The following is a 72,089-nucleotide window of genomic DNA, read 5'->3' as shown; positions in this document are numbered from 1 at the left end:
ATTAGAGTAAAAGTTTCTGGCTAACACGCCCTAATAGCATGATATCTTATACGAGTATATTTTACACAGTGAGCCTATACAGAGCTTCTTAGTATATGAAAAACCAACCTCACAAAAGCCTCCAGATATAACCTTCGATCGCCGTGTTTCATTATGTCTTGCTGAATGTACTCTGAGGGAATTTGGATCCATAACAAAACGTCGAGTTTCCTCCAGTTCGTCTGAGTAAACCAATTCTTTACAACTTATTTCTTGGTCCTGAAAAAAATTATAAACCAATGTCCGATTATTTCTTTTTACTATCTCTTTTTAACATAATATAATAAAATATCTTTGCATCTCTTTTTATCACAGTGAAACACAACGAGACAGGAACAAGAGACTGCCTTAACGTCATAATATAAAAATACATATATCTTAATTGTAGCGTCATTATTAAACTACTCAGCACCACATAAACTTTTGAAGGCAGATAATAAATATTCTTTCAATGCGTTTATATATTCGCATAAATGATTCTATCTACAATTTATCTGGAGCGTGGTTGCCGATAGTTGATCAGAGGCTTAGAAGTATCTAATAGCTAATAATAATTGTGTTTTATTCCTAATTTGAACCGAAGAAAATCACCTAACGCTTAAATGAAAGCGCCTTACAAATTATATCTGTACACGAATAGAATTTATTTATTACTTTGAAGGTAATTAATGCTTATTAAACTTGACTAACCTTGCAAAGATCATTCATGTTGTCGTCTGTGCTGTCCTTAGCACAAACCATGCTACTGTCAATTATGTGATGATATCTCTCCGGCCATCTGTTTTTGCAGCTCTTCTTTGAGATAAGGACCACGTCTGTTTCCAACAAGTCTGGGGAGTTGTCTGACATTCTACCGTAAACCTGGAATTGATGCCAGTAGACTGTTAAAAATATGCAATAAATGTTTGTGCAGATTAAATAAATATATATGTAGTTACAAGTCTGCTATTAACCAATAATTTTACATATGAATTGTTTCACTATTATGTTATCAACATTGTACCCGACGGAAGCAGTATTCTAAATGGTATTAAACTATATATTGTAATTTATATAATTTAATTAATAGTTTAAATTGCGAGTCGAATGATTTAGTAAACAGTTTTATCAGATTAAAGAAACTTCTGAGTTTATCAACTAAGATTGTCACTTTTTTATCTTCATAGGACTTCAAATAGGTAATATTAAAAGCAACTTGGTTCTATATTTAAAACTAGTGCGAATTTGGATATAGTTTATAAAACACCTACTAAAATAATAAACAGTTTTCGTTTTTGTTCATATTCATAAAAATTTACTCACATTTTTGAAGGAGCTTTGTAGAGGAGCAATTCATATATAAAATGATAATTATAACCAAACCGGTTGGTTATGGTTATATTTGGTGTGGTTATATTTAAGTTATTAAATTACGCAGCGCAATCAACAGAAGAAATAAGATATATTTATTAACGGTTTTGGAACTTTTTTATTGATGCTCCTATTGGTTGCATTACGTTATGGAGTCTTGTGTACATACATCACCAAAGTTATCCACGGATCCCCATCCAGCAATGGATGCGACGATTCCAGCGTTTTCCAGCTCCTCGCTCCGATTGTTGTACGATATCACTTTAGGTACGAAGTCGCACCCACGAATCCTCCTCTCAAAGTTAAAGTCATCCTCAACTCTAACCACCGCTATGTCATTAATCATCCATCTGATATTGTCAAAAACGTTGCCGTCGAAGACGTAGTCTGAAGATAGAGAAAAAATATAATTAACGCCCAGGTCACTTGACCAGGAAGATGGGTCATTATGATCATCATCTACTCTGACGGTCATGACGATTATGTTATTGTTTGACTTTTTTATATGTGGACCCATGCTCTAATTTAAATTAGATCAGAATACTTACTTTGTGGAACGCATTTCCAAATTGCTTTCTTTTTACCATTTCTTATACATTCATCCTCGGTGTCTTTTGGGATCCACCTGTAAGCGTAAAACCAAGATGACAACTTTCATATTATGATGTTGAAGTCAAAAACTGGAATTGTTCATCACTTTTGTGTTTGTATCATGGCATCTTTCAATAATTTCTAAGACAAAGAAATTATTCTCCCACCAGGTATGGATTCCAAGAGATCTCCGGCTTTACTTAAAATTTCAAATTAGATACTCTGAAACTCTGAAAGACTTCTTTGATCTAGTTTATTTGCATAAAATATTTCATTTAAACATTCACATTAATCTTACAAAATGTTCCTTTCTTTGTAATCCTGGAGTTACTCGAACTAAAGGTCTTCTATACGTACCTACGACTCGCCTAACTGCTACCTTGAATGGTCCAGTGAAAAGGATATCTCGCTCTTACAACTTGATTACTAACATCGATGAAACTATTAATGTGCTTTACAACAGTCTGCCAAGTTACCGTAACCTTGTTATTCATGCTCTTAATGAGGTTTAAGTTTTCATTGAGTTTAGGTTGTTATTGTTTTTTTTTGTTTTTATCTTTTTTTTATTGTGTTTGTTTGTTTTGATTTTCTCCTTTGATATATTACTTATGTTCTAATATAATTGATGTGTATCTGTGTTAAATTTGTGATGTTATTTTCTTGTATTTTTTATGCAAACACATTGTTTTATAACGTATAAATTAATTAATTAAGAGCAGTGTCCATCCAGAATATGATGCATGTAAGTCTTAAAATATTAATCTAACTTCCAAAGTTAATCAAAGAACGTTGCATAATTAAATTGAAAACGAACCGACTTATTCTTTGGCATAGTCTTAATTATTGAAAATATACCTAAATATACACTACGCTTAGCTAAACACTCTGTACCTGTGTGTTCCCGATATAACATAAAAATGCCTGACATCTTCAATACATGCAGCGGAGGTTATTATATACTGGGCGTCGACTATCACTCCACCGCACAACCAGTTTGCGTCGACTTTTGATTCTGTGGATGCAGGTCGTAGGTATACCTAAGGCAAAGTAAACACAAATTAAGCAGAAATAATGAAAATAAATATTTTTTTATGAAAAGGTGACCATGGAAATACCTTTACTGACAGCAGGTTCCACAGAGGTAGTGTGAAGCAGAAACTCTATTCAAAAGAGCTGTCTTGTGGACCACCAGCCGTCGAGGTGGAAAGGATAGAATTTTGCATTCTACCTCGACGTCCGATGATGAACTTAAACGCAGATGTTGTTCAGACTTAACGCATATATTACGCTAAAACACTATCGCGGGAACATTGCCGTCACCTGCATCAGGCGCTTGAAGATTCTTCATACAAATCTGTCTACTCATGTCACTTGACCTACGATCATTGTACAATTCACATCCTTTTTTGAATAATATTAATTTATTGAGTATATAAGCATTTAATTTACACCAAAGATAAAGATACAACATGGTGGCCCATGAGGGAACAAAGAAGAATCCGCGAAATAATAACAATTAATACGTAAATACGACGAGACACGGTTAGCGCGGCGACCTAACGATATTCAACATCACATCAAATCATTCCTGTGGATGGAGCCTTGCAGTGGATATTTCTAAAATTACGGGCTGTATTGGAAAGCAGAAAAACAAAGAAGATTCGAGCAGTGAATCAGCGAAAGTTTCACATCCAGCAGTTACGAGTTCGTTAGCTAAGATAAGCGTCCTTCCTTAACGAATTCCTAAAAAACCTAATAACTAACAAAATAATATTCAAAATCGTTCGTCATTTGTGTAAATTAAGTGTTTTAGACAAGTTTTACGGCGTTTTATGCACGTAAATTTGTTATTTAGTGCAAAATTGTATCATCTTTTTTTACCTACCCGTATGTATAAAAAGTGAACAAAGGAATTAACTTTTAGCTATTTATCGCAATATTATCTAAATCAATACATAAATCATTCAATTGTATGTTCACTATTCCGTAAAATAGGTCAATGGAAGTATATTAAGGGTTTCGTATTTTAGGTTTTCTCGTTTCGTATTGTTTGTACATACAATATTTAGCGTATTTGCCGAATATTCCAGGGTAATATTTATCATCGCCGTGCGCCGTTTGCAAGTACATACTTATCCCGTTGGATTACATTGGCCAGCCGCGGCTCCTGCACCGGCCGGGAGCAATCTATTGAGCGTGCGCAGCCGGGTTCCCTGAACGGCAAGTACGAGGTACGAGAACGAGGAAAGTGAGCCATTTCAATTGAATTACGCAGGAATTGCATTGCTATTTAAATAAAGAGAATCAATATTTAGTTAACTGACTACCAAAAAAGAAAACTTTAAATTATATTGTTTTGTTGTTGTTTGTTCGTAAGTATTATATTTAATGACAGAAGAAATGAATAAACAAAGTTTACGTGATTTATTCACTAGAAGAACGTCCGCCAAGGGACAAATAATCTTTTTTTTTTAAATAGCATTGCCTGTTTAATGGAACTAAACAACGTTCAATTAAAGGATTTCGATTTAAAACTTACTAAATTTGAACCTTTGTCTATAAAGGTTGATGAAATAGAGGTTTTAAACTATGAAAATATTTCGGCTGAAATTGAGTAACACGATAAAATTGAGCAAGATTTAATTATGAATATAGGAAAGGCGAAAACTTTAGTCGAAAAATTCTCCAAACAATTAGAATGCGAAAAAAGGCGCAATTTGGGTCACAACGCGTCATGTTGCATAGATGTTCCTAATCACCCCCACGAATTAGGGTTGAAACTCCCTCAAATTCAAATAGCCAAATTTGATGGCGCATATTTCCGTTGGTTGGAGTTTCGGGATACTTTTGAAAATCTTATACATAAGAATGATCTCATATCAGACATCCATAAATTCCATTACCTCGTATCTTATTTGCAAGGCGACGCGGCCAGGATTATTTCAAATTTGGAGGTGTCAACTAACAATCATGCTGAAGCGTGGAAGATGTTTTGCAATAGATACGACAACAAAAGAATATTGATTAATCATCATTTAACATCATTATTTAATATTAAACAGCTTCCACGGGAATCAGAGCGATCTCTACGATTTTTGGGTGACCACGTGACCAAAAATTTGCGCGCCTTAACAAGGCTAGGACAACCCACTGACAAATGGGATGTACTAATAATATGTATGTTATCATCTAAGTTAGATATCAATACGTTGTTAAAATGGGAGGAATATTGCAACAATTTGGAAGGCGACGTACCTACCCTCGAACAATTTTATGTATTTATGATAGACCGTGCTGATGTGCTAGAGTCATTGAATCGTAATAATCGGTCTGACGTTACTAGCGTGTCTAAGGTGACCATGTGCGTTCTATAGCTAATAATAATTACATTCAAAGGCAAGGCCAAAATCAAAACAATGTCGTAAAATCGTTTGCGAGCACCAGCAATAATTATAGCAAGAAACCAAATACTACATTTATGTGTATTATTTGCAATCCGTCATAGGATATATGATTGTCCAACGTTTAAAGCTAGGGGGGGGGGGGGGGGTGACGAGCGAAGGATGGACGTGACGTAACTATAAATTGTGTGTTAATTGTTTGAGAAAAGGTCACCCCGAAAGCGATTGTCGTATGGGTCCATGCCGTGGACGCGGCTGCACCGAGCGTCACAATAGTCCAACATCCTCCTCAAGCCACCTCGCTCTCATTGATGAACAAGATGAAAATGAAATTATCGTTAACTATTCTAATCACAATACAAATGAGGTGTTATTAACTACTTCTACCATTGAAGTATCGAATCCAGGTGATCATCAAAAGGTCAAAGTTCGTGCTCTTTTTGATTGCGGAAGCCAATCGTCATTTATATCTGAATTCCTAAAGACCAGACTGTCATTAAAGTCTCGCCACATTGATACACTAAAGGTCATTGGTATAGGCAACACTTCTTCAATGAATTTAATTGAAAGTTGTGATGTTCAATCCTTCACAACTGAATACGACCTGTTAACTGAAAATAAACCTTTAAGTAATAAAAGCAAAATTTTAAGTTTGTCTCCGTTCTTAAATAATAAAATAATGCGAGCTGGAGGTCAGTTGGATGCGGCTAATTATTATTCATATGAGAAAAGGCACCCAATTTTACTTCATGTCTCGCACAGGTTAACAAGACTGCACTTTGAAAGAGAACACGTCAACAATATGCACCCTTTACTGTTATTATCTATTGTAAGGGAATCAGAGTGGCCAGTAAACGGACGACATCTCGCATGGCGGACAGTTAATAACTGTGTTCGGTGTAGACGTGTACGCGGTGAACCGTTGCAACCTAAAATGGATAATCTACCACTCCAACGTATAACCCCAGGTCATCCGTTTTTGTCAGTGGGTCTGGACTTCGCGGGACCGTTCACGATCGTAAATCGTATGGGCCGTGGAAGTCGTTTAATAAAATTCTACATGTGTTTGTTCGTTTGTCTGCGTTATAAATGCATCCATCTCGAAGCTGTGAGTGATTTAACTAAGAATGCATTCATAATGATACTTCGGCGTTTTGTAGTGCGCAGAGGCAGGAACTAACGGAACTAACTTGGCGAGGGAGTTAGGATTATTTATCAAGTTATTAAATTCTATCCAGTTTAAGTTTATTCCGGCTAACTCTCCTCATTTTGGTGGTATATGGGAAGCCGGCGTTAAATCGGCAAAATTCCACTTTAAACGCGTCGTTGGCAATAGCCACCTCACTTTTGAGGGACTTAATACTTTGTTTACACAAGGCGATTTTAAACAGCCGTCTCTTTTGCCCTATCATCGTCTCCTAATGACCTTCTTTCTCTTTCCCTAGGACACTTCCTGATCGTGAGACCGCTAACTGCTCCACTGTCGCAACATCTGGGTGACTTTAAGGAAAGTAAACTTCAACGCTATGAACGCTTAGAAAAAAATGCAGCAACACTTCTGGCAAAGGTGAATATCTGTCTGAGATGCAGCAGAGAACAAAATGGAAAAGCAGTACATCAAAGCTGGGCATAGAATATATGGTACTCTTGGCAGATGACAATGCTCCTCCCCTCTCATGGAAGCTCGGGAGAGTACTACGACTCATCACGGGATCCGATGAAACAGCGAGAGTGGCAGACATCACCACTAATAAAGGCTGTGTGCGCCGATCTCTGGTAAGGCTGTGCAAGCTGCCGACAGCCGAGAAACTTCAAGATTGAAAGTGATCTTTCAGGGGCCGGGACGATGTTCAGACTTAACGCCTGCCTACTCATGTCACTTGACCTACGATCATTGTACAATTCACATCCTTTTTTGAATTATATTAATTTATTAAGTATCTGGGCATTTAATTTACAGCATCTATCCGCTAAAGATAGAACAGATGTTATTAAGAAGAAAACAACTACTGCTAGCTCTAGAACCTTTTGCATTTAGCACAGTTAACACGTATTTAGTAGTAGTATATAGTTACCATATAGGGTCTAGTGTCTCCCACTTCACTACCTCGGAGGATTCTTCTAGTTTGCGGCAAGTGCCTTATCGTGTCCAAATATGATGCATTTTGTGAAAACCCTAGAACCGAAATGGTACAATCACATAATTAAGAACTACCTTATCGGTGTCTAATTATTAACTTAGCAAAATTTCAAAAATAACGTATTTGTAATATAATATAACAATTTGTTATGTTGCACTTAATTGTATTTAAAATTAATGGACCGTATCAAATAAAAGTGTTATATGCATGTCATGTATAAGTTTTATATACATACCAAATTTTACAGTAAATAGAAATACAAAACCCAGCAAAGATTTCATTGCAATCTTTGGCTTCGCGCTTGAACAATATATGATTAACTTTGTAATGGGTTTTTTACTTTGTACGCACCTAATTATTATAAGACGAAATAATTTACATATTTGACTACCTAAGACTTATAACTGAAACCTAAATTTTATACACATATACATTTATTTTGATTTTCTATTATAACGATATTTAAAGTAAAATTGTAACGAACGCAACTGCAAATCTTACAAGAATGGCAGAACTATGACTGCAGTACAATGCTCTTATTCAAAGTACTTTGGAATACTGTAGTGTCTACTGTAGTGAAAGTTTCTTCTTAAGACAACCTTGCCAAAACCTCCATCGTATAGTGAACGCCCGTAGCACTACTTTAAGACACTTAATTGTCAGTTAGTTTTATTGTTTGTTTCTGTATAAACTGTGCACCAATATGCTGGACTCACCTCATATCTATCACGTTTAAATTGAACATTTCTTTTCTAAGAGGTTTGAGACGTTGCACAAAGCGGATACATTGTTTATCTCCACTAAGCGCTCTAATTTAGGATTTATGTTCCCCTAAACAGAATGAATAGAAAGTACATTCTCCTGCAGGACCCAAACAATCTTGATATTAGTCGGTCCTCCCATCTAAGTATAGGAAGGGATTATGTTATCACTCTCTCTGGTTCCTGTTCATTCCTTTCTACTTTATATTTATTGTTTATTTTGTCATTTTTATTTATGTATTATATTATCAGCATTATGTTTGTGCATGCCCTCCATACTTATCATCTAGGCTACGTGTTAATAGTTTGTGTAACTTGTTTCTTATTATATTCTTATGTGTGGCCGTTTTGGTGCGACTATAAAATAATCAAACTAATTTTACATAATTAATATTAGATAGGGCTTAAATTAATACACTGGAGAATAGTAAGTATTCTACTCATTAATAGATGTCGGGTTATTAAACAAGTAGTTTAAATATTATGACGCTAGATGGCGTGTAAATAAAATACATAGAGTAAATTAGAATCTTACTAGTCATTTAAAGATGTCGTAAAATTTAAAATATAGAAAAAATAAAGTTCATATTGTAGGCATAAGAAGTCTCTACTTATTGATAGATGTCATTAAATATAAATAGCCTGGTTTTCGAGCCTATTTTTTTTAATTGGCATAATTTTTTTGTCATGTTTCTTTATTATTATTTACCGAATATTTTGAAATAATTTAAGACAAAACATCAAATATTCATTGTCATTAAAAGGTATATGGTATTATAGTCAAATAGAGGTAGCTAAACTTTAAAGGGTGAGTCTTTAAGGTTTAAATACAAAGCCAGTGGATGTTTATAAAGCTATTGTAATACGATACTCCTCCATACATAGATACTTAAATGTCTATATTACACCTGTTAGTTTGTTATAACTTCGAGTAGTAACTTTGTTTTTATATACTTTTATAGATATCTTCTAGATTTGATTTAAGCGACACATTAATTTAGTAAGAATGCAAACACAACCAGTGGAGCAATCTTCAAAATTTGAAGAAAAAGGTGAAAATGTATCTCTATTAAAGAAGACAAAGCCACGAGTTAGTACGTGCGCTCAAAAAATAAATGATCACCGAGGAAGTGCGAGGGTTTGAAATTGCCACAGAAGGCTTTATAGGCTGTAATCACTAATGAGTGTCTAAAAATATCTATATAAAGAAATGGTTGTGGGCTTTGGCACGTAACTTTAACGATTTTGCGTGGGAGAAAGTTCACGTGTATTTTTGTACGTTGAATTCTAAAAAGACTGTTCATTTAAGATATTGGCTTTCTTATTTACTATATGGGTACTAAGAATTAAGTTTTAGAGCTCATGTATCAGATAGGTACATAACTTTTGAGTATATCGTATATATATTTAGTCTTATAAGAATTTCTAGTTATATTAGTTTAATAGATTGTCTTTGTTAAATTGTATTTATATTATTTATTTTATCAACTTTATACCTTAGGTTAATAAAGTTTATATATTAATTTAATAAAGTTTATATCACAGGTTGATAAAGTTTATATCTCAAGTTGATAAACTTTATATATCATATGAATAAAGTTTCTATCTCAATTTAAGTCTACGTATCGCAATGATAATGTCAACAATTCATATACTACCGTTACAACTTCATCACAACACGCTCATTTCCAATATCCAATATCTCCACAGTCGAAATACAACCTAAAAAAAAATCAGTACTGCAGAAAACTAGATCTTTCAACATCGGGTGGTTTATTTCACCAATATTCTTCGTTAAAAATGCAGATAATTTGTCAACACCACTACCTATTTAATTTCTCTATATGCAAAGGTTTTGTGTCTAACATATGGAAAGCAGTTTTCATTACTCCTGTTCATAAAAAGGCAATAAATGTGATATTGAAAATTACCGACTAATTTCTAAACTATGTCTCATTTCCAAGATCTTTGAAATAATTGTATATCAGCAGGTGTATGCAGCTCAGCCTCAGCTCACCAGTGAACAACACGGGATTATAAGACATCGATCTACGGTCTCAACCTTATTATTGCCAATGAATACATATCGAGTGGCATGGATCGGCGAGCGCAGGTCATCGTCGTCTACACGGATTACAGCAAATGTTTTGATCGTATTGATCATGATATTTTGCTTAACAAGTTGACATTCATGGGTATACACGCCAACCTGCATCGCTGGTTCAAGTCATACGTCGACAGTCGTTCACAAGCGGTCGTTTTGCAAGGCTATACATCTAATTGGATGTATATTAATTCAGGTGTTCCCGAGGGCTCCTTATAGGACCCCTCTTATCTTATTAAAAATTCTGCTTTAGATGCTGTCGATGTTATTAGAGAGTTTTCCATGATAATAAGCTTATATTTGATATACATATATATAATATTGTACGAAAAGCAACCAAAATGCTCTTAGGCTTTAATTTAAGAACATCGTCTAGTTTTATCCAAATCAAGATATTGAACATTCTGTATTGTTCGTATGTTAATAGCAACTTAGAGCAACTTATGTATCGCAAATTTGGAACCTATATTTTTTTTAAGCACTTGCAATATAAGACCAAAATTTCGCTGCCTGACTACAGAGCCCGGTGTAAACATTTTCATATACTACCGTTGTCATTACAACGTGAAATTGAAGACACTGTTTACGTAATGAAAATGGGTACTGGTACGGTCGATTGCACCGAGCTGTTAAACAAATAAAACTTCCTAAAAATAACAAAACTCTAAGACACGTAAACCTTTTACATGTACCTAAAGTAAATACAAGTTATAGAGATTTAATTAGTTAACTATTGACATTGATATATTCTAAAAAAATACTATATGTGAAGATTTTTCATTGATCCACATTTATATATAATATATATATATATATATACCTCTATTTCTGTATTGTGCTGTAAATATATTATATCTCAAGTTAATAAAGTTTATATCTCAATTTAATAATGTGTATATCTTAATTAATAAAGTTTATATCATCTCAATTTAATAAAGTTTATATCTCAATTTAATAAAGTATATATCTTAATTTAATAAAGTTTATATTTCAATTTAATGAAGTATATATCTTAATTTAATAAAGTTTATATCTCAATTTAATAAAGTTTATATCTCAATTTAATAAAGTATATATCTTAATTTAATAAAGTTTATATCTCAATTTAAGAAAGTTTATATCTCAATTTAATAAAGTATATATCTTAATTTAATAAAGTATATATCTCAATTTAATAAAGTTTATATCTCAATTTAATAAAGTTTATATCTCAATTTAATAAAGTTTATATCTCAATTTAATAAAGTATATATCTTAATTTAATAAAGTATATATCTTAATTTAATAAAGTTTATATCATAATTTAATAAAGTTTATATCTCAATTTAATAAAGTATATATCTCAATTTAATAAAGTTTATATTTCAATTTAATGAAGTATATATCTTAATTTAATAAAGTTTATATCTCAATTTAATAAAGTGTAGATCTCAATTTAATAAAGTTTATATCTCAATTTAATAAAGTTTATATCTCAAATTAATAAAGTATATATCTCAATTTTGCAGTGATATACCTAACTGTTCTTATTCCGTGATTATATTATTAGTCAAACTCTCAGCTGTGGTTTTTTCGTCGGCTAAGAAACCAATAAAATACTCTTCAATTTCAGCTAATTCGAATTAAAAAAAAGTTGCTCAACACAAGAAACGTCGCGAGTAGGTACAATCAAGAATTATCCAGTAATATTTATTTTAAATAGTTTTTCCGATATAGTGGTCATTGATCGTCTTATCCTTTACTTGTTTTAGGTGAAGTCTCAGCACGGGTTCAAATCGGGCTATTAACTTTACTAAATCTATAAAGTTGCCGCTTGTCACACTCGAATGTGCGTCAGATGTTAACATCTCTCTATGGCCCCTGAATGCCAAATTGTGAGATGCTAAAAAATTTACAATTGCAAGCAATCGTTCTAAAATATCTCTCCAAAGTTGCCTTTCTTGTTCAATTTGTGACTGGGCCAAGAAGTCAATAAACTTTTAAAGCTTTTTAAACAATTCTCTAAATTAATCCATTTCAACATACAATCTTTGTGCTGTCGACTGGATTTTACGAATCAATTACGAACTTTTAGGGAAGCACCCAAGCATTTCCAATAACACACTCCTTCACTTGATCCAATCTTTGTATTTTACACCTCGAATATTCGATACGGAAAGCAGTAAATGGCATCTTTTGTTTGTGAATAAATCATCACGCGCCTGTCTAGCTTTTCACCGTTAACTAATATCGTATTATATTGATATTCACTGAATCGCCGTCCATTATCATTTACGGAAAATAAATCAACTTTAACCCGAAATGGACATCAGTAATTGTTATGGGCCACAAACCGGGGACATTTTGAGGATTTAGATTTTCCATTCCAGCAGCCATGGATGTACATATAGCCTCGGGCTGAGATTCCTGTTCTTGACTGTGTCGACGGTGACAGCGTTGACGGTGGCACCGGTGCCCTAAGAGACACTGGTGTAGTTAATTCATCATCATCTTCAGTTTTTTTACTTAATGATGGATGCACCCATGTTTAGGAGTAGAGTCACTTTCAGTCACTTAATATTTTGTAGAGGTGTCTTCATCATCTTTTTGTATATTTATATAAAGATCCACGTAGATTTTCTTTTATCTTATATTTTTTGATAGCGATTTCTTTTTAAAGCTGACTTAGATTTCCTACCGGCATCACGATCACGCGACGTCATTTCGTAAATCTTGTTTTGTTTAGCACGTTTATAATTTTAAGTACCACAAAGTTATTTTGCACTTTTTCAGTTACTATTGAGTATTGATTTCAAATACTATAATTCACACTTTTCCAGCTCACTCAATACTATAAGAACGTAATATTTAATAAAATTGAAAGATATGTACGGTGTCGTAACGATTTTGTAACTCATACTGCAAGCAAAATAATACCAAGGTGACAAGAGTTAAAGAATGAAATAAAACGGTGATATGCGGTAAAAAAAATGATCTTCATGTGTTTCGAGGCGCGATATTCAAGTAAGTACAACACGATAAATTTCTCAATTATGTTTTGAGTGAATTAGTTAACTAACATTATTTAAATTTACCGTATTTCATTAAGGATCAAATTCAAAAGTTTTGAATTTAAAAAAATTGTTTCAAAAATAGATATTTTTAATTTGCTTGGGATGTTGCGCGAGGCCCCTGCAAGAGAGAGGCCCCGGACGATTGCCCTGTTCGCCACCCCCTAAGACCGCCGCTAAATAGCGAGACAGGTGAGAGTGAAGTCCCACATTAGGAATTCGTGTTATTTTATAAATTTCCTCGAATATTAAAAAAAGGTCACTCTTATGTGTAAAATCGGGTGTCAGTACTATAGCTTGGATTAAATCAAAACAATGCAGTCACTATATTAACGACGCGTCAAACAATTCATCAATAATATCCAATATGGCTGTCCAATGTTCATTTTAAATTGAACAATAAGCATTAATGTACAGTGTCTATCGTTGCTATCCTTAACCACTCGAGCTGTCAAACCCAATAGAATAAAACAGTTATCTTCACAATACATTATTACTTATCTCAATAACATGAAACCTGGGCCCTATTTTATTATAAAGTGCATTGTCTATTGCCCACTCGACCGCCGAACGTAAATAATTTAACTGTCTTAAAAGATTCAAAAATAGTTTCTAACATTGCCCCCCTAATATGTACACCATTTGTCAGGCCATAAGTCCATAACTGGATTTAAACTGCGCTTTCGAGACCACGCCTACACGTGTATATAACCGTCTCTGTTTAATATACCCGTTTGGACACATTCAGCCTATACTCGTCTCGCTCTACCAAATAATCGACAATGTGTTTAGTTTTAATCTACCCGAACAGAATGGGTGTAAGTAAACTATTATACATTATCAAATTGAACTTTGTTTCGTTGTAATAACGTTCTTTTTACTTAGTCAAATGGGCTAAGGGGTGACGTGAGAACGGGACAGAAAAGGACAGAATGACTGCGTTAAAGTTACTGAGTCCAAACGAGTTTTTATGTTTGGAAATCGTATTAAGCTTTTGTCGGAAACTGTTCCACTCAGCGGGCATAGTTGAGTTGCGGACAAACTATCGTTTGAAGAGGTGGGGCTGATTGGCTCATTCTGTCATTGCGCGCGAATCGAGTGTTCGGAATTCAAACATTGTCAATTGTGTTCGAAATTTGAAATGTTTTTGTGAACAATAGTGCAAGTGTTCCGAAATGTCGTCGTTACATTCTGATGATGATCAGGAGGAGATAAATGTAGATTCTGACAGCAGACTCTCCGGCCAGTGCGACAGAAGTGGTTCCGAAGACCATGACTCCGACTACCACGACAGATACCGCGACTCACCCCACATCACGGAAACCCAGCCGCGGGTCAACTTACCATTTAGCATATCGAGACTATTAGGAAAACAATTTGACATAGAAAAACGTAATTCTGGTGAGAGTGACGAAAGAAGTGACCAGGACACAGAGTCTGAAAGTGCCAGGGATGATGGGAAGGACAATTTAGCTTTGAATTTTACCCATAACCCTATGTATACGAACTCTGGGTTATTGTTACGGCCCGGGTTAGGTATTGGTGGTGGGTATGGGTTTTCCACCAACCCAGGGGTTGTGAGGGTGCCAGCTCATAGAGCCTTGGGTGCGTTGGGGGCTTGGGGGGTGGCTCTGGATCCTATGAGGCAGGCAGCCGCGGCGGCCTTTGCACACCAAGTTGTAAAGGATAGATTGAATGGTGAGTAACATTTTCTTATAATAAAATATCATATTTTTTTATCGCCTAGAGCTGTACCTTAAATCAAGTAAGTGACAAACACCTGATGAAAATGATGTTATGTAGCTTTATATGAGCCAGCATATATGTGTCATATATGTTACGTGTGTATAATTTAAGTTATATGAATTATGATGATGAAAATTTATAAATATACTCTAGGTTTTAAATTATAATTTAGAAGCATATTAAAATTAATATAGCATATATTCTTTGTTTTTATATACATATATAGACAAATAATATATATATTTATATATATATATATATAAATATATAGAAAACAAATGCTAAAACACCGATCGAGCCAAAATTTCTTCGTGTTATGTAATGTTTTGAAAATATGCGAACATAATAAAGTAACTTTAAATAACTTGACTTTTGTTATTACATAAATCTTTTATAGATTTAAACATTGGAAAACGTATGCTGTTACGTTAAGTAATTTATCATTCAAATAAAAAAAATCGATGCAACATAAAAAAATCTCTTTTACTTAGGCTCCTGACAACTAAACTAATACAATAATAAATCGAAAATGCGAAAATTATCTTTCTCATAATGTCAAACGTAAAGCTTTTAAATTTCGAATTGTAATCTCAAACCGATAAATCACTTTAAGTATGCACCTATGTAAATCTGTGACCGAATACAGATTAAAAATAAACTTTTTTTTAATCCTTTGAAAAGTGGCAATGTCCGGAATTATCTGTTGCGTGTGTCACTATCGAAGGACTGTTTTTTGGGTATACTAGAATTTTTGGATTTTTTGTGTCCTTTCGAGACGCCTACGTTATAATTTGTCGCGCCGAGAGTCGCAGGAGTAATTTAGACGTTTTTTCTAAGGAAAAAATGTTTTTTAGCGTGTTAGTAGCTAATCGGTGTTGGTATGACAAACATAGTGACATGTTATATTTTTTTATTGAATATAGCCGCGTAGCATTTAAGTTAAATGATCTAAGATGTATTTTTTAAGGAATTAGATAATGTGCTAGTTGTCTAACCACTATTAGAATTAATACATATTATCATAAACAAAGAGAAGTAATTGGTAGGTAATAGGTATATCAACCTGTATTATAACTAACAGTAGCTATGGGTTTTGTTTAATGTCATTTCGCCAAAACATTCACTATAGGTACAAAACTTTAACTATTTGAAGTTTTAATGTGTAGAAAAGTAAGACAATAAAAGTATAAACTGATTCTAATCTACAAAAACGATTGTATTTTTAGCCATTATCACAGTTAAAATCGTTGTTATTGCGAATCTCGACGCGTGTAGACCTCCCGTGTTGTTTTTTCGACCGCAACGGAAGTGCGGACGCCTGTAATTGAGATAGTTGCGTGAATTGGCAACACTGGACACGGAACTCCTTTGTCATCTTAGCGCCACTAATTTGACATTTGAAATAAGAACATCCGCTCCGATGATTTACTTTTTTGTAGGCTGTCAATGACACATAAATTTTTTATTTTATACCTTTTTGAACTTTGGGTTTATATTTAGAAATTGAAAATAAAATGCACATTGGAAAATGTTTAATTGGTAATAGACTATTATGAAATAGCTAGAATTGAACCGAAATATAAAATACTTACAAAATATATATGTTTATACTTTGTTCAAAATATTTATTACCTTATTAACATAATTTAAATCTAAACGCTCGGATTTCAATAATGAATTCACATTTAGAGTACCTTACTCAGTCTAATTACGCAAATTTTTAAGAACGTCCGGAATTCCTATCGGATTTTTTATTTAATTATAGAATTTTTGTTTGACAGCTCAAGTCTAGCAAATAATAAATTTGGGTTAAGCATCGCTTTTCTATGTTATTTTGTAGTTATATTGTCACTTTTCTAATCTACAGGGTCGTGTACCTTTGCATCATCGTTTGTCAGTCAATAATCTGTGGTACAAGAAAATTGTGTTATCTGGAGCGTATCTAAACAGACTGCTTAGGTTCCGTTTGCGGTCACTTAGCTGCTCAACACGAAAGTGCTAACTGACTTGGTTAGACGCTTTTTATCTTTTAACTATGAAACATTGCGATTTGTAGAAAATAAACAAAAAGGGGACGCTTATACTAATAATTAAATAATTGTGTGTGACAAGCACGTTCAGCTAGCGACGACAACTTTCCTGATACAGTGGTGGGAATACTGGTTTAGGTAGGTATCTGTAGTTCACATTCTAGAATGACTCCAATCCCACATATGTAAAAGATGGATGCAATTCCTTAATTGTTATCTATCATTGCATAGAAGTAGCTATAGTTCCTTTATCTTATTAACAATAATTACCAGAAATTAAGGCAACGATCAGATTCCAATACGAAACGTATAATATTGTTTTACAGAATTTGAATACTGATTTTGTCCATTATTAAACGTAAACAGTTCAATCAACTTTAGGCGTATAATAAAAATTGCTATAGTTTTGAAATCAATGGAGAGTGTAATAAGCAGTGTAATGGTTATCGCTTCCTGTTACAGACCGCACTACTTAATAGTCTTTATCTTACAATTTAGAATAGAAATATTTTGTTCGACAAGTTTATTAAAGCACTGGATCAAAATCCGAATATTATTTATTCTCATAGTAAATTTAGTTATGTATTAATTAATAATAATGATTTCTTTATTTATTATTTATAATTCCAAGTAATTTATTAATTGTTGTATTAGTTTTACTATTGTCCTAAACGCTATATATTAGCAGCTTTATATATTTTTTATGTAGAAGGATGCAAACGGGCAGTAGGCTCACGTGTTGTTAGGTAATACCGACGCCCTTGGATACTCACATAGCCAGAAAGCTCGCAAGTGGATTGCCGGCCTTTTGAGAATAGATACGCTTCTTGAAGGATCCTAAGTCGTATTGGTATGGAAATACTTCAGTGAGCAACTGGTTCCACATACTGGTGGTGCGCGGAAAAAACTGCCTTAGGGAACGCTCAGTTGTAGAACGACCAACGTCGAGGTGATACGGATGTAATTTTGTTACGTCGATTACAATGATGAAACTCAGCTATTTGCTAACTCACCTATCATATCAACATGCGTATTTTAATGCATGAAAATAAATAAATAAGTGGCAGTACCACGTTTTTAGGTCTCAGATTTCTGTATCTGTTTCATGATCATTTGTCAATTTGATAGGCAATTAGGTGATCAGCCTCCTGTGCTTGACACACATCGTCGACATATTGGGTCTGAGGCAAACCGATCTCACGATGTTTTCCTTCACCAGTTTGAGAGAATGTTAATTGCGTATAAAGAAAGTCCATTGATGCACAGCCGGGTTCGAACATACGACCTCAGGCATGAGGGTCGCACGCTGAAGACTAGGCCATTACAGCCCATCGCTTCTAAAAATAAATTTTCAAAATTACTTAACTATAAATAAATATATACTACATATGGTTATGAATATTGTGAATTCGAATCGAGAATGATATCATCAATCTGTTTTGAATGACGTCATTTGGGTTACAAATTTGAACTAAGCAATTACAATTACCTAAATCGTGATCATTCGAATTTTATTCATGTGTTATGTATATATGTTCAGTTAGCAAAGTAATCCATTCAATACCTTTATCATAGGAAAGGTAAAAAGTTTCCAGAAAATTCTATAGATGGACTTATCTAGTCCATGGAAAATCTAAACGCCCCTGGTACTAACGCACAAACATATCTTTAATACAGCATCTCAGTAGATAGATTAGAATAAAAACAAGCCACACCAGTATATATTGAAAATCATTAATTGTTTTATTTCTATATTTTATCAGTTAATGTAATGTAACATTTTACATCCCTTAAGAATCCGTACAAAAGTTTAGTCGTTTGTGAGAATCATTCACAAAAACGAAATAAAAGATTTTTTATCTATTGGTACATCCATAGAGTCATCGAGTTCTTCACCAAATAGAATTAACTAAGGCTTAATAAATATACGAATCAACAGACAATTGCAGACCAAAACTCATCACACATAATTTTAATTTTTTTAATTGACTTATTACAATACAAACATCAGACAAAAGCCTTGAATTGCGGTTTTATAATTTCAATCTAAAATAATCTTTAACTTGGTGAGCTTAAAGTATATTTGACGTTGCTCTTAAAACTGAGCAGTATTATTTTGTAATATAATAAAATCCGTTTCAATTCGCAGCCGACACGATTTGTAATTACGAGTAGGTCGGGTTTAGTACAATATTTAAAAATTGTCACATCAAATTTCAAGATATTATGTTAGGTATAGACCAAATTACACGGCATTCAAAAACGTGTCCCAAAATTTAATTTAAAAGACAACAGGCGTCCTCATAAATAAATGTTACCGTTGAACCAGTAATTTGCAAAGTTATCTTAATATTGGGTCAATATCGTAGATACTATAAAGGATTAAAAGAAGACAGTCCGAAATTTATTTCATAACCATCTAAATTATCATAGGATGGTTTAGATAAAAGCTATTTCAGACCATATTTGCATTTTATCTAAAATTATTACAATCAAATAAACGAAATCTCATATCAACGTTTGAACTTCGCCGATGTTTTAATATTATAATTAATAGCTGTTTGTATATAATTGCTTTACAATATTGTTTATTGACGTTATTTGTGTCCATAAAGCCTTGATTATGTAATGACGAAGCTTAAAAAGGTGTATTAAGAAATAAATTGATGTCAAAACGCCGTAAATATATCATATAAACTCCTATAAACAATCCACATAGATATATGTCAACAATTAATAATAATAATTGATACGGGAATAATCCTAGTATAAAAATCATAATATGCAATTTTTTAAGTCAACTTTATCGGCGTTGTAAAAAAATGTACCGTCACATTTTTCGGTTACGCGTCACATTATTCCGTTAAGCGTCACATTTTTCCGTTACGAGCCATCTTTTTCTTTTCCCTACCACAGTTGATTCGAAGAGATTCTAAGCCATTAATAACAAAAATATATAATACCGATAACAATGATAGTAATAATTCTATTACAATTAATGAAATTCTGTAATAATCTTAGTATTAATAGGGTAAAATGAAATAATTGTATTATTTGTATTCATGTCTATGAGAATAAAAGCCTCTTGTAAAACTTTATCTTATTTAAGTTTATTTAACCAATTTCTGTAAAGTTGCATATAGTAGATCATTTTTTGAAAATAAGGTCATAAAGAAGTTTTACTCCTTACGTGTGTACACTAGTACACGCATACATTTTTTTTATTGAAGCCGTTTCATTCTTACTTAATTAAGCGATTATGACGATGCGGCGGCACGAGGTATAAATCTTTTAGGAGACATTACAGTTAATATATTTATTTACACTTCGTTGCAGAAATACAGTATCATTAAAATAATTAAATAAAAAGGATTGACACCCTCATTTTTGCGCGATCTCCAGGCAGCCATTGTAAGATTTTTTGATAAAATTAGATAAGGTGTGCGCAAGAAGTACAAAACTACATAAGTCATAAAATGACAAAACCAATTCAAATAGTGAAAGGGACAATAATAAAAAAGGACAAATGAAAAAGGGAAACACCTTTCTAAACCAATCACACCTCGGTAATCCCGATTGTAAGAATGTAAGTGAACATCACTTACTGAAAAAGGAATATTTAGTGAATACAATCTGAATAATTTCTTCTGAGACTAACCAAGTATTTTTTTTACAAAAGTAGTAGTAGTAACAAATAATAATCACCTGACAACTAGTAACTAAAAATGGTTGAGTTCCAAAATATGGACGGATGAGCTCTGCTTGAACTATAGCCTATATAAAACTAAATAAGTCTAACCGATTTAGCAAGAGTACCGTGTCTCTGTTTTACACGATTTGACGGAAAGAGACAAAAAGTACTAGTTTGAAAAGTGTAATTAGAGTGTTATTAAATATTAAAATATTAGGGGAAAATAAAACTCGTCCAACAACTTGTTAGGCATATATATTTCAAAGAAACAAATGGTTTACATAGCTTGGTAATATTGATTTTAAAGTAATAGCATTTCCATAAAACTTTCATGAATATGTATTACTTATATTATATACTGAGTAAATAATATATAAATAAAAATGGATCGCAAATAATGTTGCGAATTCGAGTAATGTATCTTTATTTATTCCTTGAACTTTGATGCAGGTTTTTATGGAGAAAAATTGCTCGGAAAAACTAAACTAAAATTCGATCTTTTTGGGGTAGGATAGCAAAACGATTGATATGAAGCTAATAAACAGGTAGGCTAAAAAAATTTCGCCGGGGCAGCTAGTATTATTACATTTTCTTTTTTTATCAAATCAAATTAAAATGTATTAAATCGTATTGGTAACTATGTACACATGAAACGTTAATATTAAAAAAAAAACAAGGGTCTAACTTATGTAAAGGGTATATAAGTACTACCAGTTCCCAAATCTCTAGCGTAGACCAGGCGAGCAGAACTGGTAAGAACCTCTCCGTCGTTCTTTTAATCGGTAAGTTGTTGGTTTACCATGAAACCGTAACCAAATATTACGCTTCATAATAAAAAATAATAATCAATGGCGCTACAACCTTTTTAGGTCTTGGCCTCAGATTTCTGTATCTGTTTCATGATCATTTGTTAAACTAATAGGCAAGTAGGTGATCAACCTTCTGTGCCTGACGCACGCCGTCGACTTTTTTGGTTCTAAGGCAAGCCGGTTTCCTTACGATGTTTTGCTCCAGCTTTCGGGCTAATGTTATGCGCACATAAAAAGAAAATCCATTGGTGCACAGCCGCGGTTCGAACCTACGACCTCAGGGATGAGAGTCGCAGGCTGAAGCCACTAGGCCAACACTGCTCTGTCTGTCTGTCACTTGACATATTTATATAAATAACATAAGCATAAGAAGCAAAGAATATTGAAACTCATATAGACTATTGGAAAAACAAAATCATCGATACACGATCGTTCCCCACAAAGCCTTTCTCGTCATTTCCCTCGGGAACCTCATGTTATGAAAATTTGGCCCCATCTTTTGAGTGCGATGATATGCGGTGATATTCTCTTAACACCTTTAGGGATGAAAGGGTTCTGTGTAAGCATCTAATATTTAAAAGAATAAAACACATGTGTGCATTTCAATCGTTTATTAATAATTAATGATTGGTACACGATATCGCGTTTCATTTAATTAAAAATTGTTACAAATTATGAGTTATTACACTTCCGTGTTTAGACAATATTATGTAATTCCTATTTTGCTAATGACGTAAATTACGCAATTTACGTTGGGCTAATTTACGGAATAGTATTACTATTTTTATTATCACTATGTCCTCTCGCAAAAGTAGTGTGTTAGTAATAAATTACCGATTCATCAAACCGATTTCTCTAAATTATCTAGTATGTAGGATATTTTTGTTGTTGATGTCCAACAAATAGTAATTTTCTGAGTAGTCGCTGAACGATGACAAAAATGAACTGGTATGTGTAAATTTACCTTTACCTACCTAACTGTACCTAAACAAATAAAAAACGAGATTATAATTAAGCAAACACTAGAAACAACCGTGACTATTAATTTACAGGAGCTAATTATTACATATTATAACAACGATATAAAAAAAAAACATTGGCGCTACAACCTTTTTAGGTCTGTTTTCATGATCATTTGTTAATCTTAAATATAATAATAATGTTAATCTTAAATAAAATAGCTTGCCTATTAGATTAGGTGATCAGCCTTCTGTGCCTGATGCACGCCTTCAACTTTTTGGTCTACGGCAAGCCGGTTTCCTCACGATGTTTTCCTTCACCGTTCGAGCGACTGTTAAATGAGCTCATAGAAAGAAAATCCATTGGTGCACAGCCGGGGATCGAACTTACGACCTCAGGGATGAAAGTCGCACGTTGAAGCCTAGGCCAACACTGCTCATAACAACGATATATCGAAGTCAATTTCCACGTATACTTAAGTATATACTAATAATAACACTAAAACCTGAACATTGTAAACATAATTCTTATAAAAAAACTTCATAAAATAAACCGAAAGCTGTTATATTTCATCGCCAATCCATAACGTGCTAGGTTATAAAAGAAGCAATATTTCAAACGTGGAAATATATGGCTTGGGCGGGCGGTGCCTAAAATATTATATTGCTGGTTTAAGACATATTTACATGTAACGTATTCGATAAAAGTGATTAATTTTAGTGCACAGTTGTTTAGTTAATATAAATTAAATTAAATTATACACATACATACATATATAAGTGCTTGTGTTCGATGTCGTGCGAAAATTCCGGGTATGTTTCCTTATATATGTACGATTAACACGGTGAATAGAAAATAGTATTTTTTACTATAGATTAAGAAGTTGCGGAGTTTCATTGAATAGGTTCTACATATATAAGTAATGATTGTAATGCATTGAGAGCCTAAGCATGCGTTCTGAATCTTTAGTCGTCGTGAGTTAAGAACAGTGAACAGCTTTCTTCATCTATATACAAAATTCAAATAGAGTATTTAGCGGTGGTACTTAAGGGCACGGAAGACGGATTACCTTGTCATTGAAATAAATAAAATATATATATATTTACACTTATGCAGATACATGCAGAGCAAAGTTTTTTTGTTTAATAATAATAACAGCCCGTTCAATTTCCAATCAGGACACAAAAATAATAATAAATATATTTGATTTTTTATACGTTTTATACATTATTTTTATCTTGTTATCCTTTATTCCAGATAGGGAACTATCGAAGGTCGGGACTCTTTCGCGGGAAGGCGTCCTTCAGCTTTTTCCAATGGCTTTCTTTTTTTATTCCTTTTTTTTTAGAAGCCCTCTTCTCCTTCTACCCCTTGGTCCTTTCCATAAAGTTGTCATTAAGGTTCAACTTTATCTGTGTATCTTGCTATATGCCCCGCTTATTGCCACTTTAGGGCATAATTTAAGGCATCTATGACTTTTGTTTATCGTCTTATTTCACGCATTTTATTTTATTTAAAAACGTTTGCATCGATTTTTTCGATTGTTTCACCAATATAATGTTACTTTATCCTGAAGTAGCATAATATATTTATTTCAAATATACATTATATTCGTGTGAATACTGACCGCTAGATTATTATATATAAAAAAACCGTTTTTATAACTACTAGATACTTGCTTGCTTAGGCCATTTTACAATTTCAATTTTAAACACGCACTCTAAACCAATTACGAACAATTTTAAAGAAAATGTTCAAATTTAATTTTCATTTGGGAGGATCATCTGCAATTAAGCCGTGTAGCGATGACAAGGGACAAAATATTTAATGAGATGGCGTGTTTGTAATGAGGTTCTCATGTCATTTGCTCGATTGTTTTGGTGGAATTTGTAATCTGTGCGGCGGTCACGGCCTCGGCTTAAATGATACTTTCGTATAAAATACTGTAGTACTAATTATTACGAGAAATTAGCATAATATATAATATAATTACAGGTTTATTTTATCAGCACTGTGAATGTTAAAACAGTTGTGATACAACCTTTTTGGGTGGGATTCTAAAACTAGCAGCACGAATCATATGCTAAAATCCTTTATATTTTTGACTTATAAGCCTTGGTTAGTCTTGATGTCAGTTTTCTGTATCTGTTTCTTTATTTTTTTTTATAGAAAAGTAGGTGACCAGTCATCTGTGCCTTATGTCGATGTTTAAATCTATGGCATGCCGGTTTCCTCTCGATATCTTCCCTTGATAAGACAAGAGACCAAGGGGCCACAATTCTTTTTATCGTAAAAAAATGGAATTTGAGCAATTATTTAGTGTCATTCAGGTAATCTGAAAATTTCTAATACAACTTGCGAAAAGTTGAATAAAGTATTTTTTTTAAATATAGTTCTCGTACTTCGTTCGGAAATTTAAAGTTTAATATGAATTAGAGAATTACTAATGTAGATACAAAACTCAAAATGCTGATTTTAATGACCAACGAATCAAGTTAAATTATATATTCATATACTCCAAAGTCCAAACTTTCTACCACCGGTAGGCAGTAAGCGCAATTTCATATATTTTAATCCGATTTTTATCCAGCATAACAGTGAGGGGGAAGATGAATGCTCACCATCTAATTGGAGTCTGTCACCTGGGATTACCGCCGCTCGCTCCATCACTCAGATGGTCACATTTGTCTGCACTTCAAGCTAAACTTTACCCCTGAATTATTAAACGTTGCGTTTAAACATGCCAAAATTTGAATTTTTACTATTAACACCTAAACTGATACATTTAGATTCGCTTTTGTTTTCTTACTGTGTGATGTAGGTATCATGTAAATTTGATATGTGCCTTGCCTATGTGCCATTAAAGCAAAATAATACAAATACAATAAAACAATTTATAATCAGTTTCATCCACAGATTAGATATGATCTTGTTTGAAATAAAAATCTTTGATCTTGACCACCGTATTGTATTAGTTTAATACCGATTAAACTAATTGAATACGGTTATTTAATACAATAGTATAACTATACTATATTGTAATACTATAATACACATTAGTTTAATCTGTATTAAACTAATACAACAGTGATCACAATTAATTATATAATAATAATGTAGATACAATAAAAAACCATTTCATCCACATCCAATCTTCATTTTAGTTTAATACAGATTAAAATAATACAATAGAGTGGTGAAGATGAATTATATGTCTCTCACATTAGTCGCTAACATTTATAGGCTAGACTTAACAAAAAGCTTTTTGGTTTGACAAAGATCTACGTATATTTATTACGCAGCGCCATAGGCCCGAAATCTAAGTAATTTATTGTTTATTAAACTACTCTACGCACTTTCAACCCTTCACCGTAAACACCCTATAAAATCGCAATCAAACATTGCAATCACATACATCTCAATTATCCGAGCCGACGGTCAAAAAGGCGAAATGGACTGGCAAAAAATGACCGGCCAAAATCTCATACATATTTAAGGTGCTACACGTAGTAACTTCAATCGTGTCTCGTGAAGTATTCAGTGGCACTGCACTGTTGCAATTGGAGTCAAACAAACGGTCAGGGGGATACTTTTAAATAAAAAAATACGGTAGTAAAGAGAAATTTCATTCACGAGTTAGTATGTTAGTGTGATCGTTTCGTAGCGTTTCATTCTTCACTCTAGAAGCAAAAATATAAGATTGTGATTGCTCAACCTACACATGAAACTGGTGTTCTTATGACTCTACCATTTTTGGAGGATTCCAGAAATTAGATATCAATAACAATAAAAAAATTAATTTAATTTTCCAAAAAATTTAATATATACAATCTATATTATTTAACTACAATGAAATATTATTTAATTTCATGTTTATAAATTACTTTACGGTAATATAATAAACACAACTTTGATTCTTCTCTCTTGATGCCATAGCCAACACGAAATGTTTCGATAAAAGGCTGTTTAACGAATATACTCTTATAGACAAACGGTAACCGTGATGTTCGACATATTTTAATCAGATGTATTCCCAATAACCACATGATATTGTTTTCAAAAGATATCTTTTAAACATAATTCGAATATCATTCGAAATTTGAATATGATAAATCATAGACAATGCGATGTGAAGGAGGGTTATCCCGAGGGATGGTATCATAAAAGTATTAGGGAAAGGAATAAAAGGTTAAACCCTTTCAGAGTTAATTTGTTTGTTAATTTTTCTCGCCCCTTTATTAAGATTAGGGATATAATTGTAAAGCAATTACGCTTTTTCTTTTGAGTTTTATTTAGCGAGTGATCTTCTAATTATGACATTTTAAATTTGTATTTAAAAATGGAATGTTGCGAGCTTGGTGATTAGAACTAATAAGAATTTGTTGTTCGTTCTTTCATCATTTGTAATCTGCTTTCTGCTGTAATCTATCAATGAAAGACAAAGACAATTAAAATATTTGTTTACTTGTGGATCAAGTTATAACACATGTTTTATTTAAATTTTAAATTCAAAAGTCTCTCTTAAGTGCCACCATAACCTATTATATAGAGTGTATCATGATATCACCAATTGTCTGCGTATAAAAACAAATAAAATTGTCCAATAAACACACAAAGTTACTTCATGGCATGTCGGGGTGGAAAAGGGTGGGTTAATACGATTTGGTAGGTCGTAATCTGGTTAGGAGATGATTCATGCGTTGCTATAAATATGGTTTGTGTTCCTTAATGGTTGCTTTTTCAATTACTGTATGAAAAGAAAATCTTAGCTTAAACAGTACATATATGGTACATTTGAGTCTATTAAATTTAGACGTATTTTAATTGTCTATGGACAGTGTTAAATTATTTTTTATATGTATTAAATATATAACCTTAATTTGACCGGTGTTTTTTTTGTTACAGTCTAAGCGCATATTAAATTTTAACCCTAAAAAGTCCCTAGACACCTTTGTAGGGGAACTTAAACTTTATAGGCCGGAAAAAAGCTAATAACTAAAAATAATTAATTGACCCTAACATACCTTCAAATATGACGTGACAATCCAATTAGCTAAAATAATACTGCGACCATAAATATTGCAAATAGGGTTATTAAGTTTAATTTACCATTGTCTTAAAACAGCCATGTATCATGCACCCTTACAAATTACATTATTTGTGGTCACGTGAAGCCGCCATTACGTCCCCCGACCAATGGGAGCGCGCCATTTAATGGGATTCTATTTTTGAAAATATGAAACGCGAACACGATTTTCATTGGCGTTGCCTTAAATACTAAAAGCAATTAGGTAATTTAATTTTAAATTTACGTGCTGTGGTATCGTATTGAATTACAATATTTTAATGGAACCTGCATAGGACAGCGATGTTTCTTAGGCTAAGTGTAGTGTAATGCGGTATCTACGAAGCTCCGGGAGGTAATAATATCTTTTGGTTTTCGATTTAATTCGATATTTAATAATGGAAACTAGGCCTGCCAAAGGCCGCCGTCATGTTTGCACAGAGTAAGATTAATTTTAGACGACACTCTGCTACATATTTTTGACATTAACTTTTTATTCTTTGTAAATTTAAATAATAGTATCTATAAGGTATATTTAAAGCCGTAGTAATTTGCAATTGAAAATTGCATCCAGCCAAATCATGGTCAATCATTGAATTAATGTTTAAAATTATATTAAATTACATATGACATTGAATGTAATACTGGTTAATCGACCACTTAAATTATATCTAATAAAATAATCATACAAAAATAATGAGATATCGTGTCCGCTATATTTCAGGCTACGTCAGTGTATAAGAAAAACATTATCTTTGTATATAACATATATAATTTCTCGCAATAAATAAATCTCGTGTTTGTAACAGAACTTAATATGATTTTTCCTAATCCTTTTAAGTACACTACTACCACGTAAATGTAACACTTTGCTAAGCTACCCTATAGATACTGTTTGATTTTCTGATATAAAAACATAAAAAACTAAGCAAAACATTTGTTTTCTTCTTTTTTAATCTTATGGCAATAGTTTTGATTTTATGCCAGTTTCAAGTAAAAGAAACAAAAAAAATATTTATTCAGGTAAAAATTTACTCATAAAAATAGTGGAGTTTACAACAATATCATCAACATTATTTAATAAAGAATAACTTCAATAAAAAATATTTGAGTAAGAAAATTAAATTTAATTTAAAATATAAGTATTTAGATAAACGTTATCGTGCGATGCTATACGAACGAACTTTTTGTATATTAACGATACGATTATATGATATACGATTTTTTCATAATCAATAATTACACTGCAGCGAAAATGGTTTACAATTCTGTTTAAGCATATTCAAGCAATTTATTCTGAGCATTTTGATTGCATACCACTATGATTTGTAGCAATTTATGTTTGATGGAATTTTTATTTATTCATAGGATCGTGATTTCTATCTAATTTCTTCTTATGATGTAATTACGATAGCTTTTATTATTCTTATAATGTATGCATTAAGATTAACATTTATTACAATAATGGGTTAGTAGATGTTTGATAAAGGTAGGAAATTATTATTTTGCAAAACAATGGGCATGTTAATGGATAAATAAAGAATACGGAATATACATATTTGATGTAATATTTATCGTACAATAAATATTTTAGTGTCATAAAAATATATTTATTTTATTTTTCTTTGTCTTTTTTACTTAATTTAGAAATTAGTAATTAATTTCGTTTTTAACGAATAATTAATTTTTTTTTAAATTGTATTTAAATAAAACTAATTAAAGCAGAACTTGGATTGTAGATTAGTAAAATAACTTATAAACGTAAAAAATACATAGCTTTAATAAAATAAATGACGATTTTTTATAACTAACGTTATTCAATTCAGAATGTATGATAACCTCTTCGTTACTTAAAAGTCGGTTACCAAATAACATTTTGTCTTATATTATTTAATTAACTAATTTTATTTTCAGCATCATTTCCAATCACCCGACGGATCGGTCATCCGTACCAGAACAGAACTCCACCGAAGCGCAAAAAACCAAGGACCTCCTTCACAAGGATGCAGATAGCAGAATTAGAAAAGAGATTTCACAAACAGAAGTATTTGGCTTCAGCGGAAAGAGCCTCCCTCGCTAAGACGTTGAAGATGACCGACGCTCAGGTCAAGACCTGGTTCCAGAATCGACGGACGAAGTGGAGGTGGGTTTAATTTTTGACACACTTTGAAAAACTTTGCCCCAGTCACTTTTGTATGGAAATCGTCACGTGACCAAATATTCAGTAATGATAATTAAGCTTATTATAGCAGTAGTGCTTTGCTCCAATCACAATATACTTTGTTCTTGATTCCGTTCAAGAATAATCCTTTAAATCTCATAGTTAACAGACTTCGCTCTTAATAAAATGATCAGTGACATTAGTGTCTTTACGATAGACAAATTAGTAACGACATCAAATGGAATTTGAAAATGGAACGCTACAAAATTCCATGAGCATGTGATACAATACTAGTGATCGTGTTGGTGGCACAGATTACTAATGGACAAGCGCTGTTTGTGTTGGGCACAGATAACAAACGCTCGATACGAACGGCGCCAAGCCACTGCTTTTGTTAAAAAAAATATTCGTGATTCGAGCGTCGATAGGCTTTTGTTTAATTTTAGTTTTAAATATAGGCTGTTTGTGTCGACTGCATAATGATATTGCTATATATTTCCGCAATCAATTTGGGGAATTTAATTGCTTATTAGATTTGGCGAAAATCGGTATAAAATAGATATTTTAGTGGTAGCATAGATACTAGCATAGCTGGTACCGACGGCTAGCTAACACTTAATATCTGAGGTTTATGGGAACAATGAAAGAATGGGACTATTTTTTTATAGACATTAAAAGCTCTTAACACTACTAATCAATTTTCTATAAATACCAATAAAATCGATTTGATAGCAGTCAGTTATTTCCATAGTCAACAAAAATAATCGTCAACTATTTATCGGTTTAGCCCAGGCGAGAATATTTAAGCCCAAAAGCTACACGCTTTAAATAGTGACCATCTAAGCTCAGAGGTGGCTTAAACAAGTATTCATTTCATTTATCACGTCTCCTCGTATTAGCATTCTTGAATGGACGTTATCGCTTGTTTAACTTTGAGTTATCGAAACAATGGTTTATTGTCAGGTTAAACACTTAAGAATTCGTCAAGAACTACTATTATTAGGTTTATGCAATAGGTAACTTTGTTTTTTTATTATATTAAAAGCACATTTTCACAATTCCGTTTATATTTTTCTTTTCTTATCCTGGAAGAGAACGATTAACGGCGACAAAGCCGCCGGCGCGTTGAACTATCTAATTTAGTTATTTTTAACTTTTTAATGTTAACTTATCTTTAATGGGTTTAAGCACGAATGTATTTTTCTCATGACCAGTCGACTACTTTAGAGCAGTCCAGCAAGACAAAAAAATCGTTTAAAAGTACGTAAATTATTTAACAAATTTCATAGAAATTTTTATCTAGACAATTAATATATTTTTATCGATATTCCCACGGTAAAATTTTCTCAGACATGAATACATAAATATTTATTAAATACTTGATATAAAATTGATAATATTAAATGTATGCTTAACACTATAAGCGCGCAAAATATAAAATCGCATAGATAAGAAACCAGAATATAACCTCTTTAATTTTAATGTATCCGTTTTGACGACTATTTATTTAAAATGTCATCGAGAAGAGATTATAAATATAGATTCGTGCAATAATGAATTGACAGTTATCTATGTGTATGACAAATGAAGTTGGATTATCTTTGACTTAGTCATTAGTGAATAATAAAACAATGTTATAATATGTTACCTTTAATTTCGTATTGTTGTTACAACTACATATTATTGGTTTGAAAATAAACTTCAATTGAGTCACTTTCTATTATTAAATTTATTTTCAATTCATTTATTAAATTGCATTTGTTCATACTAGTGTCGAATACACTAGTATGAACATTATACTTCTTCAATGCAAAATATTGATTTAGGCTAAAGACAAAATAAATGTTAGAAATTCCATAAACAATGCAACAAAGCATTACAGATGATACTCTATAGACTATATCATGGAGATAAGGATGTGACAAGACGTATGATATATCGATATAAGATATTTTATGCGTAACTCGCTATCATATTATCATTTATTATAATAGATACAACGATAAAATATGATTCCATTAAGATTAATGTTAAAAATCTAAATTTTCGAGTGTTTCCAATATCAACTGTACATATAGGTAGGAGTTACAAAAGTTGTAGTTTTGATTTCTCAACTAAAACATTTGTAAAATAATTAAATTTAAAAACAAGTAAATTGCGCATAAGCAGGTATTGCGATACACAGGTCCCTGAAACATATTTCCACTAAGACATGAGCCTCGAAAGCATATTGTAAAATTATAATTTTTTACCAATTTAATTATGAAGCATCATATTGACAAATGACGACATCTATGGAGTTCTGATTTATAAAAACAGTAGCTTTTTTAAACTTGACATTTGTTTAAATTTTAACTTTATTTTATCACAGACTGCTTTTGTTTCAGAGCTTTTGAAACTATGTTCCATAGACAGTGTTCTATTTCTTTATTTTTTCGACTATTGTTGCGTTAACTGCATCCATCATAAACACGAAATTTTATTTAACAATAAACTGAAACATTAATATGTGCGTGACTACAAATATTATTAATTTTTTGATATGATATTTGATATAATGAATGACGTTTGAAGAATATGAAAACGTAAGATACGTTTTCATTTGAAAAGACAACACTGCCTTTGTTGTTTGGATCATATTTATTACACTTGACTAGCTTATTTTGTGGAGATATTTCAATGTAAACATAAAATATGCAACAAATATAAATTACGAAATCAATTACAACATTTATTATAATATAGCCATTTAAACACGACTTAGTTGCAAAGTCTAGATTCTAGATTAAGATTTTAGTGCTAAAATCCATTAATACCTCATTAATTCTTATAAATATTCGAAAGCATTAACACGTTGTAATTTACATCATTTATGAGAATCCATTTAAGAAAGCTATTAAATTTTATTAGATGAACATTATTTTTAAATGGAATTAAATTATCTCACCAAATGTCAGGTTAGTATTTTAAGAACGGAAATCTGATATCGTTTTTAAAAAATCTATAACTGACTTCCAACTAAATTGTAAGCTTTCCATAAAAAATCAAAAATATATTAAGACCAACCTGTTTCCTTCAAATACTAGAATTGACATATTTTTTCTATTGTTTGTATAATGTTATCGTACAGAAATAATATAATTCGAAACTTGGACCTGGCGTCGCCTTTTTCGTATTTTAATTATGTATTAAAATATAATCAGTCTATTATAATGAATAACTTTCTGTTGTTACTAAAACGTTTTAGGGTAGAATCATATTGTAAATGCTCGTAGCGTTAAGCTTTTTGCTTCCCCCTGTAAAAAGTCATATCGTTACAATAGCCAGCCAATTAAATCTTTATACATATAGTATATCTGGAGCAGGCGGTAACACAGGGTAACTGGGGAGATACATATTGTATGAGGAACACAACTCGGCAGTTTAGCTCATCAATTATTAACCACAGTGGAAAAGACGAACGGTCGCCTTTTTACATGTATTGTTCGTTGCAAGTTTATTGTCTATTTTTGTGACTTTTACTATGCCTCTTAAGGTTTATTTTACGCTCGTTTTCGTGGGTCTCCGTAAGAGTGGCTTCATTTGTTTCGGTTTATGTTTTCTTTTGTTTTTAGTGTTCTCAACCGCATTTGAGACACATTATATTATTATGTACACTATATATTTAATGACCAAGTAAATTGATGTATTTGTTGATAAAACCTGTCCCACTAACCTTTTTTTAGGCTCAACCAAGGAACAAGGAATTAAAACATTCTTATATTAAAAATAATTTTCAATGAAGGCAATCCTATTCTCACACTCTCAAAGGCAATTCGAGGCATCGAAGCGTAATTTTAACAAATCGAATTGCGATCGAACCACATCTAACACACTGTAACCCAAGGGGAGGAGACTCTTTATTTATTTACTTACCCTGTTTCATTTCCTCCCGTAATTCCTTTCCTTTGTATAAGTGAATATTAAAACTCCCCGAATTAGGGGGACACGATTGTTCTATAAAAACAGTGCTTACACTCCTTACTAAAAGAAACATTTTCGCTCTTCATTCTTAACCAGTTAATTTCCCAGTTGCTATCCTAGTCATGGGATTATAGGTTTTATCGTGTTGTAGTACGCCTTTGAATGACTTGAACGGTTTTTGGCGTTTAGGTCAATTATTTTAAGAAAGATTGTCGTTAGTATAATTGTTGCTTGTAGGTTGTCTCCTTTGGAATTACGAAACAAATCCGTATCACGATTGATACAAGACGTCAGGGAACAACGTCTTAACAGGTTAATGTTGCGTGCTCGTTAATTTACGTACGAGTATTTCTTTTATTTGAATCAGACTATTACGAATAATTACGAAATATTTGGTAGCGTAAACATTAAAGTTTTTTTAAACATTCATTAATTCATATAGAGGCAGCAAATTCAAAAATCAAAACTACAAAATTTATGTATGTGATTAAAATTAATACAAATATTAATAGGATATACAAGGTATCCGTGGATAGTGAGATCGAATTGGGTAGGTCCTGGATGAAATCCAGGACATCCAGAGAAGGGGCAAGTTAAATGTGTCCATGACCGACGAGCATGCATGGTATATGTCATGAAAGGTGGTGAAGTGTAGATTCGTTGTCTTAACCCCTTCGGAAAAAAGGCGTGAATAGATAGATCAGAGTTCCCCAAACTTTTTTGTGTCGTAGACCCCTTGCCCCCTACTTACCTGATATTGATTTCCTGTAAATTTCTAAGCGTAGTGAAGTTTAGTGTTAAAAACTTATAGTAAAAACACATGTTAATTTATACACTTATTAATTAAATTTAAATTAAAACTACTCAAAATAAAATTTTGTATCTGTTATGTAAAATATACGTAACATTAAATAAACATAAAATAACATAAGCAATAAGTCTATATTTTTAGTGAGAAGAATGAACCTGATAATATTATAAGATAGTATGATGTATGTAAATAGGTACTATCAGTTTATGTGTTGAGATCCACTGTCGTGGATCTATCTATCTACCCCCATTTTCATTTCATGGACCCCCAAATTTTTTTTTGCTGGCGTAGACCCCTTGCAGGTTGTCTCCTAGGGGTCGATATAGACCACTTTGGGAATCACTGAGATAGATAGATTAATATATAAATAGCCTGTATAGAAACTTAAATAGATATTGCCAAATTTACTATATATATAGATAATTATTACCTTTTTTCCTATTATACTAGTACCGATATATAGTCAATTTCTTGTTGAAACCAAGCACTTCACTTAGAAATTTATTATATACCGTTTATATATATTATGTACCTTTAATGACGTTGTGATTTATGACATTTTCCTTTACGTTTTTGACATTCAGAAGCATGCGCTAAGACGCATCTAAACTCAATAAACGTATTTTGATTTAGTATAAAGTAAAAAGTAAGAATAGAAAAAATAAAGTTACTTTTAAGTACAAAAACATCCGGCTAAAGTATTAAATCATCTAAATAAAACAGATATTATGAAAACTTCTGAATTGCGAGTGCTTGAACAGAAAAGTTCATTATACATTCACCTCATACATTATTTATAAGGTTTTTAAGATTCATCTCGGAAGTTTTAAAGTGTTCTTTGGATTTATTGTATTGTTTTGACGGCTGCAAATACATCAAGAAACGATATTTTATTGGTTTTTCATTGCAATATGTTTTACTATGAGTGTAGATATAAATACATAATAAATGGCTAATTCCTCTTAATGCTACACCAAGTTTATACAACATATTTTACAGTACAGACTGCGTGTAATATAAAATACAGTAGGAATAACTACACGCTGATAGGAGTTATGTATTTATAATAATAATATCGCCTTTATATTCCGAAACACTATGATCTGTTATCTATAAGGCCTCCTCTAACCCTTTCCATTGATATCAACCCTTTTGCGATTCTTCTCCAGTTGAAGCCTGCTGTGAGATTGAGTTCGTCCTCCCAACTTTTGCGTTGTCGGCCTCTTCTTAGTTTTCCGTCTCTAGGGTACTATATCGCAATATTTTATATTTTTCATATGTATTTATTATGTAATGTAAACATGTGGCCGTAGTAATTTCAATAAATAGCAGAGAAGAAATCATGAAGCATCTGTTAATCTTCTTTACTCTGAATGCGTTCTGCTAGACTGTGGTGGGTTATCTTTCCATGTATGAATCGAAAACTTTATTATAGACGCCTGTTAAGCACAGAACAACCCAATTTGCTATGTGTTGTAGCTAGATTTCTGCATCTGTTTCATAGATATGATAAGTATTCTGTGCCAAATACGAGCCGTTGATGCTAGACAAAATTGTCATTGAAATGTTATAATTTAGTCTGTATAAGAATTAAAAAAAAACTAGTTTAAGAGGCAGTGATAAGAAGAATTGACGGGTGTTTGACTGGTGAATTTATAATCTATATATATAAAATTCTCGTGTCACAATGTTTGTTCCCATACTCCTTCTAAACGGCTCGACCGATGCTTATGATGTTTTTTGCATATTAGTAAGTCTGAGAATCGGCTACTATCTATTTAATTTATTTATTTATTTTTTTGACAAAACGTTTTTGGTTTTATTTTTTTATGATATATCATACCAAAATACATACAACCCTTAATTGTCACCCCTCAAACGATCATTTTTATTATAGTAGATAAAAGATCTTTCCTGGAAATAACATACATGGCAAAACGACATTTGCCGGATCATCTAGTTTAATATAAAATTTAAATAAAGTGTTACATCACACGTCATTTTTACGCAATAGAGAAATTTATTAATACAACAATAATATGTCTGTCGCATTAGCGTTAAAAATGATGCCTAAGTGTAGGTATTTTCTATTTTTAATTAGGCATGAAAACACTGTTTGAGTACGAGATGTTTTTACTCGAATACCCTAAATGTCAAATGTAAAGTGGCAAACATAATTCAAAAGAATATTCACAAAACCCCTTAAAATCCCCATAAAATTAATTCTAAACTGCTTGTAAAATAATCAGGATGAAATTCGTAATTGCCAGCCGCAGCGTTTGGCTTATTTAAGGAAAGTTTCATTGTACTTTGCGTTATCTAATTATAAAGGCGGCGGCTTAAAGTGGTTTACCCAACTGGCTAGTGATGGCCGATTTCATCGATAAAGGACAAAAATCGTATTTAGTGTTTTTGCACGACTGATTTCGGCATCTTTAATATAAAGTAATGAACTTTAACTAAAAATTCAAATAAAGTGTTACAATAGGCAATAGACAAGTTCGTTTATACAATAATAACTTTGCCTGTTGCGTTAAATAGCTTTTTAAATTAAAAAAAAGTAATAATTTAAGAATATGCCTAAGTATCTACCTATTTTTTATCATTTACACCTATATCATTATTAAACTAGTTTTGAAGACTAAAATATGAGTATCACGACATTCAATAAATTATTATTACGTTTAAAACATCTCATTTCAACGTTTCTCTCAGTTCGTAGGATACCACATGTATAAATTCCATAATAGAGTAAAATATAGTAGAGTAAAACATGGTTTGTGAAAGTATCGATAGCGCTATAACAACACTAGTTCGTTCATTTGCCGTTATAATAAAGTTCTCCCTGATAATAGACTTAGCGCTTTGTTCAATCATTCATTAACAATTAACATTGGCTGCCTTCTGCATGACTATACCTTTAACAAATCTTTTATTGATATAACATTCAATTTTAATGCATGCGTTTATGTGTAACACACAAACATACATAACGAATTCAAGTATAACTTTAATCCGTGCTTGGGTAAACCAAATAAATTGGTATACTTTAATGAACTAGCATAAAACACATAACTAAATGGTTACTTCAATTTCGTTAAACATCTTGCGCTACAACCTCTTAGGTCTGGGATTCAGATTTTTATATATTACGTGATCATTTATTTTTTCTAATAGGCAAGTAACGGATCAGTCTTCCGTGCCTGACACGCCGACTCTTGTCGCTACAGTAGACAGAAAGTCCATTCGTTTAAATCGGGGATTCGAAGCTACATCCGCAGGGATGAGAATCGCTGAAGGCCGACAATGTTCACGTCACGTCACGGTCACATACAAGATTTACGTAATTAAAAGGTTTTTAACCGTCAAATTCTGGTCTTTTGGTCGTAAAATGTTTATAGCTTAACAATTGTTCTCATCAGTCCCTCTTAGAGATTACTATGCGTATATGTACATGAGAACTCTATACTAATTAGTTAATTGAACCTGACAGGGGAATGAATTTGGCGTAAATTCACTCGCTTTAAAGTTTGTAATTTATTGCCACCCCTAATTGAAAACCCCCTAAGCCTATCTTAACTTATATTAAGAAGTTATTTGTAGGTATCTATTTTGATGAATTTCTTAAGAAATAAACGGTCGTTTAATATCAGTGTCGGCCTAGTGGCTTCAGCATGCGATTCTCATTCCTGGGTTCGATCCCCGGCTGTGCCAATGGATTTTATTTCTATGTTAACATTAGCTCGAACGGTGAAGGAAAACATCGTGAGGAAACCGGCTAGTCCTAGCCCCAAAAAGTCGACGGCGTGCGTCAGGCACAGAAGGTTGATCACCTACTTGCCTATTCTATTAACAAATGATCATGAAACAGATACAGAAATCTGAGGTAGAACCAGACCTATAAAGGTTGTGGCGCCATTGATTTTTTTTAATATCAGGGTTGGCAAATACCTAAGCGTTTTTATTTGGTTTATTTTAGTTCAGGGAATTTTATTTTAAATAAATTTGACCTATAATAGTTTATTTCTAGACTAAGTAAACAAAAACCTATCAATGGACAAGTCTGGTGTTGGTGGACAAAGTACTTAGCGGACAAAAAAGGCCCGCAGAATGCTCGACGCATCTTAACGGATCCGGATGATCCAATCATTTTTTTAATATAATAGCAGGCAAACGCAACAGGCAAGAGGCTCACCTGATGTTAAGCAATACCGCGGCCCATGGACACTCACATTTCCAGAAGGCTCGCAAGTGCGTTGCCGGCCTTTCAAGAATTGGTACGCTCTTTTCTTGAAGGACCCTAAGTCGAATTGGTTCGGAAATACTTCAGTGGGCAGCTGGTTCCACATAGTGGTGGTGCGCGGCAAAAACTGCCTTAGAAAACGCTCAGTTGTGGAACGACGGACGTCGAGGTGATACGGATGGTATTTTGTATTAAGCCTTGACGTCCGATAATGAAACATGAATGATCCAATCATGATAGCTAATAACAAACTAAAAGCCACCCGCGCAGCAAGGCAAAATCAAAATCAGATCAGGGTAAAACTGCGTTCATCGGGAAATTCGTACTTCGCTCAATCCAGTGAGCTTTTGTCTTGCCCGTCAGGCGATTGACCACCCCGCAACGGCCCAAGTCGAGATCCGACACTTGAAAGAGACCTCTTCGTGCTAGTTAACAGCCCGAGCTGAGCTATCCAGGTCCATCAGTCCAACAATGTAATATTTCATTTCATTGTTGATGCAGTGTGATAATTAAATATTGTGTAAATTCAAACTGTTATAAACATGTGTTAACATTTGTTTTATTATAAAGTATTCGTGCAAAGTATCAATAAAAATATAGCAAAAAACGATTAATTTCTGTATTGATTTTAGGAATGTGCATAAGAAACAATCCTTATTAAACACGTTAAAAAAGAATATTGTCAATTGGTTCTTGGTAAAACGTTTACGATTACACATAATAATAAAAAATTCAAAACATAAAACAGCTGACATTTACTATTACCCTCACTCAAAATATTACGTATTTTAAAAATCGAATCCAATTCAATTAACTTTATTGCTTAAAAAATCACTTTCATTAATCCGATTTCCATGATTACGATAAACCTAATTGAGTCACTTAGGTCATTCGACAACGTGCGATATCATACTAAAAGCGTTATTTATAATTAACATTACCTTCAATGAATAATAAACCTAATACGTATGTAATAAATGCTATTATTGCATTAACTGGTTTTGCTATGCAAATGAATGTGGACCACTCTGTAAGGAGCTATCTTAATTAGTGCGATACAGGAGTTTATGTATATGCCTTGATCGTTACTAATGTAGGCGCTTGCGCGGGATATATTCTAGCTATCTAATACTATGATTTTCAATATAATTTTATCTAGAACAACCTCAAAGCTATCTTAAGAATTTATCTGAAGCAGAAGAGAGAAGAGAAAGGTTATAACTTACATTTGAGCTCTGAATTTTTTTGGTAATCGTAGTGCACAGTTTTAGTGACTATAATCCCTTTGAGGTTGTCAACTGTCACTGTCACTTTTGTGCAGATGCGCAAACACATTTTAGCATTGCATATATACATATACGAGGATTAGAGGAGTACACTACGATTGCGTTGCGCTGCGACTGATTATTGAAACTAAAATGTTCATTTCCTGAGAGCTTAGAGAAATTAATTAATTATTTCCCGCAAACCCCCAGGTTTTCTAATATTTTATCTTCATTTTCTGTGAGTAAAACAGGAGATTGCGTTATTGAAGATTACTACTTATTTATAATTTAAGATTAAAAATTCAAATCGAAAAGAGTCTTCGTTTAGAAACTACGATTTTATAATTAAAATACGATGACATTTGTTAAATTAATTATCGACGCGTGTGAACTATGTCCGCTAATTGAATAAATATGAATGCTATATCCATTAGACGACCATGCCATTAACAGTTATAATATCTTAATTCCTGTTTAAGTAATGAATTATTGCCGAAATATTGGTTTATGCAAGTAATACATTTAAATATATATAACCTTTTTAACAACCACTGCTGAAATGGTCATAATATTTATGTAGGATTTTGTAGTTAATATTCGTTAATGTTTTATTTACTTTTATTAGAGTGTTAAGGATCTGGAGGCCGTATATAATCTTCCTTCAATTATCAATAATTATAAGAGACGAAATAATTTTTTGGCTATCTGTCAAGATTTAAAAAACCCTTTTAGTCTATCAATATTATAGTAACCTATACAATTATTTTTTTAGTATTGGCTTTAATTAAACATTGATAATTTTAATAAACCGCCAAAACTCTTTTTATGCAAGATGGCGTCGCACAAGTTTCAACAACGTACGATCATTGTACTCGTAACGTCAAGTTTTATGTCACATGGTTGACGCATATAAATCAATATTTTGCATTATGAACTCCTCCATAATTTATTGATTATTTACAAGATTTTTCATAACGCTTACTGAAGCCATATACAGGTTACTATCAATATAATTTTTAATGTCAATTATCGTTATTTGCTAAATATAATTATCAATTCAACCTAAACGAAATTAAGCGTATTTGTGCATCAAATCCAGTTTCTATACAAATATGTAATGTTACATAACATTTATAACTAAAAAGGCCGGCAACGCACTTGCAAGCATTGCGGCGGCACATTGCCAGAAGCCGCAGCCCGTGGTGTTCATATGTATCACTTAACATCAGATGAGCCATGCCCCTTTGCCTCCTATTACATTAAAAAAACTATGTAGAACGTAATATAAGTATATATATATATATATATACATATATATATATATATATATATATATATATATTTATATATACTTATTTGTAATTAAACAGAAGCCGAAGCAATATAGTTCATGATCTGTACATACATACAAATTGTATGAAAAGCATAATGGAGGGCATACAGCCTAAGGGTTGTCAACAATATCAATACTACCAAAACCTTTTTAACTATCGTAACTAAGTTCGTATTAAGCATTTATCTTGATATTTAGGCTATAAAAAGCGTGGACCTTGCTACATTTTGCTATGGACGCATTAAACGGTAACCGTGGGTTAGTAATATAAACTTAATCATTTATTAAAGTCAACTCAAAGGGTTTGGTTCTAATACTTCAAGAGTACGACTTGAATTATGTCAATTAGTATCATCGGGTATTAACTGCTCTAGGGTTGCCAGTGTCGTTTGTGGAAAATAACAGCTACAATTCTGAATACCGAAATCGCTGACACGTAACATCCTTGTTCTGCAGGGTTTGATTTTGGTGAAACAAATATTTTTTGGGACTGGCTAAAAATGATCACAGACATGTCATGTCTCAAACTTTACATACATAAACGTTATTCTGAAAATAGTTTAATATTGTATGTTATTTTACTGTTCATCCGATGTTGACACGACATCATGTTAATGTATATCAATTGCAATTTTTAATAAGAAATATTTTTTTTAACATAATTATCATTTTGACATTACATTTTTTTATCGATTGAAATAGTTTGTATTAAGAGTACGTATAGACGAGCTACACAAGATCTTATAGACAAGAGAGTGAAACAGAGATACTAGCCGCTAATAAAACGCAAATAAAAAGTTTAATTTGAATTTTATTTCTAAGTAAAATGTCAACGGGCTCCACGCTAATCGAGCGACAAATCCAACGGGTTTATAAATAATTCAGGCTTCTGTATTATGTTAAGTGGGGTCTCCAACTTTACAGATGCACTTGACACCACTTTCAGTTAATGAACGTTACTCCATTTAACGCTAAAAGCGGCTTTAAGATTTTCATCCTTTGTTCATTGAACATCTCTTAATAATGTATAAAAATGTATTTGATGTTTACAAAATACACATGTTTATAATTTTGAATTGAAATTGTTCCTTTATTTATACAGCGTCGTATCCTATTTATCCTATTCTACATAATAAATCTGTTCCTATTTCTATCCTTTATTCCGAAGACATCAGTTTAAATGCCGTGATCGATGTTTATTTAAAAAATGTTAGCAAGCTACAATTTGTGTATTTTCTTTTTCAGACGCCAAACAGCTGAAGAGCGTGAAGCGGAACGTCAAGCAGCTAACCGCTTAATGCTTTCACTTCAAGCTGAAGCGCTAAGCAAGGGTTACATCCCCGAACCACCACCTGGTGCATCGCTGTCAGCGCTTCATTATCAACAGAACACCGCACCTCCTGCGTCCAATACAGCGTTAAGCGCATTACAGAATTTACAGCCATGGGCCGGGAACCATGGCTCTTTTATAAACCCTCCTAATACAGCGCCATCAGCGCATCCACCGCCTGTTGCGTCACCGATTTGCTGAATTCGTTCCAAATTCAAAAAAGTTTATTTTTTCATTCTATGTAAAGAGGTTTTATTCTATGATACTTTCATGATGTATTACGTAATTCGTGTCATGCTCTATTTACGAACTATGGTAGATTTGTTCCTTTTTATAAAATGGCCGACTCTAAATTCATACGCTTAATATCATTGTCAGTCTTAGTAGGCTAGTGATGAAATGTTTGCCCCATTATGAAATGATCAAACCAATTTGGTACAATCTCGCTAAATTGTAGCCCACAAACAACACAATTGCTGTAATGGTGATTATAAAATATATGTACTATAACATTATAATATAATTTATATACTTATTTAGATATAAGATCTGCTTTAAATGATATAATTTTTATTAATTTGAATAATATGTATTCTTGTAAAAATGTGTAAATAGCCTTAGTACTTAGTATTCCTTAAAAGCTAGTGCGTAGAAACGGCTCTACCGTATTTAGTGAAATTTTATACTATATAAATGTGTATATTACGAAAACAGTATTATTATAGTTATTAGATAATACAATCCTACATAATCAATGAAAGTTTGATATTGAAATTGTAAATAACATAATATTAATGTATTATATAGATTATAAAGTAAAATTTTACAGTATTTAAATTCGTTTTATATGAATTAATTAACTAGATTCCGATACCTGCTTAGATTTTTTCAAAAATTCAATTAGTTAAATATGTAATCAATAAAATATTATTCAAACAAAACTGATAGAAGCAAAAAGATTTTTCGTTTGTATACAAATTCTAACGTATGGTTCTCAATATAACTTCTATCTTATATTTAAGTGGTATGTACCTCTTCATGTCATCGATAGGATTAATAGATAGCAAAAGGTCTTCTATGGATTTTGTAAAGGTGGCTTAATTATATAACAGTTTTATAATATTTCTTGTTGAAATTTTGCCATGTTTGGGCTGTAAATAAATAAAAAGATCTTTACTTAATATTCCAAATACTATATTTTGCGTACATGAAATAAAGCTTTTTCAGTAAATATAACTTTAACCTCCTAAAATATTTAAGAAACGAAAACTAAACCTTAATATCATCCTCACGCTCAATCTCATCTTTTAAACTTTACCTTCTATTATGGCATCAAACATGAACGTCAAGAAACTAAACATTCCACAGATAACTGAAAAAAACCCTTCCACACGGTTCAGAAAGTGTAAAAAATTCATATTCGGTATGAGAATTATAAATATTAAAAGACAAATGTATATAATATAATGTAATAGTTTTAAATGTGTTCTTTTAGTTAGCTATTGTATAACATAGACATGAAAATTGTAGAAATGCCTGTGTATATTTGGAGCACTAATTTTAAATTAAATTACTAAATATATTTAATTCTTTTATTTCTAACACTTTCAACGATGGGTATAACCAATATAAACTCTTAGGGACCAGGCTGAGCGGTTACTTCTGATATTGGTAGCCCAAAGCCTGATCCTGCCCACCAACAAGCTAACTTATACTACAATGCTTGCCTGCACCGTTCTGGCAACGTGTAAGCGTACAGGCAATAAGTTGATTCGTGTAGATAGGGCATAATTTACACGTTTACAATTATACAAACAATGTCAGACAATTAAATTCCATTAATTAACTGAAACGATCTTAGAAGGTGAATTTCCCTATGCGAGATTAGTTGTAACGCGCGAGTATATACAATTTTAGAATTGTGGCAGAATTATTATATCCCTGAGGTAGGTTAGAACTCCGGCTGTGTTTAAATTGTCGACGGCGCAGGAAGCTGATTATTCTTGCCTGTTTGACAAAATAAATGATAACGGACAGAAATCTGTTGTACTGCCTCAGATTTTAATTTTTTTTCACCGCGGATGTGCACCAATGTACTTAATGTCTATGGGTCCGTTTAAAACTCACCAATGAAGGTAAAGATCGTGAGAAAACTCTATATTAAACTCAAAATTGTCAACGGTTTATTGCCTATTAGAAAAACAGATATTCCCAAACCCAGATCTTCTAAGGTAGAAAAACAAATTATAAGTTTATAATAATACATAGGCGTTCCGTTCGAAAAAGTGTTTTCTTTAAATGTGTAAAAGTTATGTTAATAAAACACAATACTAGAAAAATAATGCAAAAGGTATATAAACCTCGTGTGGATACATTTTTGCATCTTATTCCTCGCGAGTTCTTTAAAGCAAGTATGTGTCTTGGGTCTCATTTATCTTATTTAAAGCATCCTAGAAATTAAAAGTATATCGTTTAACGCTTCAGTTAACCTCTCTATAATGCCTGTCAAATGCCGAACGGACAATATCGGGATGTCAGATTAACGCAGATTTATTTCTGAGCAGCAAAAAAAATGCAAACCCTAAACTAAACCTCTCCAAAATAATGGAAACCATTATTAACGGCCAGCTCTTGAGGTATCTAGAGGGCAGCCAGCTGATTAGCGATTCTCAGTACGGCTTTCGTCGTGGTCGCTCAGCTGGTGACCTCCTTGTATACCTTACACATAGGTGGGCAGAGGCAATTGAGTCCAAGGGGGAGGCGCTGGCGGTAAGTTTGGACATAGCGCAAGCCTTCGATCGGGTGTGGCATAGAGCACTGCTCTCGAAGCTTCCAGCCTATGGGCTCCCCGAGAAATTATGCAACTGGATTTCTAGCTTTCTCGCTGATCGGAGCATTAAGGTCGTCATCGACGGAGCATGCTCCGACCTTAAACCCGTCAATGCTGGTGTCCCACAAGGCTGTGTCCTATCCCCGACCCTGTTTATTCTGCATATTAATGATATGTTGCAACTTAGCAACCTTCATTGCTATGCGGACGACAGCACTGGGGATACTTTTTACTCGGGCCGAGCAGGTATTTCTCGGGCTGTTGTTGATGAGTGCCGGAACAAACTTGTGTCTGAAGTCGAAACTCTTTTACGTGGAGTCTCGGACTGGGGTAGACTAAATCTAGTCCAATTTAACCCCAAGAAGACACAAGTATGCGCGTTTTCCGCAAAAAAAACTCCCTTTGTCGCTACTCCCCTCTTTGAAGGCACTCTCCTTAAAGCCTCAGCTAACATCGGAATATTGGGCGTTGACATATCGAATAACGTCCAGTTTGGCGGTCATTTGGATGGGAAGGCTAAATTAGCCTCCAAAAAGCTTGGTGTGCTCAGCAAGGCGAGACGGTACTTCACTCCGGGCCACCGCTTGCAACTCTATAAATCGCAAATTCGGCCCCACATGGAATACTGTTCTCACCTCTGGGTGGGAGCTCCCCAGTACCAGCTCCTTCCAATAGACCGTATTCAACGAAGAGCGGTTCGAATCGTCGACGACCAATCACTTTCTTCACTTCAATCACTTCTTGATCCCTTGGCGTTGCGTAGAGATGTTGGGTCCCTCTGCGTCTTCTACCGCATTTACCATGGGGAGTGTTCAGAAGAGTTGTTCGGTCTAATACCCGCAGCTGGGTTTCACATCGGACGTCAAGGCAAAATACAAAATACCATCCGTATCACCTCGACGTCCGTCGTTCCACAACCGAGCGTTTTCTAAGGCAGTTTTTGCCGCGCACCACCACTATGTGGAACCAGCTGCCCACTGAAGTATTTCCGAACCAATTCGACTTAGGGTCCTTCAAGAAAAAAGGCGTACCAATTCTTGAAAGGCCGGCAACGCACTTGCGAGCCTTCTGGCAATGTGAGTGTCCATGGGCGGCGGTATCGCTTCACATCAGATGAGCCTCTTGCCCGTTTGCCTGCTATTACATTAAAAAAAACCTGGCACAGGGCCCTACTCGGGGGACATAAGACTTAAAGTCAAGTAAAATCTGCCACCTGACCACAGTAGCACACATATATAATGAGGACAAAATAAGAAATAATAACAAGAGATTATAATAATATTATTTAAGTTGATAAAATTATCCTTAAATAAAAGAGTGTGCAAAGTCTTAAAAGGCCGGCAGCGCACTCGCGAGCCCTCCGTTGTCCATGGGTGGCTCACTTAAAATTGCGAGTTGGTCCCCTGTTCTATAAAAAAAATATGACGTCGGTTTGCTACATGCTTGTGATGTAAGCTTTTTTTCTTGCCAGTCTTAGGTTTGAACCCGGGCTATGCAGTAATGTACTTTCTTTGTGCGCATTTAACACTCGCTCGTACGGCGCAGAATACCGGCATGCCTTAGACCCAAAAAGTCAGTGTGTCAGGCGCAGAAGACTGATCATCAAAATTTTTTTTTGAAAAAACAAATGATCACGAAACAGATACAGATATCTGAGGCCCAGAGCTAAGATTGTAGCACCACTGGTTTGTTTCTTTGTTTTAACTTTTCACACCAAACAATGGTCTAGCAGTTCACTTCTGATTTAAGATCAAAATTTTCGACTACTTCAATTTAAAGAAACAAGTGGCGATACAACCCTTATTTGTCTTGGCTTTAAATCTCTTCCTAGATCATTATTTCATAGTCAAGCTATTTTGTAACACATAAACATACACATCATACACACATGCTGGAACCAATACCAGCACTTCACGATGCTACGACAAAGAAATTAGTTTAATGGTCAACCGGGACTCAAAGGTACGACGTTTCAAGAGTTAAGTCTGCTTATTTAACAGCTGGCCTAAATTTAGCATATACCTTATTTTAAGTTCCAGAATGATCTTCGGTAAAAACGTCAACGTTACAAGTCAGTAAATAATATTAAAATTGTCTCCATTAAAGTTATTTTCATAAAGTCAAAACCGCAATTGAAATAGTCCCGAATGTAACCCATTAGTAACAAAAAAGTCCCTAATAACGGCACAGAAGTCACGTATAACTATTATCCTTACACCGCAGATCATTAATGTTGGATTACTAAGGACTATACAGGAAGGTTTACTTATGTATACCATAAATGTGTACCTTCAGCTTTTTGTTCCCTTTGAGACTTTTGGGCCATGGGGTTCAAATACACAGGTGATAATTATAGATATAAGCTGGTTTGGTAGATAGTTAATACTTTATGATCTAAAGATTATTTGAACTGTGAACTACATCGCAATAAATTGTTCGTATCGCAAAGGGTTTTAATAAATTTGCTTAAAAAAATTACAAACTCACTAAGTAGAAAATAGTGTTATTATAATTTTACATTTTTTTTATTTTTGCCAAATCAAAACGTTATATGATTGATGATTACATATTCTGCTGTCTTATATAGGCACTAGGTAGCTTCCATACAACACTTCATACCTTTTTCTATGTAAAATTTATTAGTTGGACTTTGGTCCGAGACGATACTGATTCCTTAATAGATAAAGGTTTTTTCAATGTTAATTATTTATGTTTTGCGTTTTATGTTCAGTTTAGTAAGTCAAAAGTTAGAAGCATCCTGTATAAAGTATATCACCGAACTGTCGTTAATTCGAGCGTTTGGGCGGAAATCATTCAAATCGATTTCGTTTACTCGAAGACGATTGTCATTTTGTTTTTTCATACTAATTTGAGGTTCTGTAGTCATTTGAAACGTTTAGGGGTATTTTCGGTTTACCTTTAATCGTAGATAAAGATATCGGGGATTATATTAAATTACAGCGATGACTATGACGATATCTAATTTATACATACTTACTGTAAGTATTTCAATCAAGGGTGTTAAGCGGACTAGAAGAACAGACGACAAAATATCCACCACTCTTCTCACATTCACCATAACATGATATAAGAAAATACATTTTATAACCTCCGTGACATTCCATATGGATAAAACATTAATTATAATGGATACAATCCAGGCAAGGGAGTGGACGTAAGCGTTACTGCATCTGGTACAGAACAAGCTTAACGCGACTAACAGCCGACCTCCAGTAATGGCCTCTCCATCTATTATCTCTCACTAAAAGGAGAAGAACCATATCTATACAATGTAAAGTTTTTTTCCATATAACCACAGCTCTAGCCTCTTCAGCTGTTTACGATGTTTTTGTATCAGGTAAGCACAAGCCCTGGTCCACCACAAACGCGATGCATCTGCTTTATACAAAGTAGTTAATATTCATTATTTATTACTCACTATGTATTTTAAGTTTAAATATTATTTAAAGGATTACGAATTACAAATAAATTTATTAGATATACTCACGTGAATTTATATGGAGTGTACACATTTTATGTTTGTTTGTCTTGGGTAACATACAAGTTAGAGGTAATAAGGGACTGTATTATCACAATGTTCCTTTAATTTACTTAGGGCAGCACCATTACGCGTTTCTTGGTCCTCTTCATACTATTGTATACAATACTAACCTTTAATTTCACACTGGCAATCCTAATGAATTCATTAGGATTGCAGTATTCATAATTTGTCATAAAAAGGTTTAGGTTCTATGCAGTCTTGTTTTGTTTATATTTGTATTAATCAGTTTTCTATTGTTTCAGTTCGAGTATTTAGTTACTGTAATTATAGAAAATAAGGAAATAAATTAACTTTGTAATGTCGAAACAGGATATTTATAGAGATAATGCTCAAAAATAAAATTACGACTACGACCGCAGGTCATCAATTCGAAGTTATTTTTAATCTAACCCGACCCGTGCGCCGTCTACGTTAACAACTAAGCCAATCAAAAACTTATTTAAAATACTGATAATCTTCGTAATAATTTCATTTATAAAACCAAAGAGCGGACATAATGACAAGGATTCCATGTATAACAAACGGGAAGCGGTTTACAAGTAGGAAGGACCTTGTCATACTTACCTGGACCAAATCCAGGAGCTACTGGAAAATCTGTTGGCGTATGTCATGAAAGTGGATTAAACTAGAGAGGTATATCAGGACTATAACAAGTTGAGCTCCGTGGTCTCTGCTCCCTTGGGATAAAGTGTGACAATATATATAAATAAAACAAATAAGTAATACACTGATATTTTTATAAGCTCCCATTTTAGCTTAGCATTTCTTCTGAGAGCAAGGAACTCACGGGTTTAATTATATTTATGTATTTAAAACAAGTTAATTAATAACGAGTTTAAATTGACATGTGTTAGCAGAACTTTATCTTTTTACGTTCAATTAATGATCGCGTGACAAACTCCGAATTAGACTAAAACGAACTGCGGGGAATCGAACTTGAGACTTGACGCTCGATAATTGTTGTAGCGTGTTAGGACTATTGTCATATCAGTTCATTTTGGCACGTCTGAGGCTAAAGTTTTGATTTAGTTTGGATTGGCGTTTTGTCATGTATCTACTTCCAGACTTTCATCTTTCACAAGATCAGTATTCATTTTCTAAGTTTTGTTAATTGTGATTATTTATTTTCTGTTTCATAAACGTTAATGTCAGTTTCTGTTTCTATAGTATTAAAAATTAGCATAAGACGAAAAACCAGATCAAGCGAAGCAAATGGGAAAGGTTAGGCCTTACACTCCGGAGGGATCCCATTGACATTCAAGAGCTTGATTGGAACCCGCAAGGAAAGCGGAAGTATGGCCGTCCCAGGGTAACTTGGCAATTGCAGATAAGGCAAAGAAAGGTAGAAAGACTTGAAGCAAGGTGAAATACGAGGATTAAGACCAAACGCAGTGGAGACTTACTGTGGACGCCCTCTGTCCCATTTAGGCGTTCCGTGACATTACGTCAAGTTAAGTCATAGGGCGAATAATCTTCGCTTGCAGCGCTGCTTAATTATTCATTCTGTTATGTTAACTATATGTATTTCGTAGTTATGTAAAGGGTGCTATTTACAATAAAGCTAATCAATAATTAAAGTAAAATGTCCTCAGGTACTATAGATTCCACTAGAAACTCAGTCCACAAAGAAATTATCTCCCCGTATGTCAAAAACTAATATATTAGTTAACGTGACGGTTCTAAATCTCATGTCCGTATTCTAGAACGTCAATCAAACTTAAAAATCTAGTTTAAAGACGAGATTACCGCTTGAGATATGAATTAGTATCGAACCTTAGGGTACCTTTTACGCGCTCTCGATTAGACTTTTTACATTACTAATAAAATACTGAAACTTAAAGCATTTATATTGTTTGTATTATTATTATTATGTACATAAACACACTAGCAGCTTAATAAGCTGATGTGCGCGTATTTAGAGATTTGGAGAAACTATCCAACCTATTTTTAAAAGAGTTCAAAGTGGGTGAACTAATTACACTTTCCGGAAGCCTACTCCAGTCGGCCACTACTCGGTTTGGAAGAAAGTTCTTTAGGGAATTTGTGTTATATTGAGTGGTCTTCAGCTTTAAAGAACTACCCCTCAAATGTGTATTTTCACTTAAAATTAAGAGCTTCTCAATTTCTGGAACATTATAGTATATGTGAGAAATAATAAAATACTTGAATAAACGGCACACGGGCCATTATAACATGCACATAGTATAAGTATGACAGTGACGTTGACAGAAATATTTGGGTGTATTCGTCAGAGCACGACACGTCAATCAGATTGGCTGAGACACTGATTAATGTACAATTGGTCACGCTATGTTTGGATTGGTTATTAAAATATAGTAAAGTATATCTATATAGGTCGTCCCTCAGGTCGTGCGTTCGAAATCCAGCCGTGGTGATATTACCTCTTGCTCCGTTGTCTGTGAACATCGTGAGAAAACCGGCATGTTTCAAATCCAATAACCGATGACATGTATTAAAGACAGAAGCCAGACCCACTTACCTATAAATAATAATAATGAAAGAAACGGTTAAAGTCTGATCCCGTAATGGATGGTAGCGCCGCTAGATTATTATTATACGGCTCCACGATGGTGTATAGAATCTGGCGGCGAGAATGAAATGTTTCGTTTTGTGATTGGACCAATGGACGTACTGACGTGATGCATGACGTCGCGTGACGCGTATTAGAACAGTATGCCGTTGACCATCCACAATGTAACAGACCGCACAATCGTTCCTTTTTTAAGTTTACGTTCTCACTCCCCAGAGTAGTGTTAGTCTAGTCAATCAAGACCCGACTATGTACCAATGCTTCTAATTTCGCTAGCTATTTGTAGGAAAACCTCATGAGGAAACTTACTATGGAGACGTAAAAAATGACGTAGTGTAAGAATCGCAAAATACCTACCTAGAATAATGATTATCTTTGGTAGTAAATATCGTCCAAAAGGGTTGCACTAACTGGTTGAAAAGTCTATATTTTTTTTAATTTAGCCCTGAGCTTCTGAGAGGTAGGGTTGGTAGGGTATGACAGACGTCACCGTCTTTAACAAGCGCATTATTTTCATTTATTTACCTAAGAAGAAAACAGTAGAAATTTAGGTATCATACCTGTAATATAGGTATGCGGAAAGCAATTAGCTGGTAAGTGAGACTGATTAGCACCGCATCAAATATAATCCAGCACGCGGGCGTAATTTGAGTGAAACATGCAGCTTACGCCATGTGGATGTGACAAATTACTTCGTTATAATTAAAGCGATTATTTCTAACAGTTGTCTTATAAGACGCTATAACGTAGCGTAAAACTTGATCTGCAAAGGCAGGACAAACTGTTAAAATAAATAATTACCTAATAAATCAGCGGCAACCTTTTTAGATCAGGACCTCGAATTTCTGTATCTGTTTCATGATTTTTTGTCAATCTTATAGGCAAGTAATCAGCCACCTGTGCCTGACACACGCTATTGAATTTAATTATTGGGTCTGACGCTAGTCGGTTTCCTCACGATGTTCTCCTTCACCGTTCGAGCGCACATACGTAGAAAGAAAGTCCATTTGTTTACAGCCGGGAATCGCAAGCTGGAGCTGTATATACTTTTTGTTAGTTTAACGAATACTTTCGTGAACTATATATTAATAGTCGATTATACGAATTATATTCAAACATTATTCATAATTCTTTATAGTTTTAATTACCAAGGAACATTCTAAAAGGTTTGCGTACAAAAGTTTATTGTAACTATTCTAGTTATTTGATTTCCGAAGTATTTTGGATGTAGAAAGTTGCCTCGGAGTAGGAAGTGGTACTACTAGTCATCAGAACGTATTATACATATTCATAACTATTTTATTCTCTATTACGCAAACTAAAGTTTCACCCATGGTATATGCTTAAGTAATAGGACTTTAAGTAAATAATACAATAAGTGAATAAATAATGAATGTAATGAATAAAAATGTAATAGATATAATGTACGAAATGTCAATGAAGTGCCTTAGTGTATAGGCTATAGACAATTTTACCTAAATTTTGTCATATTTAGATTTTCATTTGACTTCTCCATAATATTCCAGAGCAGTGTAGGACAAACGAGGATCGTATCCCGACTCATTACGGAACCGCAGTCGTATTAAACCACCTCAAACACTTTATACGTAGTGAAAATCTCTTTAACTTATTAATATTTTTCAAATACATACCTGCCATTACCACGCCCTTGTATGTATGTACGTAAATCAACGAGTTCATTTTGAGTATAAAATAAAATAAAAATAGTGTTTATGAGTATCTACTATAATTAATGTAAATTAAGTTTATGTTATCTTTGTCTTATGTTCGCTACTATTTTACTATCGTTCCCCGTCTTCTCTTTAATTCATCCCCGGGATCCTGTCCGTCCTTTTTCTTCCCACTAGGCTTCCGAGAAATTCCTTACCTTCCTTCCTTATAAGTCAAAAAGCGGATGCATAGGTAATACATCCGCTTTTTGACTTATCCGCCATCACAAACGTGGGCAGTGTCACCGGCCCAACCGTATTAAATATTTCATGAAAAACAGCTTCATTCGTGGTACATTATCAGGCACATTTTTACCACATTTTCTCATTATTCTGTTTTTTTATCCTTTTAATGGATAAATCAGCTTTGTTTGCCCACTAAACCGAAACAATCATTATTTCGCTGAGACTCGAGTCTCGGCAAATAACTACTACCTACTCATAAAATACGTCATTTGTTGTTCGTTTCTGATTAAAAATTTTAATTACTCCAGATAATACTATAATCTAATGTTAATTTTAGATTTAACCATTTTAAACGCACAAAGACCAGCCACTCATTAAATATTTAAAGTACAATTTAAAAATTCTCTTCCCCATTATTATCGCCCCAACTCGATAACGCTTTTATGCCCCCTACGAAAGAGTGAATTTAAAGTTAAATGACTTTGACAGATGACAGTTGACCCACGTCTTGCTCTCAAATATTCAGAAGATGTCAACACTTGGATGTATAGAGCCGCTGTCGAATTGCTTTTGTTTATACGACTTTAAATCCATTTGGCTTTTTAAATATGTCTAAAAATATAATTTACCAAGATTTTATTTATCATTATTATTGTTATTGTACAATACATATCTCCAATATATTGTGTTTCTGGTCCGAGGTGCTGAATACAAATACGGCCAGTGAAATAGACACTATTTAGTGTCTCTGGTGATTTCATGTAAAATCATCACAAATCTCTCTACAATCATAATTGAGATCAAAATTGATTCATATCAAGAATATCAAATTTCCGTGCGAATAATTATGACCAATATAACCTGACACCCGACTACTTCACATCGCCTTTAGTTTATATGAATTAATATTATGTGAGGGGTCAACTGATATGGTATTTAATCCCTTTGATTCTCTAGAGAGGAATTATGTATGTTTGTAAATCGTCACGCGAAACTATCTAAACTCCCACGCTCATGGCTATTATGTTTCTTAGTTTTGTCTATAATAAAAGATTTCTATAGTTAAGCGTCACTTGTCACGGTCAAAAGATTGATGGGTCCAACCTACTCTGCATACTCAAAATTAAGTGATACGAAATTCGATAAGTTTAACATAAGTAGGTAAATCAATTGTTTAATGTGCACAAAAGCAAAGTTAATAACGGTGAATCGAACTCGGGACTGGTTTATTACTCTTCAAAAAATATGATGTTTTGGCATACCTACACATTCACAGACGGGAACGGTCCAAATTGGAAACAATAAAACCATCAAAGTGAATCTCTCACAGCACACCAATTTCCACTTTTTATTAACTCATAAAACCTCCCCAATACTTTGTAATTCCCAAACTAACAAGTGCCGCCCCACTTTGGGGTTTGGGGCCTAAACTCCCGGGGGATCACCGGTGTTAACTGTTGTTTGATATTGATTCTATTCTATAATAAAAAATCAACTCTAACTATACGAGATAAAGTTAAAAATAGAGTACTATGTGTACCGAACTAAATACCTTACAACATGCATTGCAGTAACTGCTTATACGTTTACTTATTACAAGACAAAACATACTTTAACCTAACGACGTGAAGTTGTTTTTTTAATAAACGTTTGTGCGTGATATAAGCTCTTTTAGATATGGTACCGAGGCGTGATTCCCATAATCTGCAGTCGCACTTGACATTACTCAATGGCTAACATCTTGTTCAAAAGAGATATAAATTAGGGGCATGGGGTATGGGCCCATTGCGAATTGGTCTATTGAATTTCTCACGCATAGTTTGATTCGCTTGTAATTGATGGGACGGAAAATTTTAACGATTAAAACATTTGTTAGTTTATTTTTGTCAATACTTGTATAACCAGCAAGCTTACTATTGAATCCTTAAAATTATTACAATTTTTTATTACTTAGAATGACATTAGTCTTTTTAGGACTTTTAATATCCATACCGCGGTCCGCTTCACTGGACATTTTCTTTTATGAACTAACGAACTGTGGAACTAGCGGTGGGGGTCTTCCCTGGGAGATACGACCTACATTGTTTATAAAGCATACTCTCAAAGGCCGGCAACGCAGCCACTAAAATGGGTGTCCATGGTCTGTGATACCTTCCTTTAGGCGTCCCGTCATTTGCTCCTATCCTAGTGTGTAATACGTGCTCTGCTACCTGGAAAACCTCAATGAATACTTAATGCTATATTTCTATTACCTCCTCGTGGGGACGTTATACGTGAATGTGGAGCAAGGATGGTGCTGCTCTTCCTCCGGCTTAAAGGGTCCGGTTAGAGATCAGACTTGTCGGGTAGGATCCCCTTGCCCCAGTGGATAAGGTCGAGAAGTTGTATATCCTTAGCGGGCGGAATAACTTAGCGCGTTTCAGGATGTGACGTCATCGCAGTGATTTGTAGTCAATTAGGTGTCACTCACTACATGACCATAGATTTAACGAAATGCAATGTTCCACTTAAATTCAATACAATATAACGATTTTTATCTTAATGACAAAATAAATAGATTAATATTTAATTCGGTCCTATTATATTAATGCATCAAACGATCAGATGGGTTACAACAGGGGTGAATAGTCATTGTAATATAATTTTATCACACCCCTTATACACTTACATAGGGCTGATAAAATCTAGTTTTTATTGTATGTTATAGAGTTTATTTTAATTTGTATTGCTAATGATTTTTGTAAATTAAAGTCGCGCGAAAGGAAATAGAAAATGTATGTTAACAACATTGTTACGTTATTATGGTTCGACAGTAATCATCTTGATACTCTCATAGAATCTTTAATCATTAGAATCTTTTTTTTTAATAACATTCTCGTTGACGCGACTAAAGGACTTATAACCGAAGTTATAAATGAATTAAAAAGAAACTTGTTGACGGATATTCATTTGATATTTAATTTCATTTGGCAACCCTAGCAAAATAATATCCACTGCCACACATGACTACTACAGTCACAAGTGGTTGCGCAATTGTTTTGTTTGTTTCTGTAACAGATTGTTTTATTGTTTGTTTTTTATATGTCAAATAATCTGGTTGAAAAACAAGACATCAAAATGTTTGAATCTAAAGCACAATTTCACTATAGATTTATGACTACTGAAGGCGTTGCAAGTTTGTTTTGGTTTTTTTTTTAATTCAGAAACGAGACTCGGCCCTGCGTCTGACTTTCCTACGTCAAAAAGTGTAGGATTTTACATACAGAAGTCATTGTTCGTAAGGCGCGTCAAAATTGTGTTTAACGTTTCCGTTATAAATATTCTTATATACCTTTAAAGCAAATTGAGAAACAAAGTTCATACTTTCTTCGGTTCATACGTTCATCTATTCATTGGTCGACCTTTGATTAATTGCTGGTCCTTCCATTTCAGACGGTCTTGGCGAATGGCGTCCGAGACTACAACTCATATGATACAGTCTTTGGTAACGCAAAAAATGAATTAATTGTTATGGAAACATACTGGCTCAGTGTATACTTAAACTAAACCATTCTTATTTCTTTAGACATCGAGTGTGGACGTTATACGTGACTGTGGAGCAAGGATGGCGCTGCTCTTCCTCCTGCTAGAGAATCTCCGATCAGTCTAAACACTGACCCGAAGGCCCCAGTGGCTATGTAGGTTACTTTGTTGTTTCGTTAAGAAACAATGAAATGCTGTTAATAATAATTCAGTGGCGGTATAAACCTATATTTTTATTAAATTATTTTTATTTCATAGACAACTAGGTGATTAGCCTTGTGCCCGACACTTGTCATCGATCTTTAATTTGATACCAACTTCTTCATAAGGGAAAGCCTTGCACACGATATAAAGTATATTGGTACACATCTGGGGTTTTGTGGAGACGCTGAAGCGTGCCTACATATGAAATTACAAATAAAAACAATAAAACTCATCTTTGATAGCGTACTAAGCCACAAAGTGTTTTCATATTCTCATTGGTACAATGAGGGTACGATATTGTGTTATAATTGAGTTAGGGGACGTTATCTGGGCTTGTTTGACGAATTAAAAAGGGGCGCTTGGTGGTAGACTATAGAACAATTATAAGTTCATATTTTCTAAATGCTTGGCTGAGGCGAATAACTAAGCTACCAACAGCGTAATAGTTGATGAGAACGGATTGAAGTTTTAGTGAAAAAAATGACAAGATAATCCCAAAACAGTGTCACTTATCTCTCCCCCAAGATCCATTTATTTAAAAGGCCGGCAACGCACTCGCGAGCCCTATGGTATTGAGAGTGTCCATGGGCGGCGGTATCACGAAATCCTCCTGCACCTTCGCCCCCTGTTCTAAGAAGAAAATTTTCATAGCCATTACCAGCAGTAGGTAATATTCATTAAACCTGTGCTCTCTTGGCTTAGGCTCGTGTGCACCAGGATTATAAATCGATCCTGAGCTAATAAGCACTATACCAAACATAATAATAATAACACATTATTTAACATAAACAGGAGATAAATAAAACAAAAGACAAAAGATCTAAATCCTTATCATTGCTAAAAGCCGTATCAATTCGTACAGCTGAAAGCAGAAATGTTGTACCGTTGACAATATGAAACAGTATATATTTTTATTCAAAATGGCGGAAGTGCAGACTCTATAATGGCCGATCATAATAGCGTTGTAGTACTTATAATGCGTTAAAAATACAATTGGTAAGAATTACAAATAGCATGATTTACAATCAGGGTGTATACAGTTTAAAATGTTCCAATAGCCGATTAATACCTACTGAGCCATAGGCACAACGAAAACAAATTGATTATACAGAGTAATTGAATTACAGCGATGGTAAATTTAATGGCACGCGCCGATTAAACGATAATTACATTTGCCTCATCTGACGGTGATCAATTTTATTATATTGAATGCGGTTTGCTCGCACTAAAAGTAGTTTTTAAATAAAACTTCATTTATACGAGATAATTTTTTAGTCTCGCTACTGTTTTGAAACTTTTTGGTAATAATTTGATATCCGTTCGAAATTTAAACATCCTGATATAACATTAATATATTTATTTCATGATAGCTTTCAAAATGGCGGGCTACGAACTTTTATGGAATGTAAACTTAACCTCGTATGAGTATATAAACGAGCCCAGCAACGTTTTAAGTCTGGGATTCAGATTTTTGTATCTGTTTTTCATTTGTTTTTTAGCCTATGCGTGACATACACCGTCAACATTTTGGGTCTTAGGTATGCGGGTTTCCTCGCGATGTTTTCCTTCACCGTACCAGCGACTGTTATATGCGCATATAAATTCCATTTGTGTTTAGCCAGGGAATCGACGAAGTCAGGGATTGAGAGTCGCAAGCTAAAGCCAGTAGGCCGACACAGCAACCCCTCAGTAATTGCAAATATTCTTCACTTATAAAATATTTTTCATAAGTTTAATAAGTACATTTCTGGATTGATTCCTGCAGCTGAGTCTCACCTCGACATCATTTGACAACTGAGCGTTTGTTGCAGTGAAAACCACTATGTAGACCTCCTTCAAGAAAAGAGCGTAGCAATTCTTAAAAGGTGTTAGAGGTTCCTGTTCGTTTACCCTTGTTATACATAAAAATAAAAAAATGGATTAAATTTGGACTGATATACTGATCTTTCAATTATATTTAATTACTTAAGCTTAACATGGGTTCCTCATCACCCTTATTAAAACTTGGCAATAAAATGGTTCATTAGATTAAATGGATTTTATTTATGATGTATAATAAATGAATACGATTCCTTATAGAAGATAGTAGTAGTATAGCGTATACAACTATTTTAAGTCTGGGCCTCAGATTTCTCTATCTGATCATTTGTAAATCTAATTAGGGGCCGTTCAAGTATTACGTGAGCAGATTTACTGCAATTTATCGATTATAGTAGCACTTTTAAGGAACGTTTAAGGTACCGTCACTTTCGCATCCATTTAATGACCAGTGGCTATTCAGCTACCCTCACCGTTTTTTAAATTATAAGTTATAATTATTTCGGAACCTCCTTTAGATATATGCCTCCTCCAATTAATGTATTTCTCTTACAAAAGCCCCTTGGAGCCTAGACCAATTTTTTTTGGAAATGTTCTTTGCGCCGTTTAATCCTTCTTTGAATGAACATTCTTCTCCTTATTTCTATCTTGAATCTACTCACGTGTCACGTCTACTACCATTTAATTATATTTTGGCATACTTGACTGCATGTGTTATTTGTCAACTGTCCTCAAGATGCATATTTTGGAGTTATTTAACGCCTAAAGGCTACCACTGACGATACGGCCATTTAGTAGACTTCCTTTTGGATGCTCTCCAAATGGAAATGTATCGAGATACGGTACCATTCACAATACTTCCATTTGGATGCATGGCGTCACTTCGAACTTTGCAATCGTACGGAACGGAAATAAATAATACTATGGATAACAATACTTTACTGGTAGCAGCAGTTGTGTGTATTTTATTAAAAAGACAACAAAACCTATTTAAACAATTTCTTAAAGTGGTAATATTTTTTTAACCGTATCTAGGTTGGCTTCTGGATCCTTTGTTTTAAACAATTCCAACAAAGCATGCATCGCTGCATTTCTCTTTTCTCTGTTGTGATAATCGGGATGTTTTACTTGCCATAAACATGGATATGATTTATATTTGTCTATTACTTCAAACACAAAGTCACGCGCGGACTAAGACATAATAAAAAAAAATATATAGCGTTTGACAAATACACGGCACATGCACCACCATCGACATCAAAACATAAAGTGAAACAATAACCTCTAAAAAAATGGACGCCGTTTCGCCCATTCACGGACAATTCGGACTGCTTCCATATGGCGTAGCGCACGTTTCTGACATTGACGGACGGCTGCGGATGACGTCCATTTGGCCTGGACGCATGGATTTCAATCCGTTTGGAAATCCAGAGCTGCCTGACGTCCATCCAAATGGAATATTTTTTTACCATTCATGGGACGATTTTGGACGACGACTACTCCATTCGGATTAATGGACGTATCGTCAGTGGTAGCCTTAATACTGCAATCAAGGCCCCTCTGACACTACATTACACACTACTTTATTTTATTTCTATTATTTTCTTTAAGTATTTGCGTGTTTGACAAGAGTATGTAAAGCAAGGTAGGAGATAGGTATTTGTAACTTTATTTTTACGGCTCAGTATCATCCACGTTTTTAAATGTTTCCTGCAGGTTCCAGGTTCGCTGTATTCTGTGTTCGACGACAAGAACTATTTTATTGTTTGCCCAGGATCATGTATTTACTATATAGTATTATTTTGTTGTCCATCAATATATAATGGTACCCAATCAAAGAAACTTTTTTTTTAAGTTTTTCTGCTTTCTTTGTATTATTTGTTATTCAGTGCCTACGTATATAATCTACTTCTATTTTTAGTCTGATTCATATCACAATCGCTATAATATGTGGGTCGACGCAAATCGAGTTGTAACCAAACCGCATCGCATAATACATTTTCATCTGTAATCGTATGTGGGGTGACCAAGTATTTAGGCAAAAATCAAAGCCAAGATCAGGGGCAAACGGGCAGGAGGCTCATCTGATGTTGAGTGATACCATCGCCCAAGGACCCTTTCAATGTCAGAGGGCTCGCGAGCGCGTTGCCGGAATATTTATATTGAGATATATACGTGATGTCAACAAAGTGTTGTACAGAAATACTTGTAGTATACAGGTGGTCACAGATTCACAAAAGGTTGTAAAAATTTATAGACCTGAATAAAGAATTTATTTTCGTTTGCTTTGTTATTTTTCTAGCTAATTACTCCTTCTGAATTTAAATTGTTTTTTGAATAGTTAGGGACGCTTGAGGGATCCGAGCAACTTCTGCGATAGAAATGACCCTCGGGACTTATGTGCCGCAATATCGCGGGCTACCCGATTGCGAGAAAGTTGCATGGATCTGCGCCGGATTCGTTAGTTCTCATATTTACATATTACATAAGTGTTTAATTGTTTGAACGTATGTTGAGTACAAATATATATGGAGAAATAATTAAATAGTTTAGAGCCAACAAACGAAATTGCTGCCTTCATAATCCCCAAATTATGTAAATTGTGGTGACCTTATCATACGCTCGAAGGGTAAGGAATGGCTGCCGCAGGCTCGTAAATGTCCCCGACAAATAAGATAACAATACACTTTACTAGGGGTGCGCTATGATGCCTTTTGTAAGCGGCGCACGTCGCTGCGAACACTTTTGGATGAATCTTTGTAGCAGGACCGAGTTGTTTTGATACTAGCGTTTACTGCCTCTAATAACGAGCTGTACTTCTATGTGAGTGTTCTCGTACAAGTTTTGTAATGCAACGGGGTGATAAATGGCAATTTTTATATCTATTTATCGTGAATCCAAATTAAATTCGATTAGAATATTTACATGTAATGTCACAGTTTGGATACAAATAGGTAAGAACATTTTTGTTACCGTAGTAGATCTCACAGGTGTCTTTGTATTTGCTTCGAAGACACATTTATTATAATATTCTTATAATTGATTTATCTTTCATTTACGCAAGTACTACATGGATTTTAAGAGCAGTATTGACCTAGAGGTTTTAGCGACTCTCAAAGCTAAGGTATGAATCACGGCTGAACGATGGATTTTCTTTCTAAGGGTGCATTTAACATTTCCTAGTCCGGTAACAAAAGCATCGTGGGAAACTCAACATGTCTTAGACCTAAAACAAGAAGGCGTGTGTCAAAAAAAATATATTATAACAGATACAGTAACTTGGTTCTTTTACATATATATTTTAGAGAAAATTCATCGGTCTTGCTGCCAACGATTGCATAGTTGATGTTAATTTATATTCAAAAATACTTTTATTTCATGCATTATTTTTACATACAAGTATCAAAGTTATTACATCCATTATGGTTACGCTCATAAAAATTATATCATAGCAAGGTGTATTTGGTGTACTATTGAGCAGTTACAGCATTATACGAAGAAACAATACATTGAGTACTCATAATTTTCGTTAATAATTTGCTCGGCCTGTTGGGAAAAGTCCCGTAACAGTAGAAAATCATGGGTTAACACACGTAACATACAAAGTATTTACCAATGACGGTTTAAGATATTTATCTATCATTGAAAACATTACAACTTTCACTTATATATACGAGTATAATATACTTATACTATAATACATGACGTATTACCTAATTGTATATTATAGTAAACGAAATACAATAGCTGCCAAGACACGAGACCCTTATTAAATACATCAATTATAATTTTTTAATAAGACAACACAAGATATAATAATACAAAGAAACAAAAACGTGTCATAATAACTGAAAGTAATTTAACAAATAACACACAAATTTAAAATTTATTGTCAGTCCAGTATTATATTAGATATTAGATATAATATACTTACATTTAATTATCTTTACGATCTTGGGTACTTAATTTAGACAACAAATTGAAGATCTACAAGACCGTTGCGTGCGACCCGAATGGAAAAAAAAAGGATTTAGACAGTATGCAAGTGTCAAAATGGATATAGTATGATATTAGTGTCTATGAAATTCATTTAGTATACAAAGTAGTACGTAAATTTATTATGTATAAGGGGGACGGAAGGTCGTAGGTGCTCTTCCTACGACCTAAAGGGAGGGAGGACTAGTAATGGTAGGAAGCCCCAGTGATTTTTTAATGAAATCTCGCTGGCCTGAAATGCCTGTTCAGCTCGAGCTGTTTTTACGTATAAATTCTTAACCTACGAAGCAATAAAATAAATAAGAGGCCTTAAGTCTGGGTCTCAAATTTGAATTTGTTTGATGATCTTTGTCCATCTAATAGGCAATAAGGTGATCATGGAAAGAAAGTCCCTTGGTTCACAGCCACGGATCGAACCTACAACCTCAGGGATGAAAGTCGCACTCTGAAGCCACTAGACCAACGCTGCTCTACGTAGTAATAATATAAATAATTAAAAATTGGTAAATAGAAAATTAAAACAAATTTAAAAAGTTTGGTCCCTGTGACAGTGTACCTTCAATCCTGGCAGCATTTCCTCGCTGTATTGCTAGGACACCACCAGCTCTGAGGCAACCGGTACTAACTAATCAACGCTAATCTATAATTAGCGCCTGTGCACTTGAACCCCATGCCCGAAAAGTCCTAAGGGAACAAAAAAAAATTCTTGTAATTAAAAAAAAATCTTTTTATGTATCATTCTCATAGTGGTTTAAGATTCGTACATTTATTACAAAATTCTTGTATATACACCTTACGAACAATACAAAATAGTGCAGTCTTTTTCATATTTAGAGGATTCGATTTTGTTTACATTTAATTGACCTACGAAAGAAATAAGATTTTTCAAAGAACATACAACGTGTCGTCAGAAAAATGTAATTCCTCTATCTTATTTATTTATTTACAATTACATTACAATATAAAAAAAATAACATTATTAAATCAAAAGGATTTTAATCTTATAGGCCTTCAACATATTTTCTATTTAACTTGTAAACAAAGAGGTACCTATTTGGTATTTAAAACAACCTTTGTTATATAAACTTCGATGTATGTACTTGACTCCTGACTATATACGCGAACGGCGCCTTCTAATGGGCAGGATAACCTCCTAAGGTGTTTAATGAAGTCAGTAGTAACAACATTCTTATGCGATCTTTGGATACAGGTGAGCAAATGAGTTCTTGTGTATTTTTTTTATAAACAGGCAGGAGGCTCGGGTCATCTGACGTTACGCGATACCGCTCATTGACATTAACATTGCCAAAAGGCTTGCATGTGGTTACCTACGCTCTCTTCTTCGAATTCGAGACTATTTTACTTAAAACATACCATTTATTACATTTGCCAATTTAAGAATCGTTCATATTTCACATTTGAGAATCAACAATATTTCCATTATCATTTAATATGTTAAATGAATTGAATATTAAGTGAAACATGTTTTATAACAATTAATTATTCGTTTATAACCCGTTATCTGGCTAAAGTTGAAACTTAAAAGGTTTTGAGGCATTCAATAGGAGATCGAAATGGCCACAAATCACTCAACCCCATTAGGCGAGAATCTCGAAAAACGTCACGGGTTCCTTACAATATAAAAAAAACTACTTTAAATAAATAAAGGTGATCTTATAAAGTTCCAACCATTATTATACATGTCCCAAAAATTACGTATATTTTGATGAATCGCGGCTTCTTCCATAAGTTAAAATACAGGATCAGCTAAGAACGATTATCTTGGTATGCCTTGTGTCCGAGAAATTTGTGGACAAACGTACATACACTAACAAATACAAGTTTAAGTATCCATTTAAATTATAATCAAATATTATACAATTTTAACCATGCATGCTTAAAGTTGCATATGCACTAACAAGTCCAAATTATTACCTTCTTTATAAGTATTATATAATATAATAAACAGGGAAATTGTAATACTTTGTTTACGATTTTCTTCATTCGTCAAAAAAGTATTCGTATAAATATATTAGTAAATAGTATTTCTGCTGGTTTACTTTTGTACTTTACATGGTCATGCTAGTGATACAACGTGCAAATCATGCATGGACACAGTGTTTTGTTTGTGAATAATTGGGTTAGTCTTAACACTATTGTTTGGTGTTTATAAATAATTGTCTGCTTCTCATTAAAATAATTTTGTACTTTGTATAAAAATAGAAAGTCTTTGTCAAATCATTTATTATAGTCAAATTTGTCATTTATGTGTGTCACGAAACAAATTGTAATCCAATAACAATACAGGACCAATCTACCGACATGAAATTTACATTTTTAAACTTGTACGGACCTCAAAAAACAAAATGCATAAGGAGAAATAGTGATAATGAGGCAAAAAGGTAAACACTGAACACGTATCGAACTAAATATAAATGTCTCGGAGACACATTAAGATAACCAGAGGAATGTTAAAAGCTATTTAATATTATGTTCTTTTCAAACTTTATTATATCCAGTGTATGGCTGTACGAAAGTTTGGTACACGATTTTTATAAATAACTGGCTAAAATATTCTGGAGATATATATAAGATGTTAGTCATATTTTTAACTACCATTTCCTTTTTCTTTATACAATATTATATTACAATATTTGATCAAAATTTATATTAAAAACTTACGGATTAGACCTTGTTTTGTATGGCTTATCTATACTAATAGCAGAAAGGTGTTTGTAGGGTTGTAGGGGTAATCTCTGGATCTACTGGACTTTCAAAATTATTTTACCAATAGAAAGCCTCGTTATTTGTAAGTGCATATACCAGTAAAATCAAAAAACTTTTTCCTGGTAGTCGGATTTGCAAAATAAGTTACCTTAACGATAATATATTGATTATTGATTGAGTTATAGAGAAAAAATGAAGAACTACATAATGCATACAACAAAGTCATAAAGGGAGAGCATGAATTACGTTTGTTTTTATCAAATAACAACAAGTCCTCTGCTGTGTCTTTTTTCACACTCTTCGCAATTCACGATAAACTTGCTGATTTCACCAATATTTAAAATTATTAACAATCAAGAATCATTAATTAGGTATATAACTTTTCAAAGTATAGGTACAAGTCCATATTACTAGAGCAAATAATGACTCATTTTGGATAATAGTTTACTTGTTGATAAAGTTAGTTCAAATCGTTTCTCAGTAAACTTACTATAAATTGTGAGCAGTGAGAAAATAATTAAATAAATGTCAAACTAAAATCTACATTCAACAGCTGTCACACTATTTGACGTTTGACATATCACAATGCTCAATTAGATTTGAATTACGAATACGAAGCATTCTTATAAAGTTAGGGATCTAAAGCAACTTTCTCGTACCCATACTGTGGTATAGGACTTACAAGCCACAGGTATTTAAATGAAAGCGTGATAAACATATTAATGTTCTGAGACCCCTCTTATTATAAATATTGAACAATTTGTATTGCCAGTGGTTTAAATATTTAAAAACAATCATTGTACCGTTTCATACTTCTTTTGCAGCGGAAAAGTTTACAATAAACATTTACATTTAAAAAGGAAGAAAAAGGTGACAGTATAAACAAATTGTTTACGAGTGTATTATTATCTATATAATCATAATTACAAAAAAAATATTTTTATATGTCAGTCACGTGACACAAAACCGTTACAGGTTAGTAGAATCTTACCCCATAGACAGGTGGGGCGCCATCTTGCCAACAGCAGTGTTTTGGCGGATTCTCGAAATTATTAATGATTAATTTAAATTTTTAAAGGGTCTATAAACAATCTGAACTATACTAAGTTTATTTATATATTATAACTACACCAATTCTAGTCAGGAAAACTCCAAATTTTAACATACAATGTTAAAACACTCTCAACATACGATCGCTTAATTGAATAACTGGATTCAAGTAGCCCAATCTAGAGAGGACTGGCTATCTTTGGAGGAGCTTCTAAAGAGGAGTTCTTACAGAATGAAGAATAATAGTTTAATAGTAAGGTTAAGGACTAACACAAGTAAATTTTGGATACAAACTTAATTACTTACAAAACTAATAATTGTATGTAAGTAAACTAAATTAATCTAACTTCTTGTATAAGAATTAAACGTTTTTTTTCCTTTTTTTTATTTATTAACTACAACAATATTATATATACTACTCCTTTATTTGAACCTGTTCAAACCTGTTTACATAACTCATACAAAAAAACTTTTATTCAGACTATGTAAAAGCAGACATAATATAGTAAATTAATGGTGGATCTGTATGGGAATATCGTACGGATACCAGTATAGGGCACAGGACTTATATATGCAATAGAAACATGCTTAAAATATAGAAGATGTAAGATGTCGGATACACACAAACACATCAATAATATTGGAACATAGAAATTACATACTAGCAAAGAATAAAACATAACACATTGGAGGAGGCGTTTGCCGGCAAACAGATCCGCAGAAGTCAAGCAAGATCCAAATATTACAATAGTTTTTTTTTCAACCTTCTAATATCTAGTTTAATATGATATATGTTTATGTGTGTACCTAAGTCGACCTTGAATAATGGGCTATATTATTATTAAAGAATAGAACATAGGCAAACATTAAAACTAAAACTGAATAGAAACTAAACTATCATTAAGAGGGTAATACACAAAATTACCGTAAGTAGCAAGATTATTATAAATATGTAGATATATCAATATAATAAAAGTAGTAGGTAGATAAGCAAGCCGTGGGTACGGATAAAAGAATTTAAGTTCTAGTAACTCTAGGATTACCACGAAGGGTAAGTTTAGCAAGTATGAGTATTAAAGTTAAATATTTCACACAAATAATCAAGTAAGCAAGCGGTAAGTTAATCTGAATCTGCTTAGATGACGTAAGTCAAGGCCAACAGATAAACTCATACTCAAAATAACTTTATTCATATAGTAAGTATATAAATTCATATAGTAAACAAGTACACTTATGAACGTCAGAAAAGAAGTTAAATTAATTGTAAATTTACATTTACTACCAGTTCGCAAGTCAAGGGCGACAAGCGGGCAAGAAGAACTGGCGTACGTTTAACGAGGGCTTTGAATTTATTTAGTGATAATTCTCTAATATGATGATAAAGAAACTATAGGCTATAGTAATATTTTTTTATTGTCAATTTTCACTCTAAGTACAGACTATAGTCGTGAAATAGTATAGGTTCTATCGCGTACAAAGATTCACTCTTGACAATATGGAGCACTCCTTATCCGGCTTGTACTAATAAATCGCGTGGTCGTCGCGAAATAAAGTCGTCACGATATCGTATCGGTATCGCTGCCCACGGACAAGAGATATGTATAATAAGGCTTTAGATATAAGGATGCAGAAAGAAATTGTTTTAGACTTATAAATTCAACTCGGAGTTTCTAACCAGTTCTTACTCGTCTTTGGTTTGAAAAATAAAAATGATATTTTTATTATAAGCTTAAGTTGAAACCGCTAAAGCGCTTTTAGGTCTAGGTCTCAGATTGTAGTCATATCGTAATCATTGCTTTTTCTAATAGGCCCCTTATCAGCCCCATTTTTCAGTCTTAGGCATACCGGTTTCTACACGAGGTTTTCCATCTACTGTACGAGCGATTGTGCAATGCGCTGGTTCAGCCAGCGAATTGCACACTTCTTCTCTTATTATAACTGCACTGATTCTTAGTATTGTCTTTGGTTAACATATATTTTACACATTGACATTTTTTTAACCGGATTAAAGCTATTTGGAAAAAATTAAAATTATGTAAATAATTATAAGTTTATAATAATACAAATAGCTTTAATCTGGTTTAAAAATTGTTTTCTTGCACTGATTCTTATTTTAACCAAGCTAAAAAAACAGAGGCGGTTATTTTTTGAAACAAACGAAAGTAGTAGTATTCTTATAGAATAACACAAACGCAATCACTTAAATACGAATTACTTTGTTTCAATATAAAGAGGAAAGCCTTGTATAACGAATACTCAAAAACTAATGGACCGATTCCGAAATCCAACTGAGTCCTATCAAAACAGACCCTAGGATTAAATCAAGTCATCCTAACATAGTTTTAGCTTGCGTTTTATCTTGTTCATATAAAATGTGAAAGACGTGAACCCGTATTGTTAACAAGTATGTTTATATGTCTCATAAATTACCGTGAAAACTTATACCTGTTATCAATTTTGTGATTTTATATAGCATTGTCTATGCGTGTATAAGATTTTTAAATCATTCTGTGGTACAAGCCGTCGTGGTTTATGTCGTTAAACTTTTACCAAAATGAAATAATATAAATACTGGAAGCAAGCTTAAAAAAACATTAAAGTACGAAATATCTCATTATGTTTTTGACTGTAAAAAATATAAAACTTTATGAAACGAATGTAACCCTGATATATTTGTTTCCCTCTAGGAAAATAGTTTTAACTAAACTCAGTAGGTATTACATCGCCCAGACGAGACATAGAACGACCACTATTTAAGCCATGACTTGTATTGTGGAATATGTTTAAAAGTAGTACTTATTACGAATATCCATACGTTTAATCACATTTATCATGAGCGCACCACACATACACATCACACATCATAGCCGAATTAGGTATTACGTACCTATTTAATATTTTTATTCATATTTACTTTCGGAAATGTTTCAACCTTTTTGTATAAATCATTATACAAAAAGGTTGTATAGTATAGTAGGTTTGTATAGTAGCTGTAGGATTGCGAAATAAATAAATTCACGTTTGTCGTAATTGACGTCATCATTGCCTACAATCGTTGTCTACAAATACTGCGATGACGTCACACCCTGAAACGCGAACGAAGTTACTTCGTTAAATTACAATTTTTACGTATAAATATGGTAAAAATTAAGGGGCTCATATAAGCTTCAAGTCTGTGATGATTGTGTAACTTAACTAAAATATATATAATATTTATGTAAAAAGATTTCTGTATCTGTTTCATGATCGTTTGTGAATTGAATAGACCAGTGGGTGATCAGCCTTCTGTGCCTGACATACACCGTCGTCTTTTTGGGTCTAAGGAAAACCGGTTTCCTCGCGCACATAGAAAGAAAATCTATTGGTGCACAGCCGGGGATCGAACCTACAACCTCAGGGATGAGAGTCGCACGATGAAGCGACTAGGCCAACACTGCTCTCATAATATATATGTAAGTTAACATATACTAATATAACAAAAACCAATAAGTGACATTTAAATATAACTAAAATATATTATTAAAAGGACAAATTTAGACAAATTCTTTGTCCGAGGTAGCTTCCAGCTCTTCAATCTCCTGTAATGTCGACTAACCTTTTTGCTATTCCTGCAAAAGCCTATTGCGCTAGGACCCCACGGACCAAGGGTCTCGACATCAAATGATACAAAATCATATTCGGAGCCTCACAAACCGCACCAGCTCTGTTGTTGGTTCCATGTAGATGAGAACGGGCCAGCGTGACTGAACAGATTCAATCGCATACTAGCACCCGGCCCATCTTCCATGAAATCAAACTCAAACCGTCCGGTCTCTTACCATCATCTCTTGCAATACTAGTCGGCTGAAGTAGACTTGGCACGTTGACTGTGGCAAGGGACCGGCATATATCGATAAATGCGAATGTCTCGAGAAGTGGCCTGCAGAAATTGTACAACTTCTTGACCACTGGCGCCTTCAGTCAGTGGTTAGACTGGTCGAGGCAGCACCTTCCTTCTTTCAAAATTTTTATCAACGTATAAAGATTGCATTTTGACTGGTCGCTTTAGCATTTTCTGCTGCTGGGACTTAAAGTTTTACTTGATAATCGAAAAAGGTATTTTCGCAAGGGAAAACATATCCAGATTCTGGTAATACTTAAGTTCCCTTATCGGTGAAGGTGGCAACTTGACGGTTTTTGTCGGCATACCACTTAGAATCAGTAACGTTCCAGCTATTTCCCAACATGTAAGCATTACAAACATTAAAGCCGGCGAAGCACTTTTGCATTCCTCCTGGTGTGGTGTCAATGGGCGGCGGTAAACAAAAACTGCGTATAAGGGTTGAAGCTTTTTGATAAGACTGAGTTCGTCATCAGAACTGCACCCCCTCAACAAGGCAGAGACTTTCCTACCAGAGACAAGGGAAACATAGAACTAAAGTTCTATAGACCACAGAGACGTAAATAGTCTATGGTAATTTTAGAATATAAGATCATTGCGTGGAAGTGAAAAACCAATTTAGTGGGCCATTAATTCTTGACAACGTCAAATGCAAAGGCATTTATAAAAATAAACGTCAGACGATTTCAAAATAAGCGCAAAATCAGAAGTCATTAATGTTCAATAAGTTAAAAAGTTATCTGGCGTATAATAAATCATTTTTATTCGCCTCTCGTCTTTTTTCCTTTAACGAGAGTTGAAAAAAGGCGATCAATTGAGTTCTTTTTTCAAATTGTAACCTCGTGAATAATTTGGGCCAATCAGAAGCGTCCGAAGCTCGTTGTTGCCACCCTCCCGGGTTATGATTGGTCAGGTTGGGATCTGATTGTTCCATGCTTCAACAGATTTCTTGCGATCTCATTCTTGCGATCGAATGATGAGATAGTGTAGATACCGTGTCGATAAAAAATGTAAAACAAACGTTTAGTGTTGTTTTCAATTGCCTTTGGTACCTAGTGGTGTCTGATATTTATAAATTATTAAAGTATAAAATAATATCTGAGGATTATCGTTTACTCAGTAATAAACTGTAAATTGTGTGTACCTCAAAAGAAAAACAATCAGTTAAATAGATGTAGCAATTAAAATG

General features: G+C 33.5%; 2 protein-coding genes across 2 annotated transcripts in view; one reads left to right on the top strand and one right to left on the bottom strand.

The window, feature by feature from the left end:
- LOC123720118 overlaps window positions 1–7,917 on the bottom strand; it is a 9,079-nt gene extending 1,162 nt beyond the window's left edge. Inside the window, exons 1-7 of the mRNA XM_045676615.1 lie at window positions 7,758–7,917; window positions 7,457–7,557; window positions 2,872–3,017; window positions 1,938–2,014; window positions 1,559–1,776; window positions 730–900; window positions 109–258 (exon numbers count right to left, since the gene is read on the bottom strand). Coding sequence (XP_045532571.1) covers window positions 109–258; window positions 730–900; window positions 1,559–1,776; window positions 1,938–2,014; window positions 2,872–3,017; window positions 7,457–7,557; window positions 7,758–7,803 — 909 coding nt within the window. The 5' untranslated portion in view covers window positions 7,804–7,917. The remainder of the gene's footprint in view (window positions 1–108; window positions 259–729; window positions 901–1,558; window positions 1,777–1,937; window positions 2,015–2,871; window positions 3,018–7,456; window positions 7,558–7,757) is intronic.
- A 6,562-nt stretch (window positions 7,918–14,479) lies between these two features.
- On the top strand, window positions 14,480–43,266 carry LOC123720397 (T-cell leukemia homeobox protein 2-like). Its single transcript, XM_045676987.1, has 3 exons — window positions 14,480–15,135; window positions 29,653–29,881; window positions 42,760–43,266. Exons 1-3 carry the CDS (start codon window positions 14,613–14,615, stop codon window positions 43,043–43,045), a joined length of 1,038 nt encoding a protein of 345 aa, XP_045532943.1. The 5' UTR covers window positions 14,480–14,612; the 3' UTR covers window positions 43,046–43,266.
- Window positions 43,267–72,089: the final 28,823 nt, after the last annotated feature.

This window comes from Pieris brassicae, chromosome 2, assembly GCF_905147105.1.
Source record: "Pieris brassicae chromosome 2, ilPieBrab1.1, whole genome shotgun sequence".
Lineage (NCBI taxonomy): Eukaryota > Metazoa > Arthropoda > Insecta > Lepidoptera > Pieridae > Pieris > Pieris brassicae.
The sequence above is the reverse complement of the archived record's forward strand: the minus strand, read 5'-3'. Positions and strand labels throughout refer to the sequence as shown.

Coding starts and splice junctions, on each gene's coding strand:
- LOC123720397 (XM_045676987.1), top strand. CDS start 14,613: ATGTCGTCGTTACATTCTGATGATGATCAGGAGGAGATAAATGTAGAT. Junction 15,136..29,652: donor TGTAAAGGATAGATTGAATG/GTGAGTAACATT, acceptor TTTTATTTTCAG/CATCATTTCCAATCACCCGA. Junction 29,882..42,759: donor AATCGACGGACGAAGTGGAG/GTGGGTTTAATT, acceptor TTTCTTTTTCAG/ACGCCAAACAGCTGAAGAGC.